The following is a 66546-nucleotide window of genomic DNA, read 5'->3' as shown; positions in this document are numbered from 1 at the left end:
TCCATGCATCATCTTGAAGATCTCGATTTCCTAAATATTATTACAATACGATAGCCCAGCATAGAAGAGATTCAATACTACTTAGGAAACTTGATTATCAATGAAACTAAGGTAGCCGAATTCATTGACAACAATACAACTATACTCTGTACTCATCAAAATGACACACGTTGCTACAATGAGCTCATTCTTCATGAATAATTTAGTGAAAGACAAATCAAGAAAATTAAAGTGACTTCGAATGCAGAAAACATAATCGAGTTACAAGAATGATTGAAGGATTTGGATTTTCACTCAATACAAGAAATCACAATCAGAGCACGAATTATGATTACTGAGAATATAGATCTCTCTATTGGAACTACAAATGGTGCGATTGCAACAGTTGTTGCATTAGATAATGACAACCAAATGAACAATTTAATGAAAATCCATGCAAAAATTTTATCAACTAATGAAAAGATTACACTTAGACGATCTAAACACAAACGAAAGGTTTTGAACTCAATATGCTATCATAAGACAACCTTTCTAGTCACCCTTGCATATGCAATCACTGGACACAAGTCTTAACGATGCACGCTCAATGGAAAGGTTCTTATTGTGATACAAAACTCATTTGCACCTAGACTAATATACGTAATGCTCTCTCAAGTTACAACCCACCGACAACTACAAATTCCAAATCAAATTTCACCATCGGATTTCATTCAGATGCCATCTGAATTTTGATTGTGTAAGTCTGATTGTATTATGCAAGGAAAAATTTGAATTCTAATGATTGTGCAAATTCCAAGATTTCATTCTCTAATATTTTAGAGTTTGTGTAGATTCACTCAGATTTGCCCTCCAATTGTAGATCATATGACAAAGAATGGCAACCGTAGATGAGGCATATCTCATATCATCATTAAAAAAGTCGAGGTCTCATTTACACAAATGTTAATTCACTATTATATTCATTGCTACATATAATTCTTCTTCATTCATTCTACCTTAAATTCTTTGTCTGCAGATTTTTAATCAATTTAAAAACAAAGCTCGATTGGCTGAACAAGATCACGAGAAATCAATAAAAAGAAGAAAGGGGCAAAGTTACTTCTTGTATACAGCTCAGATGCGACTCACAAACATGGCAGGAAAAGAGCCACATGAGTACATTTACGGATGGAGCACACTACAAGAGCTCAAGAATTTCATGGACGACAACCAACAGGACGTACAACAATGGAAAGAAGAACATGGGGATAAAGACATGAGGGCTGATGGTAAATATCATAATGCTTGGATTTACAAATTCAAATTTCCTTTCTTGTTCCAACACTCAATACAAGAATGATGCAGGACTAACAAAGTACCTTATTCGAAAAATCACAAATAAGGACGATCTCATTACTCCAATGATGTTGAGAACAGAAGCACAAGCTGTAATAGATAAACATTCAGAAGGGATTTCAACTTAGTGCCTTGAAGCTCTCCATTTTGGCCACAATGTCAGCTTGGCACAACAAGACAAAGCACCCATAGACGCGCGCACAAACGCGTTTCATGAACTAAATAAAAAACTTACGGACGCGTCTATTTGCGCGTTAGGAGACCCGCGTCTATTAGCGCGTCTATATATCAGACTTACGCGCGTATAGACACTACTACACACGCATCCACGTGCGAGATGGTCGAGCGGAAGGTATCGAGCATGACCTTCATAAACATTTTTCCTCATGTGTTTGGAGTAGCGTGCAAGCGATTTCAGAGCGGGTCCACAAACAGGACAAGCATGGTACCCACTTGTAACAAGCCCTGCACGCGTGCATGAATATGTTAGTACAAGACATGCGTGCAAAAGAGAGTAAAAAAAGCATAATCCCTCATTGTACATGTAAAGACATAACCACGTACCTGCGCACTCTCCATATCCTGGGTAGTCATGCATGGTCCACATCAAGATACCCTTGACGGAAATATCATTGGTATGCCTAGGAGCTCTGGAAATATCAAAGACCTGCACTCCTCTCCATAATATCTGTAACTCCTCTATCAAAGGTGCCATGTACACGTCCATGTTTCTTGCCTTGTACTTTCCTGGCACAAGTAGTGCAAGCATGAGGTGTCCCTTTTTTATTGTTAGCCATGATGGGATATTGTAATTCACCACGACTATGGGCCATGTCGACCAAGATGTCGAGCGTAACCCGAAAGGATTCACGCCGTCCATGGCTAGCCCAAGATGTAAGTTGCGTGGCTCTCTCGCAAAGTCCGGCCACTGATTATCTATGTGCTTCCAAGCCGCACAATCTGCGGGAATCCTCAATGTGTGATCAGTGGACCGATGAGATGCATGCCATGTCATCAACTCCGCTATGGATTTGCATCGAAACATGTGTTGTATTCTTGCAATGATGGGAAAGTGTCTTAAGACCTTTACCGGTATCCTCTCACCCTACAAGTCATCTCTATATCGTTGTTCCCCACACTTTGGACAACTAGCCAAATCTCCATGCTCACGACGAAAGAGAATACAATCATTACGGCAAGCATGGATGGTATCATAATCCATACCCACCATTGTTAGCATCTTTTTCGCTTCATCTCTTGATGCGGGCATGGTATTTGGTGCAGGCAACATCTTTTGGAGCAACCTATGACAAAGACACTATCCAAATGATGATTCTCAAAACAAACAATATCCAAATAATGAGTTAATTAAATTAATGCAAGGGCTAACCTCATTAAGGCCGAGACACTTGTATCCGACCACCCATACTGTACTTGTAGATTCAAGATTGAGAGACAAGCACGTAGTTTAGACATCCTGGCACCCTCGTACAATTGTGTTGATTGCAACTCTCGCATTTTCACCTCAGACTCTGACATCACGTGTACGTGGGATGTAGTGCCCCTAAAAATGGAATCCATCATATCGACCATACCCTCGTTGTCATCTGGGAGACTATAGTCTTGTTGAAAGTGAGAAGGTATATGTGTACCCTCGTCACCCTCGTCATCCTGTCATAAGCTCATTCGTGTAAATAGAAGATCTTCTAATTCCGGGTATACAATAAGATTGCGAACTTAAATAGCTTTGACTTACCGATGATCCATCAACATGTGCAACACCAACGGGGGGTACTGGTTCCGGCTCCTCCCCATACATCCGCAAGTGGCGCATGATAATACGACGTTGATGTCGTACTTCTCGCTTGCAATGAGTGCAATGACAATATAACCTCTCCGTAAGCCACTTCGTGCTCCCGAGCGTTGGCGCATCATCAGATGAGCTTCCACTCGTCCCTTCCATCTACACTTATAAAACCAAAACATAAGCATGAAGAGGAGATGTAGACAATTATGAGCATAGCATGTTTAATTTGAGCTTCTCTTGAGGCTATATAAAAAGAATGACATCGCTATATAGTAAGGATTGAAACAAAAAATCCTATATAGTAAGGCTATGTAGTAAGAGGAGATATTGATAATTATAGGCATAGCATGTTTGAGCTTCACAAGAGGCCTCATTAAAAAATAAACAGTAAGCGTCGCTATATAGCGACGCTCTGTTCCGTCGCTATATAGCGACGATTTTAATTGAAAGTGTCGCTATATAGCGACGTTTTAAATTAAAAACGTCGCTATATAGCGACGAATAAGCATCGCTATATAGCGACGCTGTGGGTTAAAACCCGAAACGCCGAAACCCGCGGCGTTTTGCTCAAAGCTTTCCTAATCTCTCAAGTAAGCTCTCCAAAATCTCCTCCCACCTATTTTCACTGACCTCCCATCTATTCCAAGCAACCTCCTACCCTATTTCCCACTCCTCACCCTCCTCCTACCTCTTGTGCACCCTCTCTCTCCTTTTTCCCTCTTTGGTTTCCAGAAAGAAAGTTCTTCAAAAGGTGAGTTTCTTTCAACAATGTAGGTTGTTTGTTTGTTAGCTTTGGTTTTGTGAGTGTTTCTACTTGTATTGCTAAAGTTTTAAACTAGTTTTCATGCTTGATTAGAAAGGATTCAAACAAAAAACGAAATTTCAAGAAAGAAAGAAAGAAGTTCACCTCTTCTTCCTGTATTTCTCTTCCTTCTCTTCCTTCTCTTCTCCTCAATCTCCTCCTTTCCTTGTCTCCTCAATCTTCTCTTTCCTTGTCTCCTTTCAAGAAGTTGCTTTTGTGATCTCCTCTTTCCACTAACATCTTATTTGAAAAAATGGGTTGTTTTCTCTCTTTTGTAGGGCCAGTCCACTACACCGAGCGGGACATAGTCTCTCTTTTGTGGGCCCAGTCCACTACACCGAGCGGGACATACTTTTACAGGTAAGTGCTTCCTCTTCTTTCCATTTAAGCTTTTTGTTATTTGCATTGGCCTGCAGCTAGCGCCTTAAGCGCTAGCTGCAGTGATGGGCGTAGGAACCCTCTCTTCCCCCTTCTCTTTTTCTCATTTTCCCCCTTCTCTTTTTTCCCTCTTCTCTTATTCTCTCTTTCCCCCTTCTCTCTTTCCCCCTCTCTCTTTTCCCTTCTCTCTTTCCTTTCCCCCTTATTCTCTATTTCCGCATCCCGCTTATTCTCTTATGCTTATGCTTCTCTCATTCCCCCTTCTCTATTTCCCCCTTCTCTCATTCGCATAAGCTCTTTTTCCGCAAGAGCTTATGCGGAAATAGAGAATGAGAGAAGCATATGCTTCTCTCATTCTCTTTTTCCGCACAAGCTCCTTCTCTTTTTCCGCATGACCATAAGCATGAGCTTATGCTTATGCTTCTGCATAAGCATAAGCATAAGCTCATGCTTATGCTCATTCATGAGCATGAGCTTATGCGTAAGTTTCCGCATAAGCTCCTTCTCTCATTCCGCATAAGCTCCTTCTCTATTTTCGCATGAGCATGAGCTTATGCGTAAGTTTCCGCAAGAGCTTATGCGGAAATAGAGAATGAGAGAAGCATATGCTTCTCTCATTCTCTTTTTCCGCATAAGCTCCTTCTCTCATTCCGCATAAGCTCCTTCTCTATTTTCGCATGAGCATAAGCATGAGCTTATGCTTATGCTTATGCTTAAGCATAAGCATAAGCATAAGCTCATGCTTATGCTCATTCATGAGCATGAGCTTATGCGTAAGTTTCCGCAAGAGCTTATGCGGAAATAGAGAATGAGAGAAGCATATGCTTCTCTCATTCTCTTTTTCCGCATAAGCTTCTTCTCTCATTCCGCATAAGCTCCTTCTCTATTTTCGCATGAGCATAAGCATGAGCTTATGCTTATGCTTATGCTTAAGCATAAGCATAAGCATAAGCTCATGCTTATTCTCATTCATGAGCATGAGCTTATGCGTAAGTTTCCGCATAAGCTTATGCGGAAATAGAGAATGAGAGAAGCATATGCTTCTCTCATTCTCTTTTTCCGCATAAGCTCCTTCTCTCATTCCGCATAAGCTCCTTCTCTATTTTCGCATGAGCATAAGCATGAGCTTATGCTTATGCTTATGCTTAAGCATAAGCATAAGCATAAGCTCATGCTTATGCTCATTCATGAGTATGAGCTTATGCGTAAGTTTCCGCATAAGCTCCTTCTCTCATTCCACATAAGCTCCTTCTCTATTTCCGCATGAGCATAAGCATGAGCTTATGCGTAAGTTTCCGATTAAGCTTATGCGGAAATAGAGAATGAGAGAAGCATGAGCATAAGCATGAGCTTATGCGTAAGTTTCCGATTAAGCTCCTTCTCTATTTCCGCATGAGCATAAGCATGAGCTTATGCTTATGCTTATGCATAAGCATAAGCATAAGCATAAGCTCATGCTTATGCTCATGCATGAGCATGAGCTTATGCGCAAGTTTCCGCAAGAGCTTATGCGCAAGTTTCCGCAAGTTTCCGCAAGCATAAGCATAAGCATAAGCTCATGCTTATGCTCATTCTCATTCTCATTCTTTTCTTTCCTCATTCTCATTCTTTTCTTTCCTTTACATCTTCTTTCCCTCTTATCTTTCCCTCTTCTTTCCCTCTTTCCTTTCCCTCTTCTTTCCTTTCCCTCTTCTTTCTTCTTGCCTATGCCTATGCCTATGAGAATGCTCATGTTTGTTTATTTGTTTTCTGTTTTCGTGTTTGTGTCTATGTTAGACATGGGATCACGTCGCTCATCGGACGAGTACGGACAGCCTCGCAGGAGGAGAGCTCACGATCTATATGCTCCAGAGGACTTTGATTCCTCTCAGGCGACTACCCCGAGGACTACCCCTGGTCCAACTCCTCTCGGTCCTAGCACTGTGACTACCCCTGGTCCGACCCCTCTTCCACGTAGCACTGCGACTACCCCTCAGGGGACTCCTTTGCTAGCCGCGCATGGCTTTGTTGGGACTCCCGACGAGTTTGTAGCGCAGATGAGCGATGAGGAGGTAGCGAGATTCTTCTCTCTGCTCTCTCAGAGGACCTCCGCAATTCCTTCCCCTACACCGACGGGTGGACGTACAGCCCAGCCATCCCCTCACGCCCCTTCGACCGCGGGATCATCACCTGCGCATGCCTCCCGCAAGGGAAGGAAGAGTAGGATGGGCGGCTCATGTTGTGCTGACTCAGGAGATGTAGACGAGTCAGCACACTCACGCTCCTTTAGGTCTCCACTTGGTCCGGAGACACAGTATCAGTCAGGTCCCTTTCCCTCTCCTACTCCCACAGCTACTCCTCGATTCGGAAGCGGTCGCGCAGCTTCCACTCCTTCAGACTCTGCTACCGTCAGTCCCCCTTACTCATCAGGGGATCTCTCCTATCAAATCACATCTGCCGGAGAGATAATAGAAGACAAAAAGGGCAAAGCAGTGATGGCCGCCATGAGGCGGTTGATGAGTCATCACTTCAAGAGCGGCATAAATATCGATTGGCGGTATCAAGATGGCCAAAAGAAGCAGGCGGTGATCGATGAGTTAAAACAAAGATATCCTAATCCGCCAAATGTGGAGTTTAATAACAGTTATATGCTCGAGCGCATGGGTTTGGTCCTAAAGCATCGCAGATCAACCATGCGTACTTCCATTACAAAGGGGTTGGCTAAACCCAGCTGGGCAGACAAAGCTGATTGGAAGTACTTCAAGAAGCAACATAGGGACCATCCTGAAATGTTCGAGGGTCAGAGAAGGGCTGCGAAGAGACGGCTGGATGTCGTAGGTACTTCACACTTTGGTGCAGGCGGACGGTATGCGTTCGAGGCAACCGTGGTAAGTTTACTTCTTTCCATTTAATGTATTGTTCTATTTGTTTTACTTACATATTACATGCACTTTAGCTAACTCTAACTCTCGTAAATTGGATCCACAGCAAGCTGCGATGGGTCGTCTTCCTACGGATGCAGAGACGCGGTGCGCATTTCGGATAGGAACCAAGCCGTGGTTCATTGAGCAAGAGGCAATGGGAGCGACAGTCGATTGGGCTGAGGTGGCTGCTCGCACGGTATAAGTTTACTCCTACTTGTAATCTCACTTTTTAATTTAAGTTCCAATCTAATTTTCGATTTATATGGTTCACTCTCAGGGTCAAAGCTCAAGCGTCCCATCATCAGAGACGAGCGATCAACAGGGGCAAGGATCGGACACAGGTGCCGATGACGAGGGAGAAGACGTAGGTGTCGGGGACTAGGGAGAAGATGCAGGTGCCGAGGACCAGGGAACAGCCCAACAAGACGATTCGGATTCGGATTCGGATTAGTAGTGGTAGTAGCATTTTGTATATCCGCTCGTTAGAGCCATTTTGTATCGCCCTTTCACAGGGTAATTTTGTTTCAAACACAGTTGTATATGTATATGCATTTCTTCCTCATCGTTCACAAGAACAATTTTGTATCACCCTGCAAGCAAGGGAAATTTTGTTATAAAAAACTTTCTTTTGTAATTACAAAAAAAAAAAAAGGGTTAGTGGGGCTAAACAGGGCCAAAAGGAAGCCCTGTTTAGCCCCACTAACCCTTTTTTTTAACTTCTGTTAATCGTCGCTATATAGCGACGTTTACCAGTGTCGCTATATAGTGACGATTAACAGAGTCGCTATATAGCGACGTTTTTATCGTCGCTATATAGCGACGTTTACATCGTCGCTATATAGCGACGATTAACAGCGTCGCTATATAGTGACGGTTTATAGCGACGCTCCTTTTCCGACGATTTTAATGACTTTTATAGCGACCTTTGCGCCCGTGAAAAAAAAAATTTTTAATGTAAAAAGCGTCGGTATTTCCGTCGGAAAATGGCCTATGCCTTGTAGTGAGACGCGCTTATACACGCTTATATAGACGCGCAAATACACGCATTTATAAACGCTCGTATAAACGCATATCGAACAGACAGACGCGTATATAAACGCGCTTGTAAACGCGCTGATAGACGCGCCTTTTTTTAAAAAAAAAAATTTACAGAATACTGTGTATGTTGTGTATGCTATATAGTTACAAGAATCCCATATCCACATTCTGTAATTCAATTCTTACAGCCAAGCTCATTTTAATTACAATTCCAAATAAAATATTACAACTCCAAAACGCAATAAAATTGAAAGCTCAAAAAGTGCTTGTATATACATATAGCACGAAGCTAAGCCACGTCATGTGGCTCCAAGTACAAAAAATAAGGAAGCTAAGCCATGTCATGTGGCTTCAAGTACAAAAAATAAGAGGAGTCTATATACAAGAGGCACGAAGCCAAGCCAATGGCTTTAAGTACAAAAAAGAATAGTAGCACTACTTCTACGACTAATCCTCGCTGCCTTCCACGCTCCCTGATGCGCTGCCTTCTGCGCTCCCTTCTGCACCTCCTTCCTCGTCTTCCTCGTCGTCTTGTGCAGGGGCGCCCTGTAAACAAGGGACAACATATATCAATGTATGAAAAATCAAATCTTTACTTATAATTTTGGCATTATTTAATTACTTTCAAATACCTCGGGGGCATGTCCAGTCGATCGGGTATACTGCTCCTCAGTAATCAACCCGTCATCATAGAAGTGCCTCCATGTATCTCCTCTGCGATGGTGGCGGTGGTAGGCTGTCTCCACTGGAGTAGGGTATCTGCCCACGATCTCAAGCTGCATGACCGCGATACACTTTGTGGAGGGATTAGTACAAAGAAACAACCAACCTCCTAATAAACTACATAAGCAATATAATTCGAGATCGATACTTACAAATTGGGCCTCCCATGATTCCACGCCCCCTGCTCCAAAATGCGCGCTCCCATACTCCTCCATCTGGATCCTCCGTGCCTCCACGTGCTGCAGACTGGGCTCCTCCCTCGCTGACTTCATTGCCTTCTTCCACTCACGCTTCTGAGCGGTGTGGGGCGGGCCCCTTGGAGGTTGACCTGCCTCAAGTCTGGCAAGCTCCGCTAGTGCCTGCCTCTTAAGGGAAGATCTTTTATTGCTAAGTATCGTAACAATCTTTGACTTGGCCCATTTATCCGTGAACTGGCGATTGGCGGGGTTAGGATACCTAGAGCGAACAGTAGCGAGGGTCTCATCAGCCAACCTCTTTGGGTGGTCTTTATAGTGGATAAAGCAATCTCTGTAATTGTTAGCAATTACAGAGCGCATGAAGGCCATTATGTCCTTCCCCCACGCATCCATCAAGATGCCTCCTGTCTGGGTGATGTCATAATAAATCGTACCATCACCCAGAGGCACGTCCAAATCATCGGAATCATCATCCTCGGCCTCACCACCACATGGCCCAAAGCACTATGCCATGCATCCGCCACCGCTCTCCCTACTACTACGCCTGCCACCCTGTCGTGTGGAGCTCGTATACTGGCCACTCGTAGCTGGGGACTGCGCGGGACTACGCTGACCACTCGTAGCCGGAGAACCGAGTCTCGACGGCTGGGGAGTACGTCGACGGCTCGCTGAGGCAGAAGGACCTCCTGAAGGCATGGGGAAGGGGCATAAGACGGGATGGCAGAAGGGACATAAGACGGCATGGGGGAAGGGGCATAAAACGGTACGGGGGAAGGGGCATAAGACGGGGCATAAGACGGCTGTGCGGACTCCACTGGGGTGATCTCAGGCAGTGTGGGGTGGCTCGGAGTCTGTACTGCCGACTCCTGGGGAGTGTTAAGGGTACCCGTCATGTACCCGTATAACTCCGCAGGACTAGGAGGGTGCCCTAAAATATTATATAAATCCTTCCATATCGATTCACGCGGATCAGGTGAGCTAGAAGCACTTCCTCCCCACATGTTAAACTGGAAAAAAATAAACAAATCTATTACTTTGGGAGCTGAGAAGAAAGGGGAAAAAAAAAAAAGAGGCTCTGTCAGAGCGCGTCTATAGACCCGTCTAATCGTCGCGTCTATAAACGCCTCTAACAGAGCGTTTAACAGTTCAAGTAAAAGCGCGTCTATAACCGCGTCTAACAGACCGTCAAAAAATCCGTCCAAAAGTGCGTTAAAAAGCGCGTTTATCAGCCCGTCCACATATCCGTCTAAAAACGCATCTAAAAGCGCGTCTAATCATTCGTTTAAACATCCGTTTAAGAGATCGTCTGTTTGAGCATCTATATCCGCGTCTGTGCGTGTCTGTAACAAGCCAGACGTGCAAATAGACGCGCCTATAGACGCGCGTTTAGATGCGCCCTCAGATGCCTGTATACACGCGTTCCGACAGTCGAGAATACTCAAAAGTGAAAAAGGACGTTTCGCCCGACAAAAGAACGTGTCGCTCATACCTAGATGCTGCGTTTCGTGGATGCGAAAAGTACAAAACTGGAAAGAACAAGCAAGAACAACTTCAAAAGGACTTACTTGGAAAAAGGTATGGAAGGATCTTTCTTTTCCAAACTTGTTTCTTCTCCTCCTCTTCTCCTTGTTCGTACTCCTCCTCTTCTTTAGGCTTGGAAGCAAGCTGTGTAAGTACGGTCCCTTTGTCTTGAGTGAAAGCTTGGAACTGTGTGTGTATGGGAGGCTCTCTCTTAAGCTTCGAATCTATAGAACTGCTAATAATGAAGGAACAAAGCCGCTCACGAAGTTTAAGTAGTTAAAAGAAAAGCAAAGCGAGCGGCGCGCCGAAAAGCAGGTTTAAAAGTCGCGGGTATAATCGCGTCTATTAGCGCGTCTATAGTCGCGTCAAAATACACAGAGTAAGCGCGTCTATAGGCGCGTCTATTAATGCGTCTAGAGGCGCGTTTAAATACACAGGCTAGACGGGCATTTAGACGCGCAGATAGACGCGACAGTAAACGCGAGGATAGATGGGCATTTAAACGCGACACAGAGTTTTTAAGTTAGGCATTTGAAGAAAAGCAAATTTGGTGGGTTGTTTGTTTGTAGGATGTCTCCATCTTCAACAAGCAGCTCCAGTGAGGATGAATCCCTCCATATCCACCATCGCGAAATGTGGTTGGAGCAAAAAATCAAATGTCTGTGTGATCGATGTCGAGGAAACATGTATCGTGCACGCAGGATTACGCTCAATCATATCTCAAAGTATGGAGAATGGGATGTGACCGTAAACAGGGTAAGGATTTGTAAGTTAAGGTTGATTGAGATACCTATGGGTGTTCATATGTTTGAGTTATAATGATCCCGTTTTAATTTGATACAGGATGCAGTGCCACACCCGCACATGTTACCCTATGCCCGTCGTGAGGAGGCGAAGCGTCGGCGATATGAGGTGGGATCTTCAGGAGGGACCGTTACGGATGCATGGAGTGATGGTGATAGTAGCCCTCCACCATTACCTCATGAAGCCGTGGAGGAGGAGGTGTTTGATGATATGGTGCGGGATTTATATGTCCATCAAGGGAGGGATAATAGCATGGAGCAGGATGATCTTTTTACCGCAGCATCGACTCCACTGTTTGAGGGGTGCACATTCTCTGTTCTACGTGCCTCCCTTGAGTTACTAAACTTGCAAACCATCTATGGATGGAGCAATGCAAGTTTGAATGCATTACTCAAGTAAGCTTTAATTTAAAGTCGATTTTGCAAACATGATGAATTATGCGCGTGGGTCAATTACTCGAATGCTTTTCCTCATTTATGGTCTTCACGTGCAGGCTATTGTGTAAAATGCTTCCAAGGGAGAATAAATTACCGACCTCAAGAGATATGGCAAGGCAACATGTGACCTCTCTTGGAGGATTAGATTACAAGCGCATCCATGCATGTGTCAACGATTGCGTTTTGTTTCGTGGACTACATAAGGATGCAAGAGAGTGTCCTACTTGTGGAGAGGCAAGATATAGAGAAGATCTCAAAACCTTGGACGTGCCTCGTAAGGTATTGCGACATTTTCCCATAATCCCTCGCATCCAACATATGTTCAAGTGCAAATCTATTGCAGAGCTCATGTCATGGCATTCCTCCCATCGATCAACCGATGGCAAGTGGAGAACTCCCGCGGACTCTCCTGCGTGGAAGCATATTGAAGACACATGGCCAAGCTTCAAGGAAGAACCTAGGAGCTTGAGACTTGGATTGGGTATGGACGGTGGGAACCCATTTGGTCTAAAAAGCACGTCTTACAGTGTATGGCCAGTGGTATTGGTAAATTACAATCTTCCACCCTCTATGGCTATTAAGAAAGGACATGTCATGCTGTCCCTTCTAATTCCAGGGAAACATAAAGTCAAAAACCCTGATGTTTATTTGGAGCCTTTGATTGATGAGCTAGAGATACTTTGGAGAGGTATCGAGGTGCATGATGTGAGCAGGCCTCCCTCGTCACAAGACTTCAACTGCAAAGCAGTCTTGATGTGGACGATGCATGACTTCCCAGGCTATGGCGAGTGTTCAGGTAAGCATTGCATTTTTTAATTATGAATAGGCAAGGACGTGGCACCCTAAACCCACCTTCCACTCTTAATTGCATCTATTGTTTCAGGTCTCACTACATCGGGTTACCATGCATGTCCTGTTTATGGTCCTTCGCTAGTTGCCTCACGGGCAGACGCATTGAATAAGGTCATCTATGAGAATCACCATCGATTTCTCCCACCTGATCATCCTAGATAGGTTGCCCCTTGGAATGAAGTCCTCCCACAATCACTCACCGTGGGAGATTGGATGAGAATTTGGGACGGATCCACGACCCCTCCACCACTTGGCATGAGTCGGTAAGGATTTGTAACTATTGGCTGGAAGTAAAGATTAGCTATATTGGTTGAAAGTGAAGATTGCACGCTAACACTTTATTTTGTTTAGATACTCCATCTTTTATCGTTTACCATATTGGTCCCACCTCAAGATCAATCACCTGCTCGATCCCATGCATATCTTCAAGAATGTGGCATCTACCATTTGGGAGCATTTGAATGGGACACGAGATTCGGCAGGCATAAGGGAGGATCTACGTACCACAGGGAGGATGCGTGAAGCTTGGCCTCAAGAGAGACCAAATGGGCGTGTTTTTTTACCTCGTGCACCGTGGATGTTATCAAAGCTAGAGATGGCGACGGTGAAGCGTGCTATTAGTACAATTCGTACTCCCACTGGATGCATGAGGTGTTTGAAGGGAGCCTTTACAAAGAGCAAGAAAAGAGGTGTAGAGCAATTATATGGCTTGAAATCTCATGATTGGCACAAGATGCTTCAAGTAAGTATTTTATGTGCATAATATCTTTTTCCTTTCAAATTTGTGAGTGAATAGCTATAAGCAACTAATCAACCACCTCCTCGCAGGTTCAGTTCATACTACCTACTAGCATTTCACGTAGTGCATCCAAGGACGTGAAAGATTGTATTTACAAGATGGGCGAGCTTGTGAGGTATGTGAGCTCAAAGGAAATAGATCCCACCACGCTTGAGAATGCTCGAGTTATGTCAGTGGAGGCGGTTTGTTTAGTGAAGGAGACATTTCCACGTTCTATTCTCACAAGCCAACTACATCTCATAGTGCATTTGGTGGATGAGATTGCTATATGCGGTACTATACATGCACGATGGTTGTTCTTCCTCGAGCGCTTCATGAAGACCTTGAAGGGCTTCGTGAGACAAAATGCAAGACCCGAAGGTAGCATGGCCGAGGGTTGGTTGGTACAAGAGTCACTTGTATATATTTCTGAGTTTCTTGTTGATGTGGATAGCTCTCTCCCACGACTATGGAGAGATGATGAAGACCTAAGGATGACCTCTATTGTGCCTCAAGGAAGAGGACGCAACAAAGTAATAGCAACGGATGCAAAGGCAAGAAGACAAGAAGAAAGGGCCCTCTTTCGTACACACCACGGATCTCGTGTGCCATACCCTCAGCGTCTAAGAGCACTTCCAAAAAATATTCATGTGGATTGGCTACTTGATGAAATGGAGAAAGCAGAGAAAGACGAGGGGATGCATATCACAATGGAAGAATGGGAGTATGCTAGGGGATGCATGAGCAAGGTCGGTATATAGAATGTTATGCATAAGTTAGGAGGTTTTTATAATTTAGATTGCTTATTTAATTGATTTTTTCTTGGTGTAGTGCACTATGTTCAATGCTATATGGTGTGAGGGCAAGCATTTTCGAACACAACGGATTGATGATAAGAGAAACACACAAGATTGCGGCGTCATTGCTAGCTTTGAGGGAGCCAATGGAGTCATGGATGATTATTGTGGCATAATCCAAGATATCATTATGCTTGACTTTCGACGCTTCTTTGTGTATGTTTTGGATGTAAAGTGGTTTAAGGACGTGGTGGAAAGAGGCCCTAATGCAACAATCAAACGCCATGCAAGTGGCTTTGTAACTATTGACTCCACAAAGTTTTGGCAAAGTAGGAAGGACACACTAATACTACCGCAACAATGTGAACAGGTACTGTGCACACACATAAAAATACTCGCTTTTAAATATTTGATGCAAGAAAAGTAACATGATTGTATTTGTGTTTGAATTAGGTTGTCTATCAACCAATGGTGGATAATAATAGGTGGTGGCATGTCATACCTATTATGCCACGTTCCAAAGTGATGTATAGTACATTTACTAATATGGAGCATATGGAGGATGATCATGCCCATGGACGTGATGATGACCGTGATACAAGAGAGGAGGATGATCATGAGATAGGAGATATAGATATTGAGGCCGGCATTACCCGTGAGAACGAGCCTACCATTGGAGATCTTGATTTCGATGAGCACATGAGTGGCACAAGTAGTAGTGGGTTGAATGTATTTGTAGATCTAAACACTTGTTTGGATTTTGAAGTAGATAGTTTGGCAAGGGTTGATCTCATTGAGGATGAGATTGAACCGTAGCCCCACAATTGATATTGGCAAAACTATTTTACATATTGTCTCATTCTCCTCATTTTCCTTAATTCTTGTATATGTGGGCTTGCAAAAAATTATGTGCTTTGGTAATCACGGACAATGTTTGGAAAGCAATGATGTACACCAAAATCTCACTTTCTGTATTCTCTGGATCGCGTCTAACCCCGCGTTTAAATGCGCGTCTGAGTCTCAGTGTACACGCGCAAATACACGCGCAAATAAACGCGCTAATAGACGGGATGTTAAACGGGCCCGTATTTTCTCAGGTCTAACGCGCAAATAAACGCGGTGATTGACGCGCAAATAAACGAGCGTTTAGCCGCGCCTATAGACGCGTCCGTAATTTCTCTTCTAGAGCAACGCCTATAGACGCGCCCGCTATTTTGCGCGTCTACCAAGCGCGTCTATAGTTGCTTTGTGTTGTTGTGTGGGTGAGCTCCTCAAAATAGATAGAAAGACTGAAAATGTGATACTAGCAGAGTTCAACAACATGTACCAATAGGGATCATCTAGGATTTGCTAGCTCCAAACAGGTTGCACGAGTGAATACCACACACGAGATCTTTGTACAATCGGCTGCAACCCTATATGAATTGCACTCGGAATTCTACACTTTCTAATATGGCGACCAACTTGGCGATATAGTATCTACTTTGATTGCTCTATCCACTGAGCTACAAGCACCGATATAGTAGCTGCTTTCATTGTCTACTATTAAGTAAGCCAAAAATTAGGAATCGGTAACATAGAGGGCTACCGTCGATTGCTCTTAAGCTTAAGTTGATTAAGAACCGGTGACCTATCCGGCTCTGTCGTGTGGGAGGCCGGTGACCTATCTGGTTGCAGTCATGTGGGAGGAATCAAGGAGGCGAAGCCCCTGGAATCCAAGAAAGGGAAGGCAACGTATGTCTCCATGTGTCATGTGGGAGGAATTATGGAAGCAAAGCCCGTGCATCTGATTAAGCGAGGTGCATCAAAAGGCTTACGAACAATTAAGAGATCGCAGCTACAGGTACAACAAAAGGCTTAGGACTGGAAGAAGCCAAGAGCCTCTCACAAACCAACTCACTTACTTTTGGGAGCTCAGGAAAAGAAATGGATGGAGGCTGCTCGCTGGTATGTGGCCGCGTGAGACAACTCTTCAGGTAATTTCAACCACTGCACAGTGCACAGTGCACTTAGAGCAATATGGGATTCGGTCACGTTATGGGATTTGGTCACGTCTTAGTTTGGTTTTTGCACCCAGGCGGATGGATTCCAGCAGAAACCGGACGGCGGGATAATCTACGACGACCGAGGCTTGTCCAACAGATGCAGCACGCTACGGAAAAAGATGCACCCAGGCGGATGGAGTCCAGCAAAAACTGGACGGCGGGATAATCTGCGACGACTGAGGCTTGTCCAAGCAACAGATGCAGCACGCTACAGAAAAGATGGACGGGGGGAGAAAAGATGGACGAATTGGATGCAACAGATACAGCACGCTACACAAAAAGATGGACGGGGGGAGAAAAGATGGACGAATTGGAGCGGATCCGCCCAGAAAGGGGAAGAAGGAGAAAGGTCTGTACCTCAATCCTCGTAGCTCACAGTTGTCGAGGAAGAATCTGCCTTCACCAAAGTTGCTAGCGGCTTGGATTCGACGGAGCTTGGTGCTACACGGAAATGCCCAACCCACAATTGCAAGGAAGGTTGTTAGGCATGCAGTAAGAGAAAGGAGTAAAACCATCCTTTTAGAATCATGCAATACCCCTTTGCAAAAAACAAACCATCCTTGTTGGTTGAATTAGGTTGCCATGTGGCTAAACCATGGCTTGGCTTTTGAATTGATCCTCCTATGTTGCGTGCCTAAAAACTGTACAGCCTTTCTTATATCATCTATTATAGCCACAGCCAGCATTCTCCCAAGATGGGGTCTGTGATAGACTAAGTCGTTTCTTTGCTTCCAAATATGTTGAATCACGAACCCTCTAACCAGCTGCCAAAAATCATATAAGAGGTCAGACAGTCCACCCATGTCTCCTAAGAGGGCCATTATCCAACTAACTTTGAGATGGATCTGAACTTTGAGATGCACTTCTTTTGGGATTACTTCTTCAGCAAAGAGGTTTGGAAGTCAACAATTCACAGTCTAGCCAGAGCTTAGATCCATCTTAAAATTCAAATACTAGTTGAACAAGGTGAATTTCTTCAATGTATTGCCCTTTCAAACCTATGTAAGGAATTATTTTGATTTAAATTAATATATGTGTATGGAGTATCATGTGGTCAAACCAATATGTGAATGTCTGTCCTGTGAGTGTGTCTGATGCAAGTTTATTGCACCAGATGTGGTCAATCACTGACCTATAGATTATTGTTGGCCCTTAATTCATCAGGTACATGCTATGGTGGACCATGAAATCTTGCAACCGTGCCATTTGTGTGGATGATTGGGTCATGTCAATGGAGTGTCAACGTTGAAATCACCGAGTGCATATGTTGTTGCAGATGGCGGAATGAGTTGTATGAGTTTCTGTATCATTTGGAGTAGATATCCCACTCTTGTTTTTGGTGATTTGTATGTGTTAAGTATTCCGATTGTTTCCTTTTCATTGATCTCGAACACCGTGAGTTGGATCTGGCACTTGTCATCCCCGATGTGAGTCCCTTGGATGAGGTGCAGACCCTATCTGTAGAAAGTAGCAACGCCCATGCCATCATTTCTGCAGACACTTAAAAGCGGTGGCGATGATGTCGTATCTGTAGTGTTGTTCTTGTCTCTTGCAACTCCCCGAGGATGAAATGTCTTGTGCATGATGAAGGAGAGATCGTGTGTTGAGTGTTAGAAGTAGTGAACACTTATTCTGTGCATTGGAGATGTTATCCATTTCGAATGGCCACCAAGGGGTGTCCCTCAGTCTGGAAATTTCTTGTTTGACCGTAGGGTCAACTTTGATGTACTTGTGCTCAAGCCTTGATAGAAGGTAAAGGCTTGAGGGATCTCGAACACAAGACAGTGCGGTGTAAACTAGTCCACGTGCATGTATTCCCTTTAGGTCGAAGGCGACTGAATGCATTGTTATCCCTTGGGATCGGTGCACTATTCTTGCTACCGCAGGCTGCACGGGGAATTGTTTTCGTGATATCGTGTTGAAGTGGTTCTTCCCCACCTGGAACTCGCGCATGACTCGCAGGATGGGTGTCCGATTTCTTAGAGTATCCTCCTTGTAAAGATGTCGGTTCTCCGAATGCGATCTTAATCCAGAGCGTTGGTCATTGAAGAGCATCCAAATGACGTGTGGCTTGACCTCGGTGTTGTTGTCCATGAACACCCCATCAGGGATATTTTTATCGAAGCTATGCTTATATATTAATATAAAATCCTAGCGAAAGTATTCAAGCTCTTTTTTTTTGCTTTCACAAAATTGGTAGAATGCAATAAATTTTTATATATTTACTTTTGAATTTTGGAGGAAAAAATGTAAATCTTACAAAACTTTAAATTTTTTTGCATGTATAGTCATCCCAGCAATTGTGTGAGCTACTCTTCCAGTATAAGCGAGCAAGATTGCCCTAGGCAAGTCAATATTAGATGTGTCTTTGTGCGAGTAGAAGAGGAGTAGTGCTTGCACCAGCAACATCAACGTGAATGTTTTCCTAGTACCTTCCTCTCCAGAGAGTAGTAGGTGGAATTGTCGCCTAGGATTGCTAACTTTCTTGAGCATGATGTCATTGATGATTGATCCATGCTTGTTGTTAAGCCTTCTTAGAAGCGTGTAGTATTGTTTATTTGACATTTGTGAGATGTGATGCTGGTCGCATCGCATTGCCTTTCTCTCGTGCATATTCATTTCCATCCCAGGTCAAATTTTTCTTCGCTTGTGGAGCGTTCGCTTGTGATAGAAATTGATGGCTCTAGCCTCTGGTGTCCAACACCCTGTACATTGAGCTTCTTTCAAATTGCAAGCGATTGCTATCAATCACATCTGCATTTGCATATGTTGAAAAATCATCCGATAATGTGTGCTCGATGCGTAGGAATGGAAGCTATAGCAGGCATAGTTCTCTGTAGTGATTCTCTGGATCTTTTGTCTTGCTGTAGTTGTTGAACCGTATTGTTTTTTCCCTGTTCCTTGGTTGATTTTGTGTCATTGGTATTGTGTGCTTACATAAGTAGCGAGGCAGCCCATGTGTTTCAGGGCGCAGTTTGTATACTTTTTGATAATGTCATCGAAGAAAATGTCTGTGCTGGAAGGGTCGATTGCTTGTAGTTGGGTGTGCCTCTTAAGACGTAGTGTTCTCTCCTCGGCTGGGCTCGTGTTAATGTAGTAGAACTCTCTGCTACCACATGTCAGAGGGAGGGACAAGCAAAGGTGCGCCGCTATGTGTTGCATGTTTAGTATTGTGTTTCCCACATTTCTTATGCGTTCGTTTGCGGGTGTCTTAGATGATGTGCTTGTGGCAATTGGGCTTTTCACTGCCTTTGTGGTCTCCTTATCTATTTTCATCATGTATGATGTGCAATACGATGCTAATGCATGGGGATTCAAGACATTGAATATCAGTATTTGCACACCAGAGCTTGGATATCATGGGGTTGAAATTGTTTGTGTACATATCCTTTGGTTATCGCTTGAGAAGTATTGTTGGCTAGCAAACTTTGCTCCTCAGCACAGAGATGTTGTCATTGTAAGAGAATCCAAGTTTCTGCGGGAACATCTCGAAATTGAGTTCCAACGGCACTTCTTCCAGCATTAGGTTGCTGATCTTCTTCATGTTTGTTTTTGCTGTCCTTTGGAAGAAGGCATAAAATCATAGTTTCAATTATCGGTGCCCTAGGGAAGCTAAACCTGCAAGCTTACATCGTCGTTTGCATGTCTTTTTATGCTTGTCTATTTGTATTTCCTCCTATGGGAGATCAAATAGTGAGGGATCTATTGTGATGTATTTGTCAATGTATGCTGCGACCTCCTCGTTTTTTGCAAGGCCGTAAACAAGGGCACCGTTGCACCATAGAAGACCATGGTTGTGTTGACTGCCTACTCTGTTATGAAAAAGAAGTCAACAACTGCACCTATAGTGGATGGGTCTTTCTTAAGCAAATTCTTGAGGGCCTTAAATTTGTGGACATAGTATCTAGCTGTAGTGATGGGGTCGTTTTGTATCATGCTGCGTATCACATTCTTGTTTAGCTCTCGAAGCTGAAGATGAAGCTGTTGCAATTCAGCAAGGCATTGTAGGAGGGGCATCCATAATCGTTCAACAGCCAACAAAGTGACAAAGAATGCGGGTGGGCCAAGTTGCTGCAACATCCCAAACAAAATTTTCTTCAAGCGGTGCTTGTAATCGGCAGATGTGCGAAGGCATGTGAAGTCACGGTAGCCAATATTGGAATGGACTAATTTTTCTTTGTTTGTGTCAATGAGTGCATCTTTGGCTTGTAAAGTTCTGCCTCTAAGCTGACCCTTTCGCATTCGAACCCATGTGGATGATAATAATTAGCATACAAGAACTTTCATTGTCTTGAAAAAAAGATTTTCAATGCAAGTTTGCAAAGCGTCTGTCCTGGTTCATCAACTCCCATTTTACGATTCTTTGGTAGCTTGTACGCTCCGGGAGTTTGTAAGAACGCACGTGGCCATAAAATAATCTAGGGAACACCATCTCCTCACAGTGTTTGTCTTTGAAAATGCTAAGTGGAAAGAACCCTTTCGATGGGGCGACGACTATGGGTTTGTCCTGGAAGTCGACTACTTGCTGTGCCGTATATATGCCATGCACGAGAGTATCTGTCTCCACAGCGTTCTCTTCGTGAGTTTCTTCTATCGTAGTTGGCGCGCTTTCAGAAGCTAGTACGTCAGTTCGGACGCTCTCAATATGCTCCATCAAGACAAGGTTTATATTCACACCGCTTTCTCTATATAGTGGTGTTCTTATGAGTTCATGCATTACAAGCATGGTTTTCGCTAGCCACATGAGGCCACTCATGTAGTTGTGCGTGTATTGTAACCTTCGCTTGATTGCAACTAGCATGGTTGCTTTGTCAGTTAGGAACCTCGACAACACTTGTTGCACCTTGTCGATGTCTATAAACACGTTCACGACACTTCCATGCAACCCATATTGGCCCTCATATGATAGCTCCTGAATCTATGCAAAGGGTAGTCTTATAGCCATGAGTCTTTTTTCAACCCTATGAAGAGTCGACACATGTTGCGTTACAGGCTGCGGTGTCATGTTGCCCAAATAAAAAGTAGGTGTCTTGTTCTTTTGAAAATCTTTTAGGCAAAGGCCACAAATGCATGGTTTTGTGCTAGGAAGTTCTCCCTACACACTGTCCAACAATTGCAATAGACCTGCGAACTGGATAGGAAGCTTATTCAAATTTGAAGTGAACTTGAGGGTACCGCAACTTGCACAAGGATAGCTGGGCGTGTCTTCGATGATGATCTTGTATGCTTGTTGGGGGCTCCTGGTAGCTCTTTTGCGTTTCCTCGGTGTGCAACCCTGCTTTGCATCTATCGAGTGCTGGCTTGCCGCTTGTAACTCTAGATGGAGGTAGCACCCTATCTCGGGAGCGTGCATTGTATGCGCCATTCCAGGCATTGAGGTATCGTCCGATGTGCACTTGATTTTATATATCTTGCTATAGATGCTGGATATGGTATATTGGCAGTTATTTTGTTGGTTATTGAAGACCAAAGCCACCTTGCTTGCAGGAAGTTCGGGCAGGCTTCGCACAAGCGTTCGCAAGCGCACCTCCTCTTCTTTGGACTAGTGAGTGTAGGCCCTTTTTCCCTCGACGATGAACAGTGGGGCAACAAAGGCGGGGCATGCCCAATCATTCATTAGTATTTTGTGTTGCGTGAAATAGTCCCCATTGCCGATGCCAATTTGCTGGACAATAGAGATGCCGTTGTGTATACTTACTAGAGTGAAATCTTGACGTTTTAAGCACTTCAGACAAGCGTAGCAAGCAATCATGCACAAGACATCTTGATGTGGAGGAGCATTGTAGTAAGTACATAACTTCGTCCCTCATTGGCATATCTTCTTGCTCGTGTTGAAGCGTTGCACAAAGCTTGCGCCAAGGCGATGTAACTTCACAATGTGTTGTGAAGATGTGTTTGCGTAAGATTTTCAGCAAATGTTCGTATGAATGTACATAACCCGTTGAGGGCTACAACACACCTCAGTATGTCCAGAGTTTTCACCTGGCGTTTCATGGTGGTTCCATTGAGATCGACAACGTCGGAGTTTAGCATAACGTTCTCGTGTATTAATCTTTTGTTGATGTTTTCCATGTGCAAAACTGAAAAAGTAGGTGTCTTGTGCGTGCACGTTCTGGAAAAAAGTCCAAAAGCAAGGGCGAATTATTAGTGAAGGAGCAAATAAGCCAAAAACGTGACAGTACATTGGAACTCATTGCAGGACATGCACGAGATGCAAGCAAACAATACACATGAAAGTGACGAAACCGTGAAACAATCAGGAAATAAACCTTCGACTATTTAATTGAACACTCCAAGAACGGATACCTTGACCAAAAGTACTACTTCCCGTGTCCATGGATTCAACAAGTCCCTCCGTTGCAGACATTTGCAGCCTCAGACTTGCAACACAATCAAAGTCTGAACACAGACGGAGTTGAACGACGCATTTATAACTTCCGAAGACTCCACTTATGGGGACTCAAACTCCATGATCACGAATATAGACGGTGAGTTCTCTCTACCACACTACAGAAAGTGGAATTAAGAAGGCCACTTCACATGCACACTTGGCGGTCAATTCCAAGAAGGGCCAATAACGCGATGCCACCCGAAAAAAGCCTAATTTAAAAATTCAGCGCTGCAATTTCAATTGTTTGGAGTGGTCTCGTTACTATGACCTACCCCCTACGAGGGCAGGCCAAAAAGAAAGATTAAAGAACCTGATTGGAGCTGATAAACAAGAGGATTAATTTAAGATTAATGACAGCTTAATGTAGCTTGGAGCTATCGATCGTGTGTCGCAAATTGAATTGTTGCAGACGATCAGCTGATAGCTCCAATCATGGATCGTGCTTTGCGATTCGATTCTGTAGAGTTTCCTTTCCGCGCACATCGCCTGCCGCCTTCGTGCATCCGATCGCTGCATCCTTCTTCACTCGGCAATGCACGCCGCTTTCTTCAGCACAACCCAGTTTGTCTTTCCGCCCAAGGGCAGGCTATATTGGCAGACATCATGCCAGTCGGTCGGCCAACATATCTGTCTTGGCTCTCTTACGAATTTTCTGAGACGGACGACTTTGGAGGATGGTCTGTTGTCCATCATTCTCATAGTGCTTCGCTTCCAGTTACAGGTATGCTCCTTCAACTTAAAATTCCACTTATGATGTTTGCAAATTGGGCAACTTAAGCCTGCCCGGATTCTGATATAAGTTTGAGGTTTTGCAGGTTTTCTGCATCTCAGAGCTGGAATCGTTCTCGCGGTGACCTTTGCGCTGGCATCCTATTTAACTTTCTCCACAACAGGTCGAAACCTTCCTGCCATGACATACCGAGTTATGTACGTACATTATACGACCTGATGGGTTGTTCACGTGTCAGAGTTGGTAGATGAAAGAGTGCTGCTGTATGTACCCCAGAAGTCGTTAAACGTAGTGGAATCTTTTTGGCCTGCCCGTGGGAAAGGCTATAGTGATCGGTTGGTTTTGGTGGAGATGATAAAATGCTGTTTTTGGCGTGCTCATTGATATTCAAGTGCGTTGTAATTTTGTCCTCGTTTGCTATTTTTGTCCCCATTTTTTTCTCCCCCTTTCTCTCTCTCTCTCTTCTTCTTCTTCTTCTTCTTCTTCTTCTCTCTCTCAGCTTCCAGGGCAGGCCTTTTGAATGTATTCAACTTGTTTATCTTTTCGCATGTAATCCGCTTCTCCCTTGATGCTGAGTTTTCAATTTATGGTGAAAGTTCTAGACTCATATGATGGCTGAGTAGTTTAGGCAGGAGAGGCCGGTGAGCAAGAAAGCATACAAAGCTTTAATGTGGGACTGGATTAGATGAATAAATCATATTCGTTGTGACCAAATAACGTGCAGTTTCATTTCACATAGGAGCTGGCAGTTTCAACCCCGTATAGACGATAAGATATGTGGCGAGATCAAATCTTGAACTTCTGCCCTATCTTGTATCTCTTAGTGTTTAATACTCTGAGATTGGTTACTTTCTCGTTTACTGCTAGTCTTTGTCAATGTCGTTGTCCTTCTGAGAAAACTCGAGGTGAGCGCTTTTGATTAGCATAAAACTTTCCATCTTGATGCTTTCCCTAGCCAACTCCATCATATCTTGTTGCTGTTGTAACCAATCAGCAGCAGAGCTCACCTTAACATTGCTCTTGATTGCTATCCATACAGCAGCATGGATGGACTGTTTCAGGTTGCTGAATGCTTAGCACTATTATAAGCAAATTTCAACAAACGAAGGTAATCTTCCCAATTAGGCTGCCTTAGGGAGACATAAGCTCGCAGCATGTCTTCCAAAGTCTGATTAACCCGCTCACTCTGTCCATTTGATTTTGGATAATCATTGATTATCCAATTTCTTGAATACAGCCCAGCCAGAAATGCCCAATAAACTTAACATCTCTGTCACACTGACTATTTCAGCCGGTAAGCCATACAGGCTAAATAGCTTCTCAACAAACAAATAAGCAAGCTGGGTGGTTGTAATAGTTTCTCTTGTAGGTATGAAATTAGCCAATTTTGTGAGTCAGTCAACGATTACTTAAATTGCATCATGCCCATGAGAGGTTCGTGGTAAATCTACCACAGAATCCATGGAAATACTTTGCCATTTACCCTCAGGTATTTCCAATGGATGCAACAATCCATCTCGTCTCAAGCGCTCAGCTTTATTAACTCGGCTAGCAGCTGGATGGCTCTCATAATTTGTAATGGCAGAAAAGTTATACAAAGATAACTACTTTGTGGAGGACAGTCCTGTTTATATCATTTCTTGTTAACAGTTGTATGGAGTTAGATGCAAAATGCTACTTGCTTCTTGCTATATTGTAGGCTTTATTTTCTGTTCTCTGTTCTCTTCAATGAAATATTTCGTGGTTATGGCATATATAATCCTGCTTTGTATAATCTGAATTTGGATCTGCAGGACTTTTTGGTCTAGGTGGGAGTCAACTGATGAGAGAGGCACAACCTGATATATTTAGGACTCCAGTTTCCACTGTATGCAAAGAAGAATCAGAGACACAGAAGTTCATGGTGATCAATGAAGAAGCGAATAACAGGGTTGATTCTATGTCAAACATTCTGGACAAGAGTATCAATGAAGAAGAGAATAACAGGGTTGATTCTATGTCAAACATTCTGGACAAGAGTATCAACAAGACTGGTAGATACTCTGTCTTGATGAAGAAATCTCTCATTAATTATGAGTTCACAGTACAATACACTCTGCCTCTCATTCATACTCTGTAGTTTTGGCAAAGAGCATGGTAAACATAGATTTAACATCTGTGAAAGGTCAGATATCTCTTGAGAGCAGGTACAAGACATAGATAGTCAACAACCTAAGTAAATAACACATAATTACAAGGGAAAGTTCCAATGTAGCTACCTTTTAGAAGCCAGATAATTGACAAAAAGGTTAGCAATAGCTTCTTTTACACGTAGGTATCCCATGTTTGGTGTTGCTCCAAACCTATCTTTTATTTGGTAACTCAACCAAGTCTATAAAATCTCTTTGCTCCTCTTCAATATTAGATGGGACACTTTAGTTGTGCTACTTGCTGTCAGGAGTCGCAGTTGTTTTGACATTGCTGTAGTTTTGTTGAGTGTAGCAGGCTACCTTTCCTTGCTTGTCGTATGTCTGCAGTTTTCGTGTTTTGTGTTATCATGTTCGTTGCTTGCTTGAGCTTTGCCTTTGTGTGCTGAAGTTTGTTGTGTAGTGCTGTCTCTTGTTGAAGTAGGTCAAGGCTGCTTTGTTTTGCTGACTCGGTATTTTAAGTTGCTTTAGTGCTGACATTGTGCTCAGCTGCTAGGAACCAGAGTTGTTTGCGCTGATGTAGCTTTGCTGAGCGTAGTAATTGGAATTAGTTACGTTCTGATCCGTGTTAGGGAAGTTGCTTGTATCAGCCATGAGAGAAACCAATAAAGGAATACCGAAAAGGGGAAAAAAACTGAACTGCAAGACCTGGAAGAAATTCGGAATATGGAGAGCTGTTCTGGCACATAAAGTGAAGGCAAACTGCTGAACAATCACCACGCTGGTCTTGCTTGTTGTCTGTCAAGTTGTCTTAGTTGAGTTTTGTTGTAGGCTTATAGGCTGCAAGTATTGTGTTGAAGAATCTTTGCAACATTTACAATGTGGGTAGAACCTTACAAAGGAGGAGAAGATGTGAATGTTACAATCTTCTCATAAAATAATGATACAAAACACCCTTCGAACCTTAAGAAAATAAAAAATGAAGAACCTAACAACAGTCATGGAACTCATAAACACATAATCACTCAAACTGAGATAACTGAAGCTCTGAATAATGGAATCAGAAGCTTTCTGAATTGAAATGAAGAGGAGTAGAGCTCTACAAAGTGAGCTAAACAAGAGATGAAGATGCTTCAAGGAGGGCTTGCACCTTGACTGAAGCAAGCACTCACGGCTTGATGTTGGCAGATCAGGGGGGGGGGGAGACTAAAGTGCTAAAAAATAGCTAACTGTACACTGTGTTGTATTACACGAACTCCTTGGGGTTTGACCCTATGCCCTTACACCATTCTTGACATTAGGTACTCTTCCATTGTCAATATGAACAGCTAATTCTGAAGTTACTATCAGCCTTTGCGTCAGTCACCACCAATTGAATTGACATTAGCACTGAAACTGTCGTCGCCTTGATGATTAAGGATAGTGTCTTATCATCTTTGAACTCTGAAACCTTCAAATCCTTAGGATTTACTGCTTTGATGACTTTGCCCATGGCATCCACCTGATCCTTGGGCTTAGTCCCCACTTCTTCAATAATTTATCGTGTACGAATCTTGATCTTCTAGATTGGATGTTTCGTCCCATCCATTTTCTCGCCTCACCAAAGTTCAGGATCAGCTTCCAGGATGCCATGTATGTGGGAATCTCGACGTGTATCCATAGCTCAAAAAACCGACTATGATGCCATGTTAAGAAACACCTAAGCACGTATCTATAGCTCACAACTCAAGCTCATATACCACTTTAGAACAACAATGACATTGTGTCGATCACCAAGCTTGACTTGGAAGTTTGTTGCCATGATACTACAGACCATCTATGTTGCTTCACACATATGTCTTTGAGATCTAGAAGGAAAACACACAGTTGTACAGCAAAAACTCCCATTTATGGTTTATAGAAATTGCACCACCATGTGCTGCAAGCTCCAGCCGGGTATGGCACCACATATGGGATCCTCTGCTGCACCTTCTTCTGTAGACTCCTCCAACTTGCCTCATGCCTCTTGTGACCTTCGATAGTTGCTGCTCTTGAGCAGCCGTTGGTATTCACACTGGAATGCCTTGGATCACCGCTAGCCAAACTGCCAAAGACTCCCCAACGTGGTCCTGACATACCCTTCCATCTCTTGCTGCCCGTGTGGCAGCCTATATGCTGCCCACATGGCTCAGTCCATCCCATTTGACTCTCCCTCGTCCTCTTCATATGGGGGTAGTTGACATTTGCATTCCAACACCCCCTTTCAACAACTCACTAATACCGACTCTACGAAGAGAGTGCATCAGCTCCCATATAGAAGCTTTCATGAACAAGCCGAAGGCATTTCCTTGTTTTAGTAAACCTTTGTAGGGGTGTGTGAAAAACTCAAGGTTTGCAAAGGTGTGGAGAATCGAAGGTATTCAGCCAAGTGGCAACTGGCCATGCAAGGTGTGAAACTCTTACCTACCTACGGAACAAAGCTCTCATCGAGCTCCACTCAGTTGTGCACCTTGGGCATAGTCGCAAGAAATGTTTCATTGTTTACAAAATGAAAGAAGGATACTTATATGTACAAGGATAGAGGCAAATAAGATATGCTATACCCAATTTCAGAAAGAGAAATACAAATAAAGACACCTAAAGAGGAAATTCAAAACACAAACACTTCAAATTTATCTCAATCTTTCAATCTCGATTCTCAAGTTTCAATTTTAGAACATTTAATATTTATGGAATCAAAAGCATGTGGATTGTAGAATCTAGATACATGAACATTGAATCATTGGTTTATAAGACAAATCACATTTAAATCTTTATATAAGTTATAACACATTACACATGTGACATGTCACAAAGCATAGAGGATAAGTTCCCAAAAGCTCATGTGTCACGACTCATAAGTTTCCAAATCGTCAAGCAACAGGCGGAAGAAAAAACAGGAAAAAAATGTTAAAAGAAATACTTCGCGATTTGGGTGAAACACCATTTCGTGTAAAGCGTTTTTGTCTTGTTTCAAAACATTTCCCGAGGGAACGTTTCATCACTTTTAGACAGGTCAAACACGTTTTCATGTGACTATGATCTTGAGCCAGCGAAGGTGACCTATAATCCCTCCTTTCCTTGTTCAGCATCATACCCACATATATATCACGAAATAGCAAATAAGACCAAACTGTATCGTTGTTCAGGTTGTGGCGTTTTGATATTGCAATAAATTCTATCTATTTGAAGCCGTGCGTTGTGTCCTATCAGCTGGATTGTCTAAGCATTTTTTCTCTTAGATGCTCATCTGGGAGAGACTGAAATGAGAAATTGTAGCTTGACTGAAGAGAATGTGGACTACTTTTGATTGGCCTTCTCCTTTAGTGCTACCCTTTGTCACGGCTGAGTCTACCTTCACCTCCAGAGTGCTGACAGAAACTCAATACGAAGACCTTTGCATAAAAGGATGCTCAAGTATGTGTGGGTGTGTGGATTTGTATGTGAGAGCATATGTTGATACTATGGTCTACATCCACCGTTGGGCACTAATGATGTTGGTGGGGTTGTCATGGTAGCTAGTCCTTGCTATGCATGATGGAGTTAATCTCTTTATAGGAATCCCCCGATCTGTCCTCATCACGTCCCCACAAAACAGATGTAAATAAAGAATTAAGCTTTTCTACTCCAGATTTGGAGGGTTCCAACAAGAAATAAATGAGGGATGGATGAATGAAATGATTGAGAACAGATTTTCTTATTGGAAGGGAGGATTGGAGTTTTTGCCACCTTCTTAATTTTTTCCTTAACTTTCATTGTTTGTGGCTGTCCATGTCATGTTTGATGCAATATTGACACGACAATGTGCATGGATGTCAGCATGTCCTGTTGACTGTATGGCTACCTACATGGCAATCCATACCTTGCACGCTGCTTTTTGCTACCATGACCTTTTTGCATGCTGAAGCATGCCCATGACATGCCCTTCTCCTACAACTAAAACGTGCTAGAGAATTGAAAGACTCCTTCTATGATGAAAGGAGGGGTGCGTAGTTAGACGCAAAACTTCGTCCACCCATTATGCCTCATGCAGGCCACAATGCTTGAATTTGATGTGGCAATTTTTGGTACCCTTCTTGAACTTATGCAACAAGATCTGCTCTACCTCAACCACCTTTGCTTCATTAACAATCTTAGGCTGCCCTCCCTCTAGTATCATCCTGAACTAAGCCCTTAGTGCTCTCTGGGTCAAACCGAGTACATCCTGTTCACAGAATCTACCATTTCTTAACCACTTAAATCTGTAAACTGTTCCATGCCATCAACCTACCACGTGTTTCTAGATGTGACAGTTGATATACCTGTCCAACTTGTAAGAATCACTGGTTATTTATATCACCGACTGTTTGATAATTTATGGAATTGATTTTATGATGTAATAAAAAAGAGCACAAGACTCTAGCATCACTGCCTGGAACGTATGGGTGGCCAGTCGATCCCTACGACTGCTACTCTAGTAGCCATCTGGCAAGATATTATCTTCACATTGCGCGTCATTTGGGAGCGCGGAACTCCAGGCTCGAGAGCGACTGTTGAGAGGCGGGAGCGCTTCTGCCAAACATGGCCAGCAGGAGTTTTCTACACTCTTTCCGCGAGGGGTATTCGTTGGGCATATAGACCACCAGCATGGTTACTAGCTACTGTTTCAGAATCTCTATAGGCGATGAGCCGTGAGATCTGGAAACGGATGGTTGTTATTGTAGCTAGCAACCGAACAAAACTGCAATCAAAAAGAGCACAAGACCTGCAATCAAAAAGAGTACAAGACCTGCAACATATGACAAATGGGGTAATCTCTTACTGAGATTAAATGCAATTCATTGCGCAAGTGCTGAGCTCAATGTGTGCCAGTAATTTTTTACGTAGAATGATTGCAAATTATTTTTGCAACAATTCTGAAACCTATTTCAACTGCAAAACATGCAACATACTACTGTTTGAAATAATTATTGTATGACACGTGTTCAAGGGAAAAGGACATTCGACCAGGTTATAGTAGGCTTTTTGTGCTTAAAAATCAGGAATTTAGACTTTTGCCTCTCTAAGACCATTATTTTGCCAGAAGTTTTCTTTAAACAAAAAGAAAGTAGATTCCTTAAAGCTCTTTGACATTCCATGATTCAGTTGCAGGATTTCCAGAAGTAGCATCAAGATTGGTGATTCCTGGCTGGAAAGAACCCATGCATGACCAAGGACTGTTAACACTTCAGAATTTAAAGGTTGGAACTGTCTTTTGTGTGTATGATTATTGCTTTTGCTTGTTGTAAGATTCTTTTTTTCTTTGTATCCCTTTCACCGATGTCACACCAAGAAATTTATGTCATTTTTATATAGACAGACCTCACATTTAGGAATTAAATGACTTGGGTGCTGAGGGAAGCAAGCTCTTTATGTTCTCGTCTGTCATTGCACCCTGCATCTCTCAGTACTCCTTGCTGAAGTATATCGCTTGTTTATTTAAATAATGATTACTCCTTTGAGCTGTATTCTGTCTGCTCAAATGCTCAGATTGTGGAACCCAGCTGTCAATCTATTCATTTATGCACTCGCAGGGAATATGCCAGGTGGCTGGTCTTGGCAAGTAATCTTTTAGCGAGGTAGGCCAAGACATTTATGTAGTTTGTGGCTTTAGGTTATTTTGGTTTCTAAATGCAATCTTTTACCATCGGGGTCCTTTGTCTCTCAAAGTATATTGTGCCCAATGTTAGTTTTGTCTTTCAAAATATATTGTGGCCAATATTATTGGGCTGGCAGGAAACCTTCAGAAAGAATTTTCTCAGCAGTATATATTGAAGGAGAGACAAATCTAGCATTTGATGACATTTTGCCAGAGGACCCTGACTTTCCTTACATTCAAGGTATATATCTATATGTTATTGGACAACACATCCTTGTTTCTTTTGCAAGCTTAACCTCTTGAATTATTCTGTTGTTTTCTTGGTTACATAAGATGTTTTCCATTCAATTTTCAGGCATGGCAGAAGCAGGAATTATTGCAAGTAAGCTGTCTTCTAGTGACACAAACGACATGGACTTGGTTGCACCGGAGCATGATACAAAAAGAGCTGCTCTCTTTCTCCCAGACAGGTATTTTGTCTATATTTATGGAATGTAAAAGCGGGAAAATCTGTTGAATTTCATTTTAATTTTGCTGATCAAGGTCATGTTGCTTCTAATCTGCAGCTGTATCTGTCGCCAAGACGCCATAATCTGGAAAGTTGCCTTGGAGCATCCTTTTGGCTGGAAATCTGAAGGAAAGGTACTCTCTCAAAGGAAAGGAAAGGAAAACAAAAATCAGGCAGGAACAACTTGTCCAGAAATAACAAGGCAATTTATTCTGTGAGCTTAAGAACCTTCTCTGTATGTTAAGTACACGTGCCTGGTTTGCAGTCCAGGTAGCAGCCTCTGTGTACGTTGACATGGAAGATATTTGTAGAACAGCAAGATCTGCAGTCCTGAAGGACCTTTCTGCTGGGGAAGGAAGTATTGCAGCCTCAGCTTTTGGTGCGCACATTTTTAAACTAAATGTAGGTGAGGTTGTAGTTCTTGATAAAACTTTCAGGGCAGTTTATCTATCTTTCTTCTTAATGGTGCATTGCATGGCTGAATAGGATATACAAAGAGATTTCAACCTGATTATCCAGTGACAAAAGGTCAGGCTTCCGTTGCAATCATAAGTGGTAAGATGGGAGTGGCTGCATCAGAAGAATTAGCAAAGCTGGAAACAGAAAAGTTAATGAACGACGAAGTTATGAAAGAGCTGGTGTTGGAAGCCCGGGCAAAAAAAGACTTGGATGCTGGATTTAAGGAAGCATTGGCTACATTGAGGGAAAGTAGGATTACAGCTGAGAAGATGGCTGAAGCAACAATATTAGAAGCTGAAGCTGTCAAGGCTGAGACATGGAAAGAGGTTCTTTTGTTTGAAAAGGAAAGGGCTGCAATTGAGTCTGAAAAGAACCTACTCTCAAAGAGAAGAGAGGAGCTGGTTGAACTGGTACAGATGTTGTGTGTGGAGGAAAGAAATATACAGTTGGAGAAAAGTAGGCTTGAGGAGCTGAAAAACAATGCAGAGAAGATCAAGCAAGATTTACTGCAACTTAGATCTGAAATACAAACAGAAATGAGAGCAATTAGATCTGCCAGGTATTTAGAAAAACACTTGATTGTTTGGGCATGCTTCTGATCAATATGATGCCATGCAAAGTAGGCTGTGTTCAAGCAACCTATATGTGGATATGAAACTGCAATACCTGTCAATGTTTAACGAGACTAAAATTTATTTTTCTTTTCAGGTTATGGACCGAGCATGAGGCAATGAGAGCTCTTACACACACGAATATTCTTCTGCAATCAAGAAAGCACTGGGGACTAAGGGAAAGCAGTGACTGCCAACTGGACCGAGGAAAGACAAAAAGGAGCCCTGTTAGGGGAAAATTGCAAAACAGAGAAGATACAGCTTGTGAAGGTCTGATATCAGCTTTGCAATTTTTGATACAAGCTCCCAGACTTGCTAAGCAAAGTAGCTTGGCACTGCTACGCGAAGTTGAAGAGAAATCCAGAGAGATGTTGTGCATCTCAGCTCAAAAACTTCAAGGCTTGCAGCAGGCAATTGCATCAAGGTCTTTACATGTATTTTCTATCTACACAAGGAGAGCACTGGTAGATGCAAAAAGATAGAACTGCTGTTTACCAAAATCTTGAGCGCTTTGCAATGGTGACACACTGACATGGTGTAAAGTCCAGGTTTTTCTCCTGTAACCAGATTTGGACATTGTGAAGAGACTCTACACACCTCGTGGTAGGAGATGTAGAACCGTCAATACTACTTGAAAATGTTCCATAACTTTGTACTCCAGTGATAAGCCAGGGTCAAGGAATTTGTGAATTCCTGCATGATTCTGCATGCCATACTTATATGGTTGACATAAGGAAACTGTTTGGGCGTGAACCAGCCTCACAGGAAAAAAGGAAGGTACTCATAGGATGATGTTCGTAAACTTACTCGATTTCCTGCGTAAGGGAACTTAATTATGGGAGAGCAGAGCTGGCAGCTGTTACCGATAGTCACCCTTGCAGTCACTAGTTAGAAGGTGATTTTGGGGATCTGTTTTGCATCTATGCTTGGCAACAGATTCTGTGAAATGTTTTGCGGTTTAATCATGATAGCAGTTGCTTTTTACAAATCCTTATCATTCTTGGGCATATTTTGGCATTTGTCCAGATGTTTCCAGCTTTCCGTGATAAAAGTTGGCTTAATTCAAATTCTCATGTTCTTCTTTGTTAATGGGAGTCGTACAACTACAAACTACATTTTCCTCATCTTTTGTAAAGAGGGGGAATTTTCTAGATATGTTCTTTGCAGGAGATCTGGTACACTGGCTTGTGACACGCACTATTTGATATGAGTCTGCATTGAAAAGATTTATGTATGCATTTGATCATGAATATTCATTCTCTGGGTGAAAATGGCCTCTTTTGGCTCGCTTCCCTTTTCCTTGTTCACATCCTAGTGCGTTCTCTCATCCTGTGTTAATCTGCTGGCAGAAGATAGATGGCGCAAGATGCCTTTCCATGTTTTCCAACTTAATTGCGCGACGCTGTCTACTCTGGTCCTGCTTGCGATTCCATTGCACCACTTTTTAACGGAGTGCATCCTTTAGAGAGTCCACCATAGACAGCCACTATTTAGTGAAGTAGCAGATATATTCCAGTATGGATTAGCTCAAGTGCACTAGATTCGTACGACTCATCATTTCATCTTAGACTCCTTGGTGAGTACTAATCTTCTCCTACCAAATGAAGGTTTCCTTTGGCTGCCAGCATGAAACTTGTGCAGGTTCTAAACATCATTGTAATCTTGGTTGATCTACTTTAGCTCACGAATGCATGTGGTCATTCCTAGATGAAACTGGAACAAGATTTCTAGGTAAGCACACTATATTAATGGCAGTAGAGGATGATTTGGTGGCTTGGAGCTGAGAGTTTGATTCCTCCCTCTAGGTTCAATGCTCTTACCCTACCTTTTCCTTTTGGTGGCAATGCTCCTTAGTGTAGTTGCTCCATGACACCCCATTCCCCATTTAGGTTATAATTCAGCATGATATGGTGGCTGCATGTTGAAATGTTCTACATTGCTCATGTGCCGTATCTTTTTTGTGAATTTAAGTGTGATATCCATGGCATACTTGCTATTCTTTAAGTGGCTAGGGAAAGCCAAGAAACAAGTAGACCCACAAGTAGCTGATGTATGATGGAAAAACCTGACCTGAAGTATAGAACCAAGGTCTTGTCATCAATCTTCCATGAAGGCATTGCTACCATCACTATCCGTGTTATTCTTGTTAATACCTCAATCTTGAAATCACGATCTAATTGAAACCATTGTAGAAATCTCAAACAAAACCCATACTTAGGTTGAACACTCAATCAATGCCCAAACAACTGTGAGTTGTCAAATAGTCAACGATATGCTAAAAGTGCAAAGATCGTGAAATTTCATTAGAATAGCCTCCTACATCAAATCGCAATTATAGTAGATGCTATAGACAATAAGTCGTAATAATTCATTTGGAGCTAGCAGGAAGCAATTTCTTGCTATAGACAATTGCGAGGTGCCATGTGGTGTAAGGAGTTGGGTTAGAAGCATCTAGAGGTTGGTGAAACCTACTATGGGTAATAGGAATAATCATTGAAGGCTTGAGATATGTGAAATTGTGAAAGTGACTAGTAGGAAGAGCCTAGAAGCAAATGAAATGGACAAGACGTAGGCAACAAGCTACTAGTGTTGGAGCATGTGCTAACAAGTGGAGATGGAGTTTAGGCACTAGGAGACTTGATATCCTTGAGTAGTACCAAGAAACTCAAGGCATGCAAAAGCTATAGTTGGAAGTGAAGGTAGCTAGTTGGTTTTGTAGAAGCTACCTCACTTCTCACACAAAACATGCAAGACGAACAAGAAACCATATTTCTAATACGCAACTAAAGGAGCATAAAGCTCGAAAGCTATACAATGCTCAAAAAGCTAAGAAAAGTAATTGAAAATCTAAAGCAACTTTATCTTGATAAAAATAGGTATATATTAATTCAAATTATTATTTATAACGTAATCAACTAGAATAATGTAATTAAATGATATTTTTGGATTATTGTAAAGTTTTGCCCCATGACCCCTTTACGCATGCAGATAATTAGTTACACAATTTGCCCTAGAACATTAATGTAGCCTAGCCTTGTTAGGGTCATAAGACTCAGATTAAGACTATCATTAATGTAATGTGCATGTGAGCACTTGGGTAAAAGATGACTATACTCAAAGATTGTTGGTTCTAGAGATTGCATCCAACTTTGAAGTTGAAATCTATGTAATCTCATTGGTAGAAACCTAGCAATATAACCTATCATACCAAGGCTAACCTCTAAAGGCCTTTGTATGAAGGTACAATGAACTGTAGGGTGTATAAATCCTGTCAGTGGGTACAAAAACCTTGCGGATGTGCGGAGTATATCCTAATCTTGTGAGGCATATTGGTAGGCAAAGGGTGATTTGATAAATTAAATAATAACAATTCTTAGGACTTGGACACCCTATAGGTTGTACACAATAAGTCCATATGCTATGGAGTCTACCCCATGCACTAGTTCCCACATCTCATCAATGGAATGTGATTGATTGTACATTGTATTAAGTTTTAATTGTGGCAATTCTCATGAAAGGTGCCACCACCATAGCAGGATGGTTAGTCTCATGGAGTATAAACCATGAAAAGTAATATCATGGAAGTTGCGAATGATGACCGCATTGGGATTGATGTAGATACTAATGCATTGGGTTTGATGATGATAACCAATTGGTTTTTTTAAAAAGAACTCCCGCAAAACACAGTCTTGTGATCAATAAGCATGTGCACAAACGATAAATAGATGAGAAAAGTACATTTGGATATCCATGGGCTAAGTTAGGTTGTCACATTCATTCTTGGTGCTAGAGGTAGCCTAACTTTCTCTCTATAAGTGCTTCATGTTCGTATCTAGTTGGTGATTTTGATAGGTGTCTCAAAGGGTTGCAGCATCTCTTCTCAAATTTTCCTCTCTATTTTTTTAAGGATTGACTCATAGTTAAGGAAGTTCTTTGGTTAGGGATTATTTGGACGAATGTAGCTTCCTCTTTTTGAGATTTTTGCTTGTTGAAAATGCTTAGCTCTCTTAGTGTTTGGGAAATGGTTTGGATAGTGATGGCATCCCTTTCAATGATGTAGATGGCTTTGAGTGATTGTTTTCATGTGGTATGGATCCTACAATCCCTTCTCGTCCTTGTAGTTCCCATAGGATGATAGGCATAATATACTTCTTATCCTCTTACCTAAGGTAAGAGTTTTGGGTTCCCTTATATTTGAAGTTGCCTTTTAACTGCTTGAGTAGTGTTATGGATAAATTTGACCAAGGTAAAAGGCATAAATATATGTGTGCTTGTATGTATGGCAATAGTATAATAAAATATGGTGTGCATAGGGCCCAAGGTTGAGGTTGCAGGGCATGACCATGTGCCACCCTTCCACGTAAGAGGACCCATAAGGTGTGTTGTACATAATCCATGGTAGTTATATTATAAAATGTTAAGGTGGCATGGTTCCTCCATGTGTCACCCCTCCACCTAGGTGGTCCCATGCTTGCATTTAGTGAGACATGGACCAAGGACCATGGGAGAAGTAATATAAAATAGGTGGAGATGGATATTATATTGGATTATTCCCTCCATGTAGGATAGGCCCATGTGGGGGGGGGTGTAGATAGTCAAAGTATGCAAGTTAAATAATGGGAAAAGTTGGATGAGGTGGCAAGGCTCCTTTTGCCAACCCTCCACTTGTCCTCCTAGATGTTTGAACGTATTATAAAATTGGGAAGAGACCAAGGGAGTATCTCAAACTTGGGATATGGGATTTGATTTATGTGGAAAAATGAGGCAAAGGGATGTCACACACAATTGAGAGTGCGTACCCACCTAGCCCACATGGGAGACTTTTCCACACACACCATGCATGTGGGAGGATGCATTTATTGGGAGAGATCCTCTCTCTTGGCTATAAAAGGAGGGGGCTATTCCTTGATGTAACACACTCATTCTTGTAAAGCCACCTAGCTGGTACTTTGATTTCCCCCCCCCCCATCCTTCCTTTCAAATAAAGCATGACTCTCTTCCCTTGATGTCTCCATCTCTACATTCCACCTCCCATCATGTACATGCTCCTCTTCCCCCTCTCCCTTCCCCCTTGTGGCATAATCCCTCTCTTCATTCCCACCCCTCTTAATCCTTTTTCCCCACCTATGTTAACGCTTCTTCCCTCACGTTCCCTTTCCCCTATGGCCTCGAGAGTCGCCATGCCTCACGTCTAGCATCATGCCTCGAATTCTTTTCTAGTTAATAGAATTGGTGTGGCTGCAAGGATCGAAATCTCCACAGCTAGTGGCGTCAAATTCGTTACTTCTACGGTTGGGTGTAGTTCTGTAGCACCTTCCATGTGTGGTTCTCTACTTCTGCGCCTCCAATCTACGTGTCTTCTACTCGCAGTTCTCCATCTCTGCGGTTGCAGAACTTCTTAGTTTCCGCGCCTTCCACCTACGATTCCTGTGCATCTTCTAGCTCTCTTCTAGGTTCTTGCGCCTTCAGCCTGTGGTGCTGCCTACGTATCTTCTGGGTTCCTGCACATCTTCTGTGTGCTGCCACGTGTCTTCTGGTCGACTGCACCTGCAAAACTGATTCTGCGCATCATCTATGCGGCGCCACATAAAAGTGCTCCTACGCATCTGCAACAAACCTTGCATTGTTCAAGGAGACGATGGGTGGGATGATACACCGTGGATGATTCAAGGTGAAGAACTAGTGATACACTGGGAGGACTTTGATTTCAATTCTACTCATTGTGTGGTGATCGAGCTACTTGCTGTATCGGAGGTAATTAAAAGGGTGTTCTTCGAAGGGTGGGATGTTCCCCAAGCTTGGGGGGAGATTTTGCACATCTGCTTATTAATTCCTGTGGATAAGCTCATCTTGAATGATTTCTTCTCGATCTCATTACAAAGGTTTCTAGGGCTCAGCTATGGTTGGTAATGTTTCGACCAAGGAATCCCTTTATACCTAATCAACCCTTTGTGCCTCATTTGGAGCTTCAAGTTGTAATTCTTTTTGGTCTAAAGATAAACTATCAATAAAGGATTGCAAGTTTATTTGGTGTTGAACGTCTTGCTCAAGTATTGAATTCTCCCCACCCTCTCCTTCTACCTATCTTGGACTATCGAGAAAGGGATGTCCGGATTTTAGTCTTGGTGTGATGACATCTTGGCTCCTCCAATTTGATGGCGCATACAAACCTTTGACCAAGGCTGATAGTGTGGGTGTGAAGCTCACTTCACCAGGGGGTGAGGTGTATTGTTATAGCAAGTCTGCACTAGCAAGTACTTGCAACCAAGCTAAGTACTTGGCACTCATTTTTGGGCTACAAAAGATGCAAGAACATTGCATCAAGCAACTTGAGGTGCAAGGATATTCTCAACTCGTGTGTGAACAAGTTAGTGGAAGGTGGAAGGTGCGGAGCAAAGGCTTGGTTCCACGACATCAACAAGCATTGGAACTTTGCCAACAATTTGTAGAGGTAAAAATTCAGCATATCCCTCGAGCTCAAAATTTAGTTGCTGATTTCTTGGCACGAGAAGCTTGTACTTCAATCACGCATGAAGCGAGTGGAAGCACCGCCCCAACAAACCCACAAGCCATGAATGAGGGTGATCATTTGTAAGGAATGCAAAGGTTGTGGTCATTATGAAACTAAGTGTTGGGCATATTTGATACGAGTTTACCGACTTCGGAAGATCATCAGAAAGGTCCTTAAGGACATTGCTCAAAAGAAGGATGGCAAACCGCACACCCCTTGAAGAAATAGCATGGCGACTACAAGAACTGGAAGAAGTTGAAGGTGATGTGCAAGCTCTCCAACTGTTGACGTTTCTCATGGCATTCTTGTTTGCCTTGATGAACAACCTCATGTAGCGTCGTGTCTCTAACCCTCGCTTGTAAAGATAGATGCAATCTCATGAGGGTTGGTCCTTTTAAGATTGTCTATGAGCTATTCTATGCTGAAGATTCTTCCCATATAGTATTTCACAATACACCAGTCACACCCTACCCTACCTATGTGTGCTTTGTGGATGTATCTTCACCTGATTTTCAGTTCAAGTTACCTCTTTCCATTGTTTGCCAATAGATAAGCCTCATTTCGCCTCTCTCTTTTCCATTTTCCAAGCATGGCTGACATTCCCATGTTCTGTGATCGGGTTGAAGAAAATCCAAATGAGTGTCTTGTGGCCTTCAAGTGCCGTTGTGTTTCTCTCAACTTTCTTACTGAAGATAGATGGCTGTTGGTTCTTCCCACATTTCTCGAGGGTTTGGCTCAAGTATGGTACGAGAAGCAAGCCGAAGACGTTCGACAAAGTTGGTCGAGGTTGACAGCAGCTATGATCGAGTATTTCGGCAAAGAAGAGGAGTCGAAGAATGTGTACCTATAGGTGGTAAACCTGAAGCAGTCAGAAGGTGAGACGGTGCGTCGATATGTGGATCAAGTGACCGTGCTCCTGGACCGTTTAATTGCCACGTAGGAGGACAACACCGGATTTTGAGTTGGAATGACTCAGCATGTGCTGGGCTACCTTGTAACAGGAGCAAGTGATGAATTGTACCTCAAGCTTAAATGGGAGAATCTAGAAACCATGGTGCTAGCACATGAGATTGCTCAAAAGTTTGATAAAGTTCAATCTGACCCCGCTTCAAAGAAGACAATTGTCCCTCTGCAACCCCCTCAATTCTTGCAACAACAACCTAGGGGGTCCAACTCAGTGGCATACCCCCACCCCTCATAAGGGATGTATCCACCACCTCTACCTCAAATGTATGGTCCTCCCTTAGATGCTTACCCTCAACAAGGAGTATATCCTCTATCTCTGCCTGGAAGATTTCCCCAACCTCGCCCATGAGCCTCCCTCCTTCCTACTCCCCCAACCCCTCCTGCTAAAGAACCCGGAGTCAATGACCTAGCCAAGGCCTTGAATGATCTTCGGCTTGAGATGGTGGGCATCAGAAATCAAGCCAATCGCTCTCCAAGAGAACATGCCAATGTTGTGTGCTACGAGTGCCACCAGAAGGGTCATTATCACACGGAATGTCCCAATATTCCAAGGGTGAAGCTTCTAAGTGAATCAGGCACCGAGGATTCTAACGTAGAGATCCTTGACCTCAAGAAAAGAAATCGTACCACCTCAGACCCCTCTCCAAACCGTGGATCGGGCTGCCCCAGGAAGAAGGTGTCCTCAGATTCCTCATATGCTGAGATGGCAAACACACCAACAACGGAGAAGACTAAAAGATCTCGCAGGAGTAAGTGGTCGCCCTCAGATTTGCCTATCAGCTCAGGACAAGAAGACTATTTGGTCGTTCAGGACCTTGCTCGTCGGTCTTTGAGCATCACGCTTCCTCAACTAATAGCATTAAGCCCTAAGGTGAGACATGAGCTACAACAAGGGCTCTCAACAAGGAGGAGCAAGAAAAAGGGAAAGGTACGAGAGGTTTCTTCTATCTCTGAAGAAATTGATCAGCACCCGCATACAGTAGATGTCATCATAGATAATTGCCATGTCAAAAGTGTGTGTGTTGATAAGGGGAGCTTCATGTAATATCATGGTGCCCCGTATCATGAAGAAATTGAATTTGAAATGCACAAGGCGTTCCTCCACTCGAATCAAGGTAGTAGATGGTCGACGACTCGCCACCCTGGAAGTCATTGAGGATTTGTCCATCACTGTCAATGGGTTGACCATCACCATCAATTTCTATGTAGTGGACATCAAAGATACAGGAAGGAGTTACCTAGCCATACTTGGGAGACCATGGTTGAGAAAGAGTGATGCAGTCAGCTATTGGAAGACAAGACACATGTCTTTTGGTGCTTCTAAGGAGAAGATCCCGGTGCGACCAAGTGCCACTGAACCAGAGGAAGAAGAAGAGGAGCAAGATAGTGATACTCTCTCATCCTCGGTGTCTGAATAAATGGAAGAATCAGACGGGGGGGAGGAGTTCTCAGAGAAGGAAGTTTACATGATGGGGGTGTCTCTGACCCCACCACCTGCAGAAAAGGTAACAGCTAGTCCTCAACAGCTTAAATCTATGCTTTCCCCAGACCTCACTCCAAGTGAGAAAGACGAGTTCCTAGAAATGTTCAAAGATTTCCCTAACCTCTTCGCAACTAGCTACCACCACCTTTGCCATGTGATTGCCATAGAGACAAGATAGAGCTGAAGCTTGTGGCTCAGAAGTATCGGAGATTAGGGCCCCTACAGACCGATGCTTTGTGCCTCGGGGGGGTCACTATGTATAAACCCTCTATATCACGTGCGTTCAAGGCCTATATTTAAAGTCCCTTATCTATAAAAAATTTCATTGATAAAATGTACCCCTTTTCTATACAAATCTGTAAATTTTTTCCAAAACTATTTTAAATAGTCCCTTATGTATATTTATTTCTGTAAATTTTAGAAATAAAAAAAATCCTTCTGTTGAACTCACGTGATAGGGTTACATATGATGAGTGAGCCCCCCGAGCTTTGTGCTCAGAGTTGCAAAAACTTGTAGAAGCTGGGTTTATTGTTCTGGTTCACAATACTAAATGGGTTTCACCAGTGGTAGTCACCCCAAAGAAAAACAACAAGTGGCGGGTTTGCATCGACTATAAGAAACTCAATGCGGCCACCAAGAGGGACATCCCATCATCCTCTTCCTTTTCAAGACCTCATTCTTGAGAAGGTAAGTACTTGGTCATGAGATGTATACTTTCTGTGATGGTTACTCCAGGTTTTATCAAATCAAAAATGCTGAGGAGGATGTGCTTAAAACCACATTTGCCACACCTTGGGGGACGTTTGCATTCAAAGTAATGCCATTTGGCCTCACCAATGCTCCTGCTACCTTTCAAAGATTTATGTAGATGGTGTTTGCTCCATATTTGGGGGCTTTCTTGGAGGTTTTTTAAGATGATTTCTGTATATTCTCAGCACATAAATGGCAACCTCAACCTTGATAAATGCACCATTAGAGCCACTCAAGGGAGGTTATTGGGACATATTGTCTCATCCGAGGGCATCAAACCTGACCCTGAGAATGTAGAAGCTATCCTCAAGCTCTCCCCGCCAACAACCAAACGTCAAGTATGCTCATTTGTCAATCTAGTAGGATACTATCTCCGGTTCATTGATCAATATGCTGCTTTGATGCGACCCATGACTATGCTATTAAAAGATGGAGTTGATTTCTCTTGGGATGAGGATTGTCATCATGGGTTTATACAAATCCTGGCTTCAGAACCCATTCTATGTAATCCTGATTGGTCAAATACTTTCTATATCAATCTTGGGTTTTGTGAGCACACTTTGGCAGGTATTCTTCTCCAGCAAGGGGAGGATTGGTTCATGTATCTCGTCCGATTTGCTTCTTGACAATTGCTCGAAACTGAGCGATGCTACTCTGAGGCTGACAAGCATGCTTTGTCTTTGGTATTTTGCATTGAGAAATTTAAGCATTATGTGGCTGGAAAGTCCTTCATTATAATATGTAGCAATGGTATTGCAAATCAGGTTCTTCAATCACCAAATCCCATGGGCCTGTTGGCCAAATGGTTGGCAGTTTTACAAGAATATGATTTTTTTTTCAAATTTGTAAAAGGGGGTTGTTCCAAATTGAAGAATGCTTTGATTGATTTAGAGGAGTTCCTTGATGTAACCCTTGTAGCGGCCATAGAAGTTGGGGATCCATGGTATGGTGGTATCTACAAGTTTCTAACCGCTTTCTCCTTTCCTCCAGAAAGTACTAGCTATGAGAGAAAGAAAATCCATAGAGATAGTAGGCACTACACTCGGTGTTGTACCGTCAAGGCTTGGATGGGGTACTAAGATGGGCCATTGATGCAGATGAAGTACTTAAGGTATTGAAGCATTATCATGATGGATTTTGTGGAGGCCACTATGCTGGTGACTATACAGCTAAGAAGATTTTACATGCTTGGTATTATTGGCCGACCTTGTTCAAGGATGTCACTATGTATTGCAAAACTTGTGAACCATGCCAATTCTTTGGTAGGAAGGATTTGCGTCTTGGGCAACATCACCCAGTGATGTCCATCCATCCGTTTCAGAAGTGCGGAATAGATTTTGTTGGGCCCCTGCCCATGACTGCTTACAAAAAGAAGTATCTTCTGGTAGCCACTCAGTATGTCACTAAGTGGGTTGAAGCTATCGCCCTCCCCGGTGAAAATGGTAAGGCAATTTCAAATTTCGTATTTGAACGTATCTGCACAAGGTTTGGGACACCCATGGAAATAGTATCTGACCATGGGAGTCCATTCTTAAATGAAGCAGTGGAATTGCTCATGGATCGCATGGGTATTGATCATCACACTTCTAGCATCTATCATCCACCGTCCATGGGACAGTAGACCAATAGCCTCCTTTGTAAAAAGATGGGGAAAATGGTCATAGGGAACAAGAGCCAGTGGGATCAGAAGGTCACCGAAGCCATGTGGGCTTACAACATCACCCATAAAACGTCTACATGTCACACTCCGTTTGAGTTGGTGTACGGTACTAAGGCAATTTTACCACTAGAGATAGAGATTCCGGCCTTGAAATTGGCACGAGAATAGAGGATGACAAAAGATGAACATGTAGAGGCCAGGTTGGTACTTGAGAAGCTAGACGAAACCCGATGCCTTGCACTCCATTAAATAGAAATCCAAAAGAACCCACAAAAGGCCCGCATGGATGTTAAGATTCGCAAGGGATGGCAAAGACACTTTGCTGAGGGGATGTTGTGCTATGCTTTGATAATAGATTGGACCACCAGATGGATAAAAAGTTCCTTCCACCGTGCACCGGTCCATATAAAGTCATCAAGGAATGTAGTAATGGGTTTGTACAAGTTCAGGAGCTGCATGAACCATATGGCAAGAAGGTGATCAACAAGCATTATCTCAAGCCCTTCTTTGTTCGTGATGGTCCCAAGCATGGAAATGCTGTGCATTCCCTGCCTGGGGGGGGGAAGCAGAGAAAGACGAGGGGATGCATATCACAATGGAAGAATGGGAGTATGCTAGGGGATGCATGAGCAAGGTCGGTATATAGAATGTTATGCATAAGCTAGGAGCCATCAATAATTTAGATTGCTTATTTAATTAATTTTTTCTTGGTGTAGTGTACTATGTTCAATGCTATATGGTGTGAGGGAAAGCATTTTCGAACACAATGGATTGATGATAAGAGAAACACACAAGATTGCGGCATCATTGCTAGCTTTGAGGGAGCCAATGGAGCCATGGATGATTATTGTGGCATAATCCAAGATATTATTAAGCTTGACTTTCGACGCTTCTTTGTGTATGTTTTGGATGTAAAGTGGTTTAAGGACGTGGTGGAAAGAGGCCCTAATGCAACAATTAAATGTCATGCAAGTGGCTTTGTAACTATTGACTCCAAAAAGTTTTGGCAAAGTAGGAAGGACACACTAGTACTATCGTAACAATTGAACAGGTACTGTGCACACATATAAAAATACTCACTTTTAAATATTTAATACCTTCAATGCAAGGAAAATAACATGATTGTATTTGTGTTTGAATGAGGTTGTCTATCAACCAATGGTGGATAATAATAGATGGTGGCATGTCATACCTATTATGCCACATTCCAAAGTGATGTATAGTACATCTACTAATATGGAGTGTATGGAGGATGATCATGGCCATGGAGGTGATGATGACCGGATACAAGAGAGGAGGATGATCATGAGATAGGAGATACATATATTGAGGCCATTACCCGTGAGGACGAGCCTACCATTGGTGATGCTGATTTCGATGAGCACATGAGTAGCACAAGTAGTAGTGGGTTGAATGTATTTGTAGATCTAAACACTTGTTTGGATTTTGAAGTAGATAGTTTGGCAAGGGTTCATCTCATTGAGGATGAGATTAAACCATAGCTCATCATTGATATTGGCAAAACTATTTTACATATTGTCTCATTCTCCTCACCTCAATTATTGTATATGTGGGCTTGCAAAAAAGCATTGTTGTTTTTGTTAAAATTATGTGCTTTGGTAATCATGGGCAATGTTTGAAAAGCAGTGATGTACACCAAAATCTCACTTTCTGTATTCTCTGTTTAGCATCTAAATACACGTCTAAATACGCATCTAATTCTCAGTGTAGATGTGCAAATAGATGCACTAATACATGTGCAAATAGACGCACTGATAAACGCAATGTTAGACGGGCCCATATTTTCTCAATGTAGACGTGCTAATAGACGTGTTAACACACGTGCAAATAGACGAGCTATTAGACGCGCTATTAGATGCACCCGTAATTTCTCTATTCAAGCAATGCCTATAGACGCACCCATTATTTGTTGTGTCTATCAAGCGCATCTATAGTTGCTTTGTGTTGTGTAACAACATTTGCATTTGAAATATGTCTGCAATTAGCATATTTCATATGTAGTCAGGATCATATGGAACTGAGTACAGCTTTCTGAAAGGAGACTTTATGCAAGCCTCACAAATCATTCTTGTTCTGTTTCCTTGAGAAATATCATTCTTGTTCTCAATATATACACTGAGAAAAGTATTTGATAGATCATATGGAACGACCTCAAAATCTAGTATAGATGGTATCGTTCATAACTTCAAGAATGAATTCGTAGCAAATTCTACTCTACCATAATATACACAATATTTCATTTTTGTTACAAATTTAAAGCACATGGTTTGCCATTCTTCTAAATGTGTATGCATGAATGGATATGATGGAATACTAGGGTGTTATCGTCTTTTCTTATTTCAAATATTAATATGATAAGCATATGATCATTTTTCTGTAAATGTTTGTTTCATTTCTATGAATGATACCAAATATATCAAAAAAGTACCTGGTCTTTAAATGTGCTCGTAGTTGACTGCTCGTATTAATTGCTCATAATCCATGTGATATTGAAGCAGATGACAAGTTATATTAATTGATGATAAGTCACGTCTTCACTCTACATCGCAAATGTAAAGATCTATCATGAGAGTATACAACAAACAGAACAAAGTTGAAAATGCATGAAAAAAGTTTGTTATATTGATATATATAATCATGTAGCAATGTTCAAATCTTGCATACAACCATACATTGATGTGGATATAAAGTTCGTAGTGTATATAACTATATGTTCATGTGAAAGCATGATCATCTTTGTTTTATGAAGTAGATAGAAAGTCGGTAGTGTATAGAACCATATGATCATATTAAAAGCATGATCATCTGGGTACAAATTTCATAATACATATAACCACATGTTCGTGTAACTACACCCTCATGTCGGGGGAGAGTTGGCACAGTTTCTCCAAAAATTATAAGACCAAGGAATGTGCCATTCCTTGGGATCTTGTATAATGTGGAATCTATCGTTGCATATGATCATGTATTCTGTATTTTGTGAGTCACATAATGTATTTTGCATATTGGATAATGTATCTTTTTTCAAAGATTATTGTATTGTTTTTTATTTTAATAAAGAATGTCACAAGAAATAGTAAAGGTACTTGTTTAAAGAATGCCGTTGCATGGAACAATGATTACCAGTTACTTGCAATACCTGCAATGTAAATACGTACAAATGTTATAGAATTCAAAATTGCTAAGAAATACATGAAGTTGATTACTTGAAAGAAATAGAAGTGTCTATTGCATAGAGTTATGTCTATTTTGAAGTCGTTTCTGAAGCCCCAAAAGAGGAAATGACTTCAACAGATTGCTACAAGTTATGCATACACTCTTGAATCCAATAGACAGGCATTAAGAAACAGATGGTGACTACAAGAAAAAGGAAAGTGAATGTTTCTCTACTAGATCTCTAATGAGGAGAGGACATGAAATGTGCCTACTACCACTCAACAATAATTTTAATCTCTTATTTGTTAGAGGAGGTGTGAATAATGTGTGATAGTTCCAAGTATAGGTTGTCTCCATGACATTTAGCCTGCTTTAGATTGCTTCCGGTGCCTAGTAGGTCTTGTGTCTTGATTGTAGAGAGCCATTGATCAGCGGAACATCGTTCGACGTATGTGGAGCATGGTAAAAGTGGTGCATGGCAATGCCCTACCGAAATTGGCAACGTAAAGAGAGGATGGTGTGGACTAGTAAGCAGCCGTGCCAGTGGCTTGGGTGGGTAATGGTAGATGCGAGCGCTTGACCTGCAGATCGCGATTGATCCACCGTATGTCAGTAGTGCATCAACCTTTCCTAATAAATAGTTGCCAAGGGGCCAAGGGATGTTAATTTGGCACTCTAAATCCATAGCAACTAAGGCGATAGGATGGATCATCATTAGCTTCGAATTGCATGTGGAGAACATTCGATTCATCCATCGAGTAGACCAAAGTGATAGAATCAAACCATTGTAGCTTTTGCTCGAAATTATGGTGCCCTGTTCAAATCTCATAGACTTGCTAGTGGATTCAAGACTGTGCTTAATCTATTCAGGGAAAATCTGGCTGAGCGTTGCACTGATTGTTTGTCCAACTTCTGGCATTCAGCCAAGCTTAAAGTGATCAAGGTAAGCTTCCACCCTTCCACATTTTTCCATAATTCAGCTAGGTGGCGAGTGATCAAATTATTAGTAGAGCCAAGTTGGTTCACTATTCTATCGAATTGGTTTATTGGTAATCTGGGATCCCAGAATCCCAACCACAAGTCGAATCTTTTGTATTGTTCCTGTCATTTCATAGCATACAATCTATCAAAATATCCACGCAATCACACGAATAGAAGGCATGTTGATTTCACTCTAGCTGGTAGAATCACGTGTTGATGACGGCAGTGGAGATGCGATGAGAAGAGGTACCAATGAAGGTGATCGAGAATCTCATCCATGTTTCCCATTACATAGTTGCGAGAACATTTCGAATTCTTCGTGACTCCACCAAAGGCCGACGTAACACCACCACCTATAGGTACATTCTTCACTACAAATCTTATGACACATGCTATCTTCATTCTTGCATAATCATGAACTAACTCATAGCTCTTGAATGTCGTATACACATAGGAAAGCGCGACAAAGACAAAGAAGAAGGCACAAAGGGCACTCATTATGTATACTATATTCGATGCATTCCTACAACAAAACGATATATTGGACAAACTAGTGATCTTCACAAACGGCTTGCATGACACAGAACTAACCCTCCTTTGAAAATGAAACTTGATATCAACAGATACAAACCGTTCCACAAGTATTTCAAAGTAGAAGTCCTAGCGACAACGGACAAAAAAAGCAAGGCAGATACACTGGAAGAAAAATTCATAAAAGATTTCAACACAACTGACTTGAGATGTGGCTACAACAATCTCCCAGTCCTATGAAATGCTTGGAAGATTAATGTATTATGCATCATGGTATAGTAGACTTTTGAATGACTCAAATAGTAACCATGGGTTTCAAGCTTACTTTTCTATGCTATTGGATGTAAGAAATTTATCATGTTTGGGACTAAGCCATCATCCAATGGGAGCAAGAATAGAAAATCTATTGGGAAGGGTAATAACTTATAAGCACTCAAAAATGGAAAATGTGTTTAACATATGTATGTGTTCATTATTTGGACATATGTGAGTGAGTGCATCTCTATGTATGTGTGCATGTGGTGTTGCTATAAATGTGTCTCTATGCATGTGCATGCCTATGTTTAAGTGTTTGCATATGTGTGTGTGCATGTGTTTCCTTGCATGGGTGACTCTTGTTTCTATTATTTTAAAAATATATGGCAAACTTAGTTCCAAATCATGTATCCTCCATCCTACTTGTGCAATTGATTGCACTTTGATCATGAAGGAGGAACCTACCGTGAGTTGAGCAACACCATGCAGGCCATGTTGTAGCATCAAGCTTAGATCTAAGATATGGGATTAGGCTGAGGGAATGATGATAGACATAGATGGATTTGCAAGAGGATGAGAAATGTTCTGCTGGTTGGAGTGTAGATCGGTCTTGACCAATCAGGAGCTTCTCACCTAGATGCTTGCCAAGTTCACCAAACCTGGCAATCTAGTGATCACCCTTCACATTGCGGCCTCTTTATTACATTTAATGTGCATTGAGATTCAAATCCTTTGTCCCTCATGACTATTTGGCAGTGCTTGTGGCTGAAGTTTCTTTTCGATTGAGTGCTTCTACATATGAGATCGTGTTAATCACTATTGCAATGTCCAATCCCATTGTTACCATAGTCCACTACAGCAAGAAAGCTATCATTTTCCCATGAAATTCATCAAGATCACTTGCCAAAATTAAAATTCAGACTTAGCAATTAAAGATCGCTAAAGCTCATTGCATCATGAGGGAGAAGAGAAAATATAGGATGCATTGTTAGAGCAATACAATTTTAAGCAACACAAGAGCATTATTTTGTGGCAAAGATCGATGGTATAGAGAGCATCACTCCGGTGGTGGCTCGAAGAAGCAAATCAACAATAAGTGATGTAGGCAATGTAAGATGTGAGTGAGATTTCATCCATCCACAATCAATAACGGTGGCAAGACTTACATAATAACTTTTAATAAACGTTCCACATGATTTAAAGATGTGCATATACCAAGTGCCTAATGGTTGACAACAGATTGGAATGGTTCTCTAGAAATGAGGATTGCATGGTTGGCTAAATGTTTTAAAAAAATCAAAGAGCTTCCTATGCTTTAGACCATGCTTCCCGCGTCCTACTTTTATGCTTCTATCATTGGTGGAGTTGAGCAACACCATGGTACAATTGAGCAACACCACACTGCCAAGGCCATTTCTAAAATTCAAAGAGTAGAGAGAAGGGCCCAATTTATTGATGAAATTTATCCAAAACCATAGTCTATTCGGTTGGAAGGTTGTTGGGAAGAATAGAGGAAAAGGGAAAGGGGTTGAGTGGAGGGAAGAGGGGGTTGGAGCTGAGTGACGCAACGGGGGGGAGCAGCAAACAAATGAACAGAGTTGTTAATTGTATCTTTCACATTGTTTGAATCTTGTTGATCAAATACAATTCCTGAATTGCAATACACTTGAGACACAAAATCACAAATTTGTTGCAACAAATCCCACTCAAAATCAATGCCAGAATGCAAAGATACAAAATTTCAGAATTTCTCACACCCATTAGGCACCTTTGTCCTTTCCCAATCATGCCATCTCTAGTGCCCTATCCTTTAGAGCTGCACTTCTCTGTTGAGAAGAAGAGAAAGAGGAGAGACATGGACACAAGAGTTGCTCCCAAGAAAGTGATTCTATTCATAGATCATAGCCATATATATAGTTGAGGACTAGGCTAAGTTAGGGCAAGCTATATATAACACCCCCACTCAAACTAGGCCCTCTAGCGAGACGGATGAAAAAACCCAAGTTGGGGAGTACAAGGAAAAAACCCGAGCCACTATATATATCTATGTGAAAATATATATACAAAGGATGGCCATATGCCAATTTGAATGCTACAATGTAATGCTAGATGATACAGTGCAAATTGCATGTGGATAGTACAAGGGCATAAGACAAGCACTTGTCCATAGTATAGTGCAAAGTATGTGTGAAAAATAGAAAATTTTCCTGGAAATCTCAACTTATTTGACATAGCGATGATGCATAATTAGGGCTTGAGATCTTCAAGTTTGATGTTTGAGCTCTTCATCTGAATAGTAGAGCTTGTGGTCTCCAAGATCAATCTGGTCAAACCTCCTCAAACCTTTATAATCACGCCTTCATGTTTTGCACAATTCATCCACATAAAATGACCGATTCCATGTAGTGTATATCAACACAACAAATATTCAAGTGTCCATTTCTATTGTACCAAGGATGAATGTATGAGGAAATTGCTTCGATCACTCCAAAGATGAGTATGGAGGGGCAATTTGAGATGTCCACAAAGCAAGGGATGAAATGTCTCTTGGGTAGTGTAAGAAAGTCGTAGCAACACAATAGGAAGGCCCATAAAGTTCTTGCAAATTAAAAACCAATAATCCAAAAACACAACGAGCATCTGGGCATCCTGAAGTATTGGATTTGATATGTCCATAAATCTAGGCCTGAAATGTTGCTTGCATAGTGTATAAGAAAGCCTAGCAACACAATAGGAAGGCCCATAACGATCCTGCAAATCAAGAACCAATAATCTATAAACACAACGAGCATCTAGACATCCAAAAGTACCGAACAATTGAGCATCCTAGGAGTACCAAACAATTGGGTAGCTAGAAGTACCGAACAACCAGAAAGACGAACAATTGGGCATCCCAGAAGTACCGAACAATTGGTAGCCAGAAGTACCGAACAACCAAAAATACAACGAGCATAAGCCACACACGTATGAAAAGAGGCAATCTTGTGTGGATTAGACACAACTTATATAATCATACTGGGGATGAAATAACAACCTCTTCGCATCCGAAAGTACCGAACAACCGGGAAGACGAGCATCCAAGATTGCAAAGAACATCTAGAAGTAACTAAGAAAATGGGCATCCAGTGTGGGGGTTAAAGGTCACTGTGCCTTTACCCGGGTTATGTACAACACTCAACACAAAAATAAATGAATGAAAAAGAAGATTAGGGTGTTTTGCACCCACCTCAAACTTGTGTGGTTCTTTGTTTCTCCCTGTCCCTCTTCCGTTCTGGTTCTATTGAGAGCACTCTCAACTGGTATTAGAGCACAGGTGATCTAGCTAAGCGTGCATGAATGCTTGGAAGCTTAGCAACTCTGTGGGAGGAAGGAGAAGCTCTGTGGGAAGCTTTGTGGGTGACTTTACTTGCATCCGAGTGCAAAGAGACCTTGAAGGAACCTTTGGAAAAGTCACTTTGGTTTTGCAAAGTGGTTTTGAGATCCTGTTAAGTGTTTTCAAAGAAAAAGTCATTTTTTAAGCTTTCCCCTATTCCATTCGATGACAAAGACTCCATATTGACTTGTAGAGGCAACCATTGCCTGCTTTTGGTGTCCATTTCACTTCAGGAGCTTGGAAATGCCTTCATTCTTGAATTTGGAATCATTTCGTTGAATTTTTGACTCACTATGTCAGTTTCAACGATTTTTCAGCCCGGGTGTTGGAACCCAAGTTTGGAGCAACCATTTGCAGATCTGTCAGTTTTGGTGGACTCAGGAGGTCTAAAACTTCTATGTTGCTCATCATTCACACTCCAGTGGAGTTTACAAATAGTTCAATTTCTAAAAACGTTTTTTAGTCCGTGTGTTGGACCCAGTGATTGGGACCACGGTTTCCAAAAACGTCTGTCCCATTGCATTTCGAACGCTTAAAAATCCCTATCTGTTAGTTCTTGTGCGATTGGGTGGAGTGTTTTCAGAGTTATAGACCTCTGTGTATTTGATTTCGTCTCTTTGTTATGCATTTTTCATACTAAGATTTTGAAACCTTAGATTTATGCCACATGGAAATGGATAAGTGTTGACTCCCATTTCTCACTCATCGGTTGGGATTTTGGAGTTCTAGCAGAAGAGAGATATTTGCAGATTGTCTTGCTGAGTCTGATTATGCAATGGTACCCATGTTTTGAGGCATCTCAAGTTCTATTTTCAGTAGCGGTCATTGCCGTGGGACCATGATTTCTTGAGCATACCTTATGCAGATCACTCTGGTTGCAGTTTGAGCTATGTGTACTCATTTGTGGTGTGCATTGGGTTGCAGTGGATGATTTATAGGCCATTTGGATGCATTGTGATCCTTATTGGATGCGCTGATAGGCCCATATTGCCTTGTGGGATGCTATTTTTTATGGATGCTTTGCACATGGATGCTATTTTATGCTGAGGGACAGTGTTGACACATTGCAGTTGATGCATTGATAGTGTTATGCTCTCTTGGATGAGATATTGTTGATGCATATGCCCATGGACGGTGTTTATGCTTGAGCCATTTGGCACTTATTGGCATTTTGGATTGCCATTGCAGTTGGTATTTTCTTTTGGGCCGAATTTGCTCATATGGATGCATAGTACATGCACATGAGTTAGCTATATCTTTTGATGCTTTGAGCTTTGAGTTTTGGTGATATTTCACTCTATTGTGGTATACACATTTGGGTGCACCTGGTATTTGGTGTGATTCTCTCTTGCAGGCACTAGCATTTGGGATTTTGCTTTATTTGCATCATGGCATCCTCTTCCATGTCTGAAAAGGAGTTTTCCAGCATTAAAAAGTTTGATGGGACAAACTTTTCTTTGTGGAAAGAACAGATAAGGGATGTGCTTATTCAAAAGAAGTAGATAAAACCCTTGCAAGGGATTGCAACTAAGCCTGTAGCTATTTCCACACATGAATAGAATGAGTTGGATGCATTGGCAAAGTCTACCATTAGACTTCATCTTGGGGAGACAGTTTATTTCATAGTAGTCATTGAAAAGACTATAGAAGCTTTATGGAAAAAACTGTGTGCTACATATGAGCAAGAGACTGCCTCAAACAAAGTCTATCTCATAAAGAGATTGTTTGAGCTGCACATGAAGGAGGGAGTATCCATAGCTTTGCACTTGAATGAATTTAATATCATTTTTAGTTAGCTTCAAGCTCAAAAGCTAAATTTTGATGCGGAAATGAGGCAATATTTCTCTTATGCTCATTACCATCCTCATGGGATACTTTTCGTACTTCTATCAGTAACTCTGCACCTGGTGGAGTATTGAACTTTGATGATGTGGTTGGTAGCTTGTTGGCCGAGGAGATTAGATGGAAGTCAATGGAAGGCAACAAGCAGGATGCAGCCTTAAATGTGCAAAGGGGCAGATCACAGTCTAGGGGGAAGTTTCAAGAAAGAGGGAAGTCCTATAGCAAGTCCAGGGCACAGCACAGAACATTGAGTGTCACTATTGTGGCAAGAAGAGCCACATGAAAAAGGATTGTTACAAGCTTAAAAGAGAGCAAAAGGATAAGAAAAAGAATGCAAATTGGGGTGCAAATTAGAAGGAAGAGAGTCCAAGGGAGGACAAAGGAAAAGTGAAGATCGAGGAGATCAATGCAGTCACACATGATAGTGACAATGACATTCTCTTCATGTCTAGTTTATATGCAAAGTTGCTTACCACTTCAGATGATGCATATTCCCAGGATTGGATTTTGGATTTGGGTACTTCATTCCATCTTCCTCCCCATAGGGAATGGTTCTCCACTTATGACAGTGGAAAGACAGGTTGTGTGCATCTTGGAATTGACTATGCATGTGACATAGTGGGAGTAGGTGACATAAATTTTTCTTTTACAAATGGGTCTACATTTATTTTAAAAAATGTGAGACATGTGCCTAAGCTGACCAAGAGTCTCATTTCAATGGGTCAGCTAGATGATGGTGGTTTTCAGACCATCTTTGGTTCTAGGAGTTGGAAAATTCAAAAGGGTTTTATGCTTTTGGCTAGGGGTGCCAAGTGTGGGACTTTGTATCCCTTACATGTATCAGGAGCGTTTGATCATGTTGTTGCAATAATTGAGCAGCCAAGCACTTCTTTATGGCATTATCGGTTGGGCCATATGAGCCAAAATGGTATGAAACTCTTATGCCGTTTGGGTTATGTACCACATTTAAGTTTCTCTGATATTGAATTTTGTGAGCACTGTCTCTATGGGAAGCAGACTAAATCAGCCCATAAAAGAAGGGGAAATAAAGAGTTTGAAAAGCTTGATTTGGTGCATTTAGACATATGTGGTCCCATGCCTACACGGTCATTAGGCGGGGCTGAATACTATGTGACATTCATTGATGATGCAACTAGGAAAGTGTGGGCTTATGCTATAGCTCGGAAGAGTGATGTGTTCCACATATTTCAGAAATGGCTGGCCTTGGTTGAGAATCAGTCAGGTAGAATGCTTAAATGCCTACGGACGAGTATCTCTCTCATGACTTTTAGCATTTCTGTGATACACGTGGGATTAATAGGGAGCTCACATCCCCTCGTACTCTAGAGAAAAATCCAGTTGCAGAAAAGATGAACCATACCATTCAAGAAAGGTTGCAATGCATGCTTTTCAATGCAAGTCTTTCTGGTGGTTTTTGGGCTGAAGCAATGAAGACTACAGTGCATGTGATCAATAGATTACCTAGTAAGAGTTTGGATGGTGGTATTCCTGAAGAGGCATGGAGTGGCAAGAAGCCCTCTTATTCTCATTTGCATATATTTGGGTGTGAGGCATATGCACATGTGCCAAAAGAGCTTCGACCTTTGCCATCTAAAGTCCACGTGCCAGTTAATGCATATTGCCCTCACAAGCCTCTGGAATGGTGCCATGGGTACTACATACCCAATGGCTTTCTAAGCCTTCTTGATCTCCATCAAGACAGATCTACTTTGGCTTACTCTCTTCTTCATGTTCCTTGCTAGCATGTGCATAGGCTTCCCCTTCTTTAAGGATTTTGATCTTGATGGAGCTATGGTAGCCCTTGCAATGTTAGGTCCCTTGCCTTTCTTTCTATTTTTTGCTTTGGTTCTTGCCATAGTCTATTGTTGTCTTTTCCTCAATAGAAACCCAAACATAACAACAAAATAAGCCACCCAAGAGAGAGAACGCGATTTGGACCAAAGATATAGGCAAATTGTTGAAATCGCATTTTTGAGCAAATAATCTTTTGCATACTTTAGCAACACACTCCGGCAGTATAATCCTAATTTTTATGTATCAAACTCTAGAACGCAGATGTTTGTTACTGCTAAGATGAATCCAAACATAACAAGAAATACTCCATGCAAACATTTTCTAGAAAACGCGATGTGGAGGTATAAAGAAAGTGCTAAAATCGCATTTTTTAGCAACTTCCTTTGCAGCATAATCTAATCAATCAATTTCATGCACCATCCTCCTAAACTCTAGAATGCAGATGAGATGTGATTAACAAAAATAACTCATAAAGTGTCTTTGAGAGAAAGCTAGAGAACGGTCATTTCAACTTAACAATAGGAAAAAAACAATGATGGGTGGCAGATTGCTTACCTTGGCTTGTGTATCCTGATGACCAGATAGGTCTAGGTGATGGTTCAGGATAGAGCTAGAGCTGGTGAGGTCAGAGCTGGAGCTAGGGAGGTTGGAGCTGGAGCTATGGAGGTTGGAGCTCGAGTTGCAGTGGGTGATGGAGCTAGTGAGGTTGGAGCTGGAGCTACTATGGGTCTCTGTGATGGAGGTGGTGAGCTGGTGAGGTTGGAGGCAACTAAATCTAGAGATAGACATGAAAAGAGAAGGGTAACTCTACTTAGTGGCAGTTTGGTCTCAAAACCTGTGCAAGCAATTAATAGTAAATAAATGCATGCGTACCTAGAAGATCGTTTTTCGCACGTGTGGCTGACAAGATTGATGTGCCATGCATTGACAACTGTGCCATCTCCTCTTATCTATACTTTTCTCCATCCCTCCAATAGTTTTGAGCTTCTTTTCTTTTCTCTAACAGCACATCCTTATCTACATCTGGACATCATCACTGCCATCGTCCCCCCCCTTACTGCACCTATGCAAGAGCCACAGACAAGTCATTAGGGCTAGCCATGGACCAAAAAAATCCAGGTATTCATATATCCCACTTTGGAATCTGCTATATTTGTAGGCAGTAGTGTTTTATTGAAGATCTGTGATTGTCTAGACCTCACTTTTTCTTAGATCCCAGTCCTTGCTCCATAGAGGACAGGAATATTTCCCAAAAAATGCAATTTGAGGCCCTCTTTGTTGAGATATTGAGCTCTACACAATGGGGGAATACACACAAAGGTGGAGGCTGAAAACAGTTTTCCTCTTCTTAGTTGTGAAAGCCAAAAGAACTCTTGTACAAAGAAATAGAAGAACCCTATATGTGGGTCTCAAACCAAACTCAGCTAACTAAGGTGGCATACTAACTGAGCCATGAACTAGAGTACATAAGGATAGCTGTCATCCAGCTATTATTCATGGGCGGTGTACCAACCGCATCTGTAGCTAACAAGTTGGTGACATAAATGCACAACAGTCACCATGGCATATCACGAGTAAAGCTCGATATCTCAACACTCCCCCTTGAGCTCAATCCCCATTCCTGCACACCAAGCAAGTCTCTGAACTTACGTAGCTTCTTTGCGCCCAATGCCTTCATGAATATGTCAGCTACCTGATCCTCTGTGTTGACATAAACTAGATCAATAAGACCTAGTAAAACCTTCTCCTGCACATAGTGATAATGTACTTCAATGTGCTTTGTTCTAGCATGATAGACTGGGTTATTTGCCAAGTGTATACTTCTCATGTTGTCACAATAAATGACATTTGGCCCATCTGTAGACTGCTGCATATCATAAAGTAGCTTATGCAACCAAGCTACCTCACATGCAGCCATTGCTGCACCCCTATACTTAGCCTCTGTGCTTGACAAGGCAAATGTAGGCTGTTTCTTGCTGCTCCAAGTGACTGCAACACTCACAAAAGAGAACACATATCCATTGGTAGATCGTCTATCTGAAATACTACTAGCCCAATCAGCATCACTATATCCACACAACTGTATTTGAACCCCAGCCTCATAAAATAGTCCATACTGCAATGTGGACTTCACATACATGAGTATGTGTCTAGCCGCATCCAAATGCAGTTTCCTTGGAGCCTGCATAAACTGACTTACCAATCCAATAGAATAGCTCAAATCTGGCATGGTAATAGTCATATAAATCAAACTTCCTGCTATGCGCCTGTACATAGTAGGGTCTTCCAGGAGCTCACTTGCATCTGCACTCAGCTTCACATTCTGCTCCAAAGGAACTGAAATAGGCTTACAACCTGTCATCCCATATTTGGACAGCATGTCCAATCCATACTTCCTCTGCAAGAGCCATATCCCACTTGGTGATCTAATCACCTCAATGCCCAAGAAATAACGTAGCTCTCCCAAATCCTTCATCTCAAACTTCTGCTTCAATAGCATTTTCACATGAAGAATATCTTCATCACTATCACCTGTGATGATCAAATCATCAACATAAATGACAAGTAGCATAATACCTTTCTCTGTTTTTCTCACATAAAGTGAGAAATCTACCTTGGAAATCTGAAAGCCAATAGTGACAAGATACTGTCCTATCTTGTCAGACCATGCTCTAGGTGCTTGCTTCAAGCCATACAAGGATTTCTTCAACCTGCAAACAAACTCAGGATGAACAGCATGAACATAACCTGGTGGCTGATCCATAAAGACCTCTTCTTGCAAATCACCATGCAAGAAGGCATTATTTACATCCATATGATGTAAAGACCATCCCTTTGATGTAGCCATAGCAATGACTACTCTTACGGTTGCCATCCTTACAACCGGACTAAATGTTTCTTCATAATCAATGCCATATTATGTCTGTGCATACCCGTTGACAACTAATCTTGCCTTGTATCTGTTCACAGAACCATCTGCATTGTGCTTCACCTTATAGACCCACTTACAGCCAATTGCATTCTTGTCTTTAGGCAAAGGCACCAATTCCCATGTAGCATTTGCTTCCAAGGCATCCATTTCTTCATCCATGGCTTTATCCCATTTTTCTTTTCCCATGGCTCTCAGGGGGGTCACTATGTATAAACCCTCTATATCACGTGCGTTCAAGACCTATATTTAAAATCCCTTATCTGTAAATTTTTTCATTAATAAAATGTACCCCTTTTCTATACAAATCTGTAAATTTTTTCCAAAACTATTTTAAATAGTCCCTTATGTATATTTATTTCTGTAAATTTTAGAAATAAAAAATATCCTTCTGTTGAACTCACGTGATAGGGTTACATATGATGAGTGACCCCCCCGAGCCATGGCTTGCTCAAAAGAAGTGGGTTCTGGTTCCTATATCACTTTGACCTTATAGGCATAGTGAATGGTTGTAAATCCATCATATTTTAGCCTATCTACAGGATTCCTAGCTCTGGCAGACCTGCACAAAATAGGCTCACTTCCAGGTGCTCTCAAAACATCCCTGGTCTTCCTTACTCCAGGTGTAACAATAGAAGGAATACCCAACTCATCATCAATGCTCTGTACTGGATTCACCATCCACATAAGAGTGACCTGTATTCACATCAACAAACATGGGCTGATCCTTTTCCTTTTCATGATACCTGCATACCACTATCTACATTGCTTTGAGGAGATTCTCTTGATCTCAATTTGCCTATCCATGGCGAAGTATGTGAACCACTACTAGAGAACACTGTAGGTCCACTAATATTTTGTGATTGCTATTGTGAATTCTGTGCAGCATTACCATTTTGTGCATCTACATCATCAATCACATTTACTGGTTTATACCAGCTGCTCATCTCATAAAAAACAACATCTTTGCTTACTGTAAACTTACGAGTAGAAGGGTTATAGCATCTATACCCTTTCTGCTACAGAGAATAACCAATAAATATGCACTTCTCAGCTTTTGGATCCAAACTTGGACCTCAACTCATCTGGCACATGAACATAGGCAATGCAACCAAAAATTTTCAAATGAGAAATATCTGGTTTCCTACCAGTATACATCTCCTGTGGTGTCATGCCATGTATTGCTACAGTGGGAGTCCTATTCATTATGTGAACTGCTGTAGCAACTGCTTCAGCCCAATAATAATCTGGTAGGACTTTTTCATTTAGCATGGCCCGAGATACCTCTCCAATATGCCTGTTTTTCCTTTCTGCAAGTCCATTTTGCTGTGGGGTATGACTGCATGAATATTAATGCTTTATGCCATGCTCCTGCAGGAACCTTGCAAACTCATTTGAGAGGTACTCTCCCCCTCCATTTGACCTTAGGCATTTTATTTGCAGGCTTGTTTCTTTTTCAACCATAGCTTTAAAAGCTTTGTAATGCCTAAGCACTACACTGCGAAGGGCATCTCAATCTGAGACAATGCACTCTTGCACTTTTCGGCTGTGCTAACTGCAGAGATTTGCTCCCAAACTCAAAAAAGGAAAGCAACACTGGTCCTCTTACCAGGACACCGCAAACTTGGTTTTCTTTCTTGAGCTCCTTACCATGAACCAGGCTCTGATACCATGTGAAGGTAGTGGGATAGAAGGAAGGAGTCTCACTTGTGGCTTTCTCACATACACAATGGGGGAAGACACACAAAGGTGGAGGCTGAAAATAGTTTTTCTCTTCTTAGTTGTGAAAGCCAAAAGAACTCTTGTATAAAGAAGTAGAAGAACCGTATATGTGGGTCTCAAACCAAACTCAGCTAACTAAGGTGGCATACTAACTGAGCCACGAACTAGAGTACATAAGGATAGCTGTCATCCAGCTATTATTCATGGGCGGTGTACCAACCGCATCTGTAGCTAACAAGTTGGTGACATAAATGCACAACGGTTGAATGTTATGCATAAGTTAGGAGCTTTAGACAATTTAGATTGCTTATTTAATTGATTTTGTCTTGGTGTAGTGTACTATGTTCAATGCTATATGGTGTGAGGGCAAGTAGTTTTGAACACAATGGATTGATGATAAGAGAAACACACAACATTGCAGCATCATTGCTAGCTTTGAGGGAGCTAATGGAGCCATGGATGATTATTGTGGCATAATCCAAGATATTATTAGCTTGCTTTCGACGCTTCTTTGTGTATGTTTTGGATGTAAAGTGGTTTAAGGATGTGGTGGAAAGAGGCCCTCACATATAAAATACTCACTTTTAAATATTTGATACCTTCGATGCAAGGAAAATAACATGATTGTATTTGTGTTTGAATTAGGTTCTCTGTTAACCAATGGTGGATAATAATAGGTGGTGGCATGTCATACCTATTACACCACGTTCCAAAGTGATGTATAGTACATTTACTAATATGGAGCATATGGGGCATGATCATGGCCATGGAGGTGATGATGACCGTGATACAAGAGAGGAGGATCATCATGAGATAGGAGATATAGATATTGAGGCCATTACCCCCGTGAGGACGAGCCTACCATTGGTGATGCTGATTTCGATGAGCACATGAGTAGCACAAGTAGTAGTGGGTTGAATGTATTTGTAGATCGATCTCAACACTAGTTTGGATTTTGAAGTAGATAGTTTGGCAAGGGTTGATCTCATTGAGGATGAGATTGAGCTGTAGCCCATCATTGATATTAGCAAAACTATTTTACATATTGTCTTATTCTCCTCACCTCACTTAATTTTTGTATATGTGGGTTTGCAAAAAAGCATTGATATTTTTGTTACAATTACGTGCTTTGGTAATCATGGGCAATGTTTGGAAAGCAATATGTACATTTATCAGCCTGCACCGAAATCTCACTTTCTGTATTCTGTGTTTTGCATCTAAATCCACGTCTAAATTCACGTCTAATTCACAGTGCAAACACGCCAATAGACACACAAATAGACATGCAAATAGATGCGCTATTAGATGCGCCCATATTTTCTCTATTCTAACAATGCCTATAGACGCACCTGCTATTTTGCGCATCTATCAAGTGCATCTGTAGTTGCTTTGTCTTGTTGTGTTCGACGAATTAAAACGTTTGAAACATTTTTTAACCTCTCTCGAGTGATTTAAACCGGCCCCGTCATGTTTTTTGGCCTAGACTGACTGTAGCCAGCTATCGCATGGTAAAATCGCTCACCGTGTGGTACAAGAGTAGGTATACCGCTCGGTGTTTACCTATACATTGCGGTGATGTATTTACCACACGGTCTCCTTCATGTAATGTGCAGGTTTTTGGTACATACCGAGCGGTATTGTGAACATACCGCATGGTGCAATTTCTTATATATACTTTGCGTCGACCTCCTACTGTTTACATTCCCAAGAATCTAGCTCTGGTTGGAGTCTCAAAAAAAACAAAGAAGGACAAGGAAAAAGGAATAAAGAAAGTGGCTTGACTTTCGACACTTCTTTGTGTATGTTTTGGATTTACATTTATCAACCTACACCAAAATCTCACTTTTTGTATTCTCTGTTTTGCGTCTAAATCCGCGTCTGAATTCGCGGCTAATTCACAGTGCAGACGCGCTAATAGACATGCAAATAGACACACACATAGACGTGCTATTAGATGTATCCATATTTTCTCTATTCTAATAGCGCCTATAGATGCGCGCACTATTTTGTGCATCTATCAAGTGCTTCTATAGTTGCTTTGTCTTGTTGTGTATGTAAGTTGTATCTAATCCACACCATCTTGCCTCTTGTCATACGCATGTGGCTTATGCTCGTATTTTCGGTTGTTCGATACTTCTGGATGCGAAGAGGTTATTATTTCATTGCCGCTATGATTATGTAAGCTGTGTCTAATCCACACCAGCTTGCATCTCGTCATATGTGTGTGGCTTATGCTCATTGTATTTTTGGTTGTTCAGTACTTCTGACTGCCCGGTTGTTCGATACTTCTAGATGTCCAAGTGTTTGGTACTTTCGTATGCCCGGATGCTCGTTGTATTTCTGGATTATTGGTTCTTGATTTGCATGATCTTTATGGGCCTCCCTATTGTGTTGCTATGGATTTCTTACACTATACAAGTGACATTTCAGGCGACATCTCAAACTACCCTTGCATACTCATCTTTGGAGTGGCCAAAGCAATCTGCATAACATAAGAGGACACTTGAATATTTGTTGTGTTTATATACACCGCATGAAATGGGTCATTTTAGGTGGATGAATTGTGCAAAATATGAAGGCATGATTATAAAGGTTTGAGAAGATTTGACAAGATTCAACTTGGAGACGACAAGCTCTCCTATTCAGATGAAGAGCTCAAACATCAAACTTGAAGATCTCAAGACCTGATTATGCATCATCACTATGTCAAACAAGTTGACATTTCCAAGCAGGGTTTTCTATTTTTCACACGTACTTTGCACTGTATTATGCACCAAACATAGTAGCTATAGTTTGCACTGTACTATGGACAAGTGCTTGTAGTATGTCTTTGTACTATCCACATGCAATTTGCACTGCTTCATCCAACATTATGCTATATCATTCAAATTGGCCTATGGCCATCCTTTGTATATATATTTTCACATAGATATATACATAGTGGCTCGGGTTTTTCCCTTGTACTCCCCAAGGGTTTTTTCATTCGTAGCTAGAGAGCCTAGTTTGAGTGGGGGTGTTAGAGCTATATATAGCTCGCCCTAACTCAGCCTAGTCCTCAACTATATATATGCCTATGATCTATGAATAGAATCACTTCCTTGGGAGCAACACATGTGTTTGTCTCTCTCCTCTTTCTCTTTCTCTTCCTTTCAACGTGTCCGTCGCTCTCCTCTTTCTCTTCCTCTCAACAAGTTGTATTTGTGTTTGAATAGGTTGTCTATCAACCAATGGCGGATATAATAATAGGTTGTGGCATGTCATACCTATTATTCCACATTCCAAAGTGATGTATAGTAAATTTACTAATATGGAGCGTATGGAGGATGATCATGTCCACGGAGGTGATGATGATTGTGATACGAGAGAGGAGGATGGTCATGAGATAGGAGATAGAGATATTCAAGCCATTACCCATGAGGACAACCCTATAATTCATGATGCTAATTTTGATAAGCATAATAGGGCAAGTAGTAGTGGGCTGAATGTATTTGTAGATCTCCACATTGGTTCGGATATTGAAGTAGATAGTTTGCTTTGTTAAATCTTTTTGTAGATCTCCACTAGTACTACTGCAAGAATGTGAATAGGTACTCTCTCCACATATAAAAATAATCACTTATATATATTTGATACCTTCAATGCAAGGAAATTAACATGTTTTTATTTGTGTTTGAATAAGTTGTCTATCAACCAATGGTGGATAATAATAGGTGGTGGCACGTCATACCTATTATGCCACATTCCAAAGTGATGTATAGTAATTTACTAATATGGAGCGTATGGAGGATGGTCATGTCCATGGACGTGATGATGATCGTAATACGAGAGAGGAGGATGATCATGAGATAGGAGATACATATATTTATGCCATTATCCATAAGGGCGAGCCTGCCATTAGTGATGCTAATTTCAATGAGCATAGTAGGGCAAGTAGTAGTGGGGTGAATGTATTTGTAGTAGTGGGCTGAATGTATGTGTAGATCTCCACATTAGTAAATTAGATATTGAAGTATACCAACAAGCCTTCGCTATATTAGATTTACAACTCCGATATATGGGCATGTTCCAGCGGTATCAAATAATCGCTGATGTATGGGTGTATAACAGCGATATGATTATCGGTTACCATGTCCCTGCCAAACACTATGTTCTTTCCCACTATAATGTGATTGCATAGCCATGCTAGTTAATAATGTAAAGTTTCATGTATTTACATGATTTGCTATCTTGGGGAGTAAGAGAGACCATACCATATCCCATTGGATGGATATCACTTTCGAAGCCTTAGTAAAGATAGTCCCATCTGGCTATACTACTATTACAACATCCTCGAGGTATATTGAGATGGAATGTTGCACTGAACATTAGCAGATTGCGTGTGTATTTGCGCGTTTACACTGAGACTCAGATGCGCATTTAAACGCGGGGCTAGACGCGATCCAGAGAATACAGAAAGTGAGATTTTGGTGTACATCATTGCTTTCCAAACATTGCCCATGATTACCAAAGCACATAATTTTTTGCAAGCCCACATATACAAGAATTAAGGGAAATGAGGAGAATGAGACAATATGTAAAATAGTTTTGCCAATATCAATTATGGGGCTACGGTTCAATCTCATCCTCAATGAGATCAACCCTTGCCAAACTATCTACTTCAAAATCCAAACAAGTGTTTAGATCTACAAATACATTCAACCCACTACTACTTGTGCCACTCATGTGCTCATCGAAATCAAGATCTCCAATGGTAGGCTCGTTCTCACGAGTAATGCCGGCCTCAATATCTATATCTCCTATCTCATGATCATCCTCCTCTCTTGTATCACGGTCATCATCACGTCCATGGGCATGATCATCCTCCATACGCTCCATATTAGTAAATGTACTATACATCACTTTGGAACGTGGCATAATAGGTATGACATGCCACCACCTATTATTATCCACCATTGGTTGATAGACAACCTAATTCAAACACAAATACAATCATGTTACTTTTCTTGCATCAAATATTTAAAAGCGAGTATTTTTATGTGTGTGCACAGTACCTGTTCACATTGTTGCGGTAGTATTAGTGTGTCCTTCCTACTTTGCCAAAACTTTGTGGAGTCAATAGTTACAAAGCCACTTGCATGGCGTTTGATTGTTGCATTAGGGCCTCTTTCCACCACGTCCTTAAACCACTTTACATCCAAAACATACACAAAGAAGCGTCGAAAGTCAAGCATAATGATATCTTGGATTATGCCACAATAATCATCCATGACTCCATTGGCTCCCTCAAAGCTAGCAATGACGCCGCAATCTTGTGTGTTTCTCTTATCATCAATCCATTGTGTTCGAAAATGCTTGCCCTCACACCATATAGCATTGAACATAGTGCACTACACCAAGAAAAAATCAATTAAATTATAAAAACCTCCTAACTTATGCATAACATTCTATATACCGACCTTGCTCATGCATCCCCTAGCATACTCCCATTCTTCCATTGTGATATGCATCCCCTCGTCTTTCTCTGCTTTCTCCATTTCATCAAGTAGCCAATCCACATGAATATCCTTTGGAAGTGCTCTTAGACGCTAAGGGTATGGCACACGAGATCCGTGGTGTGTACGAAAGAGGGCCCTTTCTTCTTGTCTTCTTGCCTTTGCATCCTCGTATCTTGTC

The 66546-nt window shown here is 41.8% G+C and overlaps 1 protein-coding gene across 3 annotated transcripts; it reads left to right on the top strand.

The window, feature by feature from the left end:
* Positions 1-23224: 23224 nt before the first annotated feature.
* On the top strand, positions 23225-33923 carry LOC147896969 (uncharacterized). Of its 3 annotated transcripts, none has more exons than XM_087382007.1 (11): positions 23225-23529; positions 23624-23701; positions 25332-25571; positions 30813-30901; positions 31191-31279; positions 31437-31540; positions 31655-31769; positions 31866-31941; positions 32078-32213; positions 32294-32825; positions 32975-33923. In XM_087382007.1, the coding sequence occupies exons 1-11, from the start codon at positions 23241-23243 to the stop codon at positions 33357-33359; spliced, it is 2133 nt and encodes a 710-aa protein (XP_087238133.1). In that variant the 5' UTR covers positions 23225-23240; the 3' UTR covers positions 33360-33923. The 3 variants fall into 3 exon arrangements, with proteins under 3 accessions (XP_087238133.1, XP_087238134.1, XP_087238132.1); XM_087382008.1 differs by having other exon boundaries at positions 30807-30901; positions 32078-32186; XM_087382006.1 differs by having other exon boundaries at positions 30807-30901.
* The last annotated feature ends 32623 nt before the right edge of the window (positions 33924-66546 follow it).

This window comes from Dipteris shenzhenensis, chromosome 11 (assembly GCF_047967505.1).
Source record: "Dipteris shenzhenensis isolate YYH24624 ecotype China chromosome 11, Dip_SZ_1.0, whole genome shotgun sequence".
NCBI lineage: Eukaryota > Viridiplantae > Streptophyta > Polypodiopsida > Gleicheniales > Dipteridaceae > Dipteris > Dipteris shenzhenensis.
The sequence above is the reverse complement of the archived record's forward strand: the minus strand, read 5'-3'. Positions and strand labels throughout refer to the sequence as shown.

Excerpts from the sequence above, each read along its gene's own strand:
- LOC147896969 (XM_087382006.1), top strand. The coding sequence starts at position 23,241 with ATGGATCGTGCTTTGCGATTCGATTCTGTAGAGTTTCCTTTCCGCGCA. Across the intron at positions 31,280-31,436 it reads GCAAGTAATCTTTTAGCGAG|GAAACCTTCAGAAAGAATTT; the intron begins GTAGGCCAAGAC and ends TTGGGCTGGCAG. Across the intron at positions 31,942-32,077 it reads GCTGGAAATCTGAAGGAAAG|GTAGCAGCCTCTGTGTACGT; the intron begins GTACTCTCTCAA and ends TTTGCAGTCCAG.